General features: G+C 32.7%; 6 protein-coding genes across 6 annotated transcripts; 4 read left to right on the top strand and 2 right to left on the bottom strand.

The window, feature by feature from the left end:
• The first annotated feature begins 17,883 nt into the window (after window positions 1–17,883).
• On the top strand, window positions 17,884–19,770 carry LOC120113972 (cytochrome b561 domain-containing protein At2g30890-like). Its single transcript, XM_039135020.1, has 4 exons — window positions 17,884–18,036; window positions 18,146–18,307; window positions 19,096–19,244; window positions 19,357–19,770. The coding sequence occupies exons 1-4, from the start codon at window positions 17,890–17,892 to the stop codon at window positions 19,670–19,672; spliced, it is 774 nt and encodes a 257-aa protein (XP_038990951.1). The 5' UTR covers window positions 17,884–17,889; the 3' UTR covers window positions 19,673–19,770.
• A 607-nt stretch (window positions 19,771–20,377) lies between these two features.
• Window positions 20,378–21,631, bottom strand: LOC120113980. The gene is made up of 3 exons (XM_039135026.1): window positions 21,315–21,631; window positions 20,922–20,993; window positions 20,378–20,797 (listed from the first exon to the last, which is right to left on the bottom strand). Exons 1-3 carry the CDS (start codon window positions 21,505–21,507, stop codon window positions 20,502–20,504), a joined length of 561 nt encoding a protein of 186 aa, XP_038990957.1. The 5' UTR covers window positions 21,508–21,631; the 3' UTR covers window positions 20,378–20,501.
• A 968-nt stretch (window positions 21,632–22,599) lies between these two features.
• LOC120113981 (GDSL esterase/lipase At4g10955-like) lies at window positions 22,600–24,883 on the top strand. Its single transcript, XM_039135027.1, has 2 exons — window positions 22,600–22,992; window positions 23,647–24,883. Exons 1-2 carry the CDS (start codon window positions 22,787–22,789, stop codon window positions 24,665–24,667), a joined length of 1,227 nt encoding a protein of 408 aa, XP_038990958.1. The 5' UTR covers window positions 22,600–22,786; the 3' UTR covers window positions 24,668–24,883.
• Window positions 24,884–27,666: 2,783 nt separating this feature from the next.
• On the top strand, window positions 27,667–33,664 carry LOC120113982 (protein PAT1 homolog 1-like). Its single transcript, XM_039135028.1, has 5 exons — window positions 27,667–27,975; window positions 28,270–28,421; window positions 29,483–29,539; window positions 30,544–30,616; window positions 31,623–33,664. The coding sequence occupies exons 1-5, from the start codon at window positions 27,924–27,926 to the stop codon at window positions 33,647–33,649; spliced, it is 2,361 nt and encodes a 786-aa protein (XP_038990959.1). The 5' UTR covers window positions 27,667–27,923; the 3' UTR covers window positions 33,650–33,664.
• A 14,869-nt stretch (window positions 33,665–48,533) lies between these two features.
• On the top strand, window positions 48,534–49,057 carry LOC120113992 (60S ribosomal protein L27-3-like; the record flags this gene model as incomplete). The annotated part of the gene is made up of 1 exon (XM_039135033.1): window positions 48,534–49,057. A coding segment is annotated over one exon (456 nt), but the record flags the coding sequence as incomplete, so codon positions are not given.
• Window positions 49,058–53,516: 4,459 nt separating this feature from the next.
• On the bottom strand, window positions 53,517–55,741 carry LOC120113983 (cytochrome P450 93B16-like). The gene is made up of 2 exons (XM_039135029.1): window positions 54,756–55,741; window positions 53,517–54,306 (listed from the first exon to the last, which is right to left on the bottom strand). The coding sequence occupies exons 1-2, from the start codon at window positions 55,662–55,664 to the stop codon at window positions 53,665–53,667; spliced, it is 1,551 nt and encodes a 516-aa protein (XP_038990960.1). The 5' UTR covers window positions 55,665–55,741; the 3' UTR covers window positions 53,517–53,664.
• Window positions 55,742–72,089: the final 16,348 nt, after the last annotated feature.

Consider the following 72,089-nt stretch of genomic DNA (forward strand, 5'->3'; position numbering starts at 1 on the left):
CTATTTTATTTCACTAATTTGTTTTTTTATCATTTTTATTTAAATTTAATCTCAATCTTTCAAAAGAGAGTTGGATTATTTCTTAACATAAATATTAATTAAAATAATAACATGTTTTTTTATTAATCTAAAGTGATTATCTGTTTTAAAAAATTTCAACTATATGATAAGCTCAAATACCCTTGAAATATATGGTGCTTAAACTTGAGACTTTTAGAAATAATAATCATCGCTTTAGCCACTAAAATAATTTGGTTTGTACAAATATTAATATGTTAATAGTGTCGATGTAATAGTTCATGCATACTTTATGTTAACGTAATACTATTTATATTATATGACACATTAATATACAATTTAAAATTATAAAAATAAAAAATTCAAAATATATATGGACATGTATACCATCTATCGGTTTTCTTAAAAATTAAAATTTAAATTAATTTTTTATTAAAACAATTAATGACTCTGAACAAATTTAACCCTTTCAAAAAAAATTGAAGGTTAAGTTTAACTAAATAATAATAAAATTTAAATTAATAAAATATGTAAATGTTAAATATACAATTTATAATTATTATGTAAATAAAAAATGACAGTGTAACATAAATTTTGAATAAAATTATATTTTATTATATTTAAATTATGTTAATTTGTTTTTCTTTAAAAGATTTAGATCTAAATTCACACATTTATTGTTGATGCTATTTAAATTCAAATCATCGAAGAAAAATAAATTGTTTTTAGTTATTGAGACTATTCTAAGGGTTTGATTGAGCTAATATGTTGAATGATGTAAATGGAATAATTTACAATTAGATATATTACACGAACTTTTGGTATCTATCGGCATTTACATCTCCTTTTCCAACTCACCTACGAAGATAGATTACGTCTCAGCAAATTTGTTGGCATTGTACTAATTTTTCTTTATTAACGTACCGATTATGATGATGAATCAAATCAAGACATTCCTTGGAGAAAAAAGAAATTATAGTTGGAGAGTCCAATACAAAAATGAAAAACCCTAAACCATATATGCACTTGATTATGCTTCCAACGCAAATTTGTCAATGGAAAAAGATAAGAAATCGTTGTGAACATAAAAATATATTTTTTTCTTTTTATCATCAAATTTGTTGAAACAATAGAAATTGGTCGATCGATAGTTATGATGGTGATTATAAAGGTTCTAATGGAGTTGGTCTAGTTTTTTTTTTTTTTTGTGAGGGAGCTTGTTCATAGCTTGCTCTCCATTGCATGACTATTTATACTGTTCTAGACAGATGTCGATTATGAATTGTTATGACGTTGGTCCAGATGAGACATCCTAGAAAGTGATGGTATAAACTGATTAAATCATAATCAAATGAGACCACGTGTTTGTAGATTAGATATGCTTGACATTGGTGATGATGGGACGTCTTAGGAAGTGATGGTTTTGAATGTTGTCCGCCTTATTTTTTTGAAACTCTTTTAAAGTTTTAATAATATTTTAAATTATCAATATACACGTATTTGTGTAAGTTTCCAAGAATTTCACGGATGCCTTTACATATGCTCCTGAAAATTTACATATTTGTATCAACATACAAATAAGTAGACTAATCAAAAAGTTGATTTATAGTCAAAAATAAATAACGATAACGAAAGATCTAAAATGCATCAACCTATCAAAAAGTAATATCAAATATTAAAGTTATGAAATATTAGAACGAAACGATGACTAAATAATGGATTTGAATGCCCTGAAAAATGATAAAATAAAGTATAAGAGATATTTATTTAAGATTGTGATATAGTGACATGGTTGAGAATTTGATTTAAAGAAAATATACCTTTTTGGATTTCTTTTATATTTATTATTGTTGAAATCAACTTGACATCTTTATTTCTGAGAAAACCCGTACTAATAATGTGTTATGAAATATTTGACGTTTTCCCGAAAAATCACCGTTGAATAGTATATTTTCCGATTAAGCACCCGTCAGACTATATTTCCCGATTTAACACCTTTTGTAGTATAGCGCGTCTCAGGGGGCGCGCTTTATCATACATGGCGTAAAGCGTGCCCCTGGGATGCGCTATACCTGATTTGTAATAAACTCGGGTGTTGTTTTATAAATATTTTTAAACTGGTGCCTAATATGTAATTAATTTCTGTTATGGTGATATTTGTGTAAAAATACCAACTTCAAAACAAACCAATATACAGAGACAAACAATTAAGGAATCTTTGATGGCCCCCATACGTTTTTACTGTCTTTCTTTTAATAATATTTTTTTAATATTTAATAATATTTATTAACTTTTAAAATTAATTTTTTAAAAATATTAAAAAATTATTATTCACTTTTTTAAAAATAAATATTAAATTTTAATTTTATTAAAAATGAATAAACATTATTAATTGTTGTTAAAAAAATAATAATTAATGAATAATAGTTCATTTGATCTCTCAAGTGTAATTAAAAGTTTATTTTAGTATTTTTTTTTATATTTTTAAACAATTAATTTTAAAATATTGTATTTTCAAGACCTAAAGTCAAGTTTATGATTGGTAAACAGTCGTAGGTGTGGAAAGCTACAAGGATCGAATGAAAATTCGATCATACAAAGTTAATAACTCAAAATTGTCTAACTGATGTCTAAATATCAACTCAATTGTACCACGAATAAACATTCGATCAAAGAGTTGATCTTTTATGATCAATCTTCACAAAAACTGTTTTGTCTCATCATTTTCTCGCGCGTATGAACTCCTTTTTTTATAACATTCATGCAAAAGAATATATGTATTAATAATATTTATAATGTTTATTCAGTTTTAATAAAATTAAAATTTAATATTTATTTTATATTTTTTAAAATTAATATTATAAATAATATTTTAAATAAAGAGGTGATATTTTTTAGCTTTACATTATATTTTTATTGAATTTTATTCATTTTTAATTCATTTTTATTACATTTTTATTTATTTTATATTTTTTATAATTAATATTATAAAGAATATTTTAAATAAAGAAATGATAATTTTTAAGTCTGATTTGTTTGCAACAGTCAATCAAACAAAATGGCAAAACAAAAGTGATTAGCATTGAATTAAAAAGCACAGCTTGCAAGGCAACTCTGACTCCTTGCATTGGCAGTGGCAGTGCCAACCACAAATAAATAAAAGCAAGGACTCAGCTGAATTCTCCAAATAATGCAAAGGATCATAGCAACGTTTTAAGGCTGTCAAATTGTGTTATTAATTCATATATTATATATAAAATATAAATTTAATTATTTTTATTTAATTAAATTGTATAACTTTTCTATAATTATTATGTGGAAATAACAAGTTAACTTTTCTGTAATAATATTAATATATTTATAAATAAAAAAAATTAAAGCTAAACAAAAAAGGATAATTAAAATCGAATAATAAATTGTGGGGGTAATACATTGTAATTGAATCTGTCAGAGTAGGGTAAATGTAATTTAAATCTTGCAGCGGAAGAGACAAAAGAAAGACAATAAAAACGTGTAGGGGCCATTAAAGATTCCTTGCAGAATTGTTTGTCTAAAGCTGCAGATTGGTTTGTTTTGAAATTGGCATTTTTACACAAATATCATCCTAACAAAAATTAATTACATATTAGGCACCAGTTTAAAAATATTTACAAAACTAACACTCGGATTTATTACAAATCAGGTATAGCGCGCCCCCTGGGGCGCGCTATACTGTAATGTGTGTTAGATCGGGAAATATAGTCTGACGGGTGCCTGATCGGGAAATATACTGTTCAACGATGATTTTTCGGGAAAAACGTCGAAATAAAGTAAAAGAAGGACAATAATAATATATTTATTAGAAATAAATAAAAGATTTTGTTGAGTTAATCGATTGACGGAATCGGCCAAGAGGGGGGTGAATTGGCAATAAAAAATTTGGTGGAAGCTTTTGCAGAAAATTGAAAGAAATTATACAGCGATTTAGAGTGGTTCGACTTTATCAACCAAAGTCTACGTCCACTACCTTAGCTATCCACACTAAGGATTTTCCAACAAATTCACTAATTTGTTCTTTGATTCTCTCTTGATTCTAGTTGCTTGATGTTTCTTGTTATTGATCAATGACTTCTAAGCTTGCTTAAATACACCTTGAATCATTTCTGAACGTTGGGGATGATTAGAGAAGTTATTATAGATGTTTTAGTGTGAAAACAATTAATAAAACAGCTTGGAGCGTGGGGGGAATCGGTACCCCCTATGGGGAATCGATTCCCTAATTGTAAAATTCAAATATTTCGACCGTTATACAAGGGGGGAATCGGTACCCCCTAGGGGGAATCGGTTCCCTCCGAGCATACTAGAATTCTCGGAGCCAAACCATTCAGGGGGGAATCGGTACCCCCTTAGGGGGAATCGGTTCCCTCTGAGCAATCTGAAATTTTTGGCTTTGAAATGGTTCGAAATACTTTGTAAAATTATTTTGAGATTGTTTTAAGATTAAAACTTAATTTTACACTTGAGTAAAAATTAAAAATGATCTTTGAAAGATTTGGAGTAATGTTTTGATATTCGAATAGTTATATCGAATATACTTAGAAAATCATTTGGAAAAATCTTAAAATTCATTTAACTTAATTTGTTATATCGAAATATCAAAATGTTTTCAACAATATCCTCCTTTTTGATATAACAAAACATTTTAGTAATTTTAAGATTTTGAAATCAAGTTTTGAAATTACTCCCCCTTACTTTAACACCTTACTTTAACACTTCTCCCATTTATCATTTAAAACACATTTAACTTCTCCCCCTTTTTGTTAAATCAAAAAGACATTTTAAAGAATTTAAACAAGGTTTTGAAATCATTTAGCCAATTGATTATATATAATATAAGCTGTTAAGATCACAAGCAAGAGAAACGTTAGTCATTAGTTTCATAATCAATATTCATAATTAATGTGACATGGCAAAATTGGTCATATATCTAACATGAAGTAAATGATGCAATAATGAATAAATTTAATCACACTAAATAGATAAGTTCTCACCATTCATAAATCCAAACAAATTCAAAATCAATCAATCCACAAATTCAAACATTCCAAAATATTCAAAATGTTAAAACAATAAGTTTGGAGTTCAAAGCAAAACATAGAATCACATATCAGGATCAGGAGGAGGAAAACGAGCTCGCATAACGGCCATTTAGTGAGTGAGGTCATTAATACGCGCGTTGGTTGCCTCATTGTTTACACGCATCTCCCGAAGAATTTCTAATTGTTGAGCTCCCATTGTGGATAAGTGGGACTCTATACAAGTAAAGCGCGAATCCATGGTAGCGTATCGGAAATCGAATGTCTCCATAAAGGATTGAAAATATGGAGACATTTGATGCGTTTGTTGTGCTTGCTCCTCGGGCTGCTCAGGCTCATCTTCGGCTTCATAGATGTCTCGCATTAATTGCTCAAGCTCGAGATCTTCGTCAGCTTCGGGTGGAGCTTGTGAAGAACTAGCTCCCGGAGTATTTACAGAAGATCGAACCCATTCACCGGTTTCCTTATCCTTAATCCATCCCGCTCTCGTTAAGGAAAGAAGGTTAATTTGTTTCTTAAGGGGAAAAACGACATCTAGACCGACTCTAAGCCCAGCTTTGGAAAACAGATTACTCAAAATGCAACCGTAAACAAGAGATGAACATAGTTTCTTGTTAGGAACAAGATTTACGATTTCAACAATTTCAGCAAAAATAATCTGAGGTAGGTTAATTTTAATATTGTTTTCGAAACAATGTAACCACCAAATATCTAAGGCTCTAAGAGTAAAATAACGACCTCCGGGTGGTCGAAACCACCAAGAAATCATTAGATGAAGAAAACGTTCATGTAGGTCTAAGACACTCGCACTATCTCTTCTTTTATAACGAGATCCTAAAACCTGTTTTTCATTTGAAATACCATCATTATCTAATCCGAATGTATTGGCTATGTAAGCCGAGTCAATATATAAGAATTGTCCTAGGAAGTAGGAACGAATTCCTATGGTTTCAGTTTGGTTTTTAACATAAACGACATTAGAATAGAAAATACGAACAAGTTGATGGTAAACAATGGGTTCAAGGTCAAAGAGTTTATCAAATTTCTACTCTTGTAAAAGAGGAAGATATTTAAAATTAATAGCTAACATAACTTGACGAGAAGGAATACGTTCTTCCCGGATTTTGTAAGAGTCGAAATATTGATAATACCAAAAACGATGATTTCTAGGACCAGGATGATTGAAACACTAATTTTGGATAGTCAAGTTAGGATCAATGGGATTAGGATTAGAAATTGGAATAGGAGGAGGATTTGGGGGTGGATTTGGTTGACGGTGTGAGCGACTAGATGATGACCTAGCACGTTTAGGATTGGACATGGTTTAGGAAATCGAAATAGAATGGATAACCTGCAATTTAGAAAACACATGTATGCAATTCAATCAATCCCAAAACTCAATTGAGTCCTCAATATTTCAAGGTTCTCTAAATCAATCCTAATGGGCAAAGTTTTTGAAAACTTTTGAAAAATACGGTTTTGAGAAACAATATATGTATAGTTTTCATAACAACATAATTTAATCAAAACACAATAATTTGAAAATTAACAATTTTTTTTTAATTTCGAAAATTTTTAAAAAAAATTGGAAAATTCTTGTGTTTTTGATTAAATTAGTTGTAATATCTAGTTTCTAATCACTAAACAATCAATGCCCGATCTAAAGTTCATCCTAGAACTAATTAAAACTAGTCCTATGTTCAAAATCAATTAAATAGTGAGTTTAGAAAATTTTACCTTGAAGGATGAGATTGAGTGGATTTTGATGTTGTTTGCACGATTTTAATGATGATTGCAAGTTTAGGAGATGATATTTGAAGTGAATTCTGATTAAAATCGATGATTTGAGGCAAGAATAGAGATAGGGAGAGAGTTTGGTGGCAAGGAAGAAAATATAGGGTTTTTGAGGATTTTGAAGGGTTCTGCCCGTGTATAACCAGAACCCCAGGGGGTTATCGATTCCCCTGTCTAATTTGCACAACAACTACTAGCTGAAATGTATTCGGCTTCAGTGGTAGATAATGCAACACAATTTTGTTTCTTTGAAAACCAAGAAATTAGCATATTTCCAAGGAATTGGCAAGTACCGGAGGTGCTTTTCTTATCTAATTTGCATCCTCCATAATCCGCATCAGAAAAAGCATGCAAGCTAAAGCTAGAGTCTCTAGGATACCAAAGTCCTAAACTAGGAGTGTCCTTAAGGTATCTAAAGATTCTCTTAACAGCTAGTAAATGTGATTCCTTAGGACATGATTGAAATCTAGCACATAAGCAAACACTAAACATAATGTCCGGTCTACTTGCAGTTAGATAAAGTAGAGATCCAATCATTGACCTATATAATTTAACATCTACACATTTACCTTCTTCAACTAAGTCAAGCTTTGTTGAAGAGCTCATTGGAGTGTTATGCGGTTTGTCATTTTCCAGTCCAAACTTCTTGAGCATATATTTGACGTACTTAGCTTGATTGATGAAGATGACATCTTTTCTTTGCTTGATTTGGAGTCCCAAGAAAAATGAGAGCTCCCCCATCATGCTCATCTCAAACTCACTTTGCTTTAGCTTAGAAAATTCTTGGCAAAGAACATCATTAGTAGAACCAAATATTATATCATCAACATAAATTTGAACTACTAATAAATCTTTACCTTTATGCTTCAAAAATAATGTAGTGTCAACCTTCCCTTTTGAAAAACCTTTTTCAATTAAAAAATTTGACAATCTTTCATACCAAGCTCTAGGAGCTTGCTTTAAACCATAAAGAGCTTTTGTCAATTTTAAAACATGATCCGGAAAATTTGAATCTTCAAAACCTAGAGGTTGTTCCACATAAACTTCTTCTTTTATAAAACCATTTAAAAATGCACTTTTAACATCCATTTGATATAAAATTCATTGAAACATGCAAATGCTAATAACATTCTAATTGCTTCCATCCTAGCTACGGGAGCGTATGTTTCATCATAGTCTATGCCTTCTTCTTGAGTATAGCCTTGAGCAACAAGTCTAGCCTTATTTCTCACTATATTACCACTCTCATCAAGCTTATTCCTAAATACCCATCTAGTACCTACAGTAGATTTATTACTAGGCCTTTCAACTAATGTTCATACTTTACTTCTCTCAAATTGATTTAATTCTTCTTGCATAGCCATAATCCAATGTTCATCATTTAATGCTTCTTTAATATTCTTAGGCTCTATGCATGAGATAAATGCAACATAATTACAAATATTTCTAAGAGAAGATCGAGTTGTTACCCCTTTGGATGGATCACCTATAATTTCACCATCCTTGACATAGTTGTACTCTTTTGGATAAGATACTTCCCTTTCTTCAATGGTTGGATTCTCAAGAGGATCATGAGTTTCCTCATTTTTCGTTTCTTCCTTTGATGATGGTTCTCCAACGTCATGTCTAACGTCATTTGTATTTATAACACCTACATCATCATTCACACAAGAATCCTTCCTCGGAAGGGTATTATCATCGAAAACAACATGTATAGACTCTTCTACAACTAAAGTTCTTTTATTAAATACACGATAAACTTTAGAATTTAAGGAATAACCCAGAAAAATTCCTTCATCACTTTTAGCATCAAATTTGCCAAGGTTTTCTTTACCGTTGTTTAAAACAAAACATTTACATCCAAAAGAATGAAAATAACTAATGTTAGGCTTTTTATTTTTGAAAATTTCATATGGAGTTTTCTTTAAAATTGGCCTAATCATTACTCGATTTACAACATAACAAGCGGTATTTGTGGCTTTCGCCCAAAAATATTTTGGCAAATTATTTTCACAAAGCATGGTTCTAGCCATTTCTTCTAAAGTTCGATTTTTCCTCTCAACAACTCCATTTTGTTGAGGGGTTCTAGGTGCTGAAAAATTATGGCTAATACCGTTAGAGTTACAAAATTCAGTAAATCCAAGATTTTCAAATTCAGTTCCATGATCACTCATAACACTAGTTATAGAGTAACCTTTTTCATTTTGGATTACTTTTGAAAACGTGATGAATTGTTCTAATTCTTCATATTTAGTACTTAAAAATAGAACCCAAGTATATCTAGAATAGTCATCTACCAAGACAAATGCATATTGTTTTCCACCCAAGCTAGTAGTTCTAGTTGGCCCAAAAAGATCTAAATGGATCAATTGTAAAACTCTACTAGTTGATACATCATTAATGGATTTAAAAGAAACTCGCTTTTGTTTTCTTTTAGCACAAGCATCACAGATTTTATCATTATCAAATTTAAGCTTAGGCAACCCTCTTACTAGGTCTCCTTGAATTAACCGTTGCAAAACACTCATACTAGCATGTCTAGTCTCCTATGCCATAACCAACTATCATGCTCATCCTTAGCAACTAGGCATAAATTAGTCATATCAAAAGAATCTAAATGCACCATGTATATGTTTCCTATTCTATGACCAACAAGCATAATCCGATTAGATGCAATGTCAATGACTTTACAACCATTAATTTCAAATAAGACATTGAATCCTTTATCGCACAATTGACTAATACTCAATAGATTATGCTTTAATCCATTCACATATAAAACATTTTTAATTTGTATGGAAGAGGTATTACCTATTGTACCAATACCTTCAATGTGACCTTTTGAATTGTCTCCAAAAGTCACTTCTCCTCCATTTTTGGCGTTAAGCTCAATGAACCGGCTTTTGTCTCCGATCATGTGTCTTGAGCATCCACTATCAAGGTACCATGAATTTGAATTTGTTTCCCGTGCCTTGTAGCAATGCTCATTTCCCTACAAACATAGATTAAGTTTTGATTTTTGGTACCCAAATTCTTTTGGGTCCATATTCATTAGTTTCCAAAATCCTAGTCCCCTTAGGTATCCATTTGTGTAGGATATCTTTATCTTTAGTAGTAATGAGTTCTTTAAGAACCCACATACTTCTAACGATTTTTCCATTAGAGGTTTTTTGGGGACCTCTATGATTGTAGTTTCTAAAACTTTTTCTAACAAAGTTGGATTTTGAATGTCCACCATTTTCAAAATATTTTGTTCCAACTTTATCAAAAGAAGTTTTAAGATCATCAATTTTCTTTTGATGATCATCATTGATCTTTGAAAGTAAATTTTGCAAATCTAAATTTTTCTTTTCAAACTCTTCTAGTTTGATTTGCAAATCTTTGATTTTACTTTCAAGATCGTTGTTGGTTTGGAATATTAGTTTGTTTTCATTTTTCAATTTTGAAACATCATTTTTATATTTTAAAAATAATTTCTCATAATCCGAAGTCAACCCATTATATTCCTCTAATAACTCATCATAGGATAAATCATCAAAATCGGATGAGTTAGAGGTTACCCTAGAATCTTCCCCGAATGCCATCAAGCACAAGTTAGATACTTCTTGTTCCTCTTCATCGAAACTTTCTTCATCGCTCCATGTAGTCACATGAGCCTTGTGCTTATTCTTTGATTGACCCTTTTTCTTCAATTGTGGGCAATCATATTTGACATGCCCCGACTTTTTACATTCATAGCAAATGATTGGGTCCTTCTCTTTCGGTTCATTTTTGAGGCCTTCATTTCGTTTGAATTTTCTTCCTCGATAAAGTCTCATCATTTTTCTGAACCGTTTGGCAAACAATGCCATTTCCTCGTCATCGTCATTCGAATCACTCTCATCTTTTGTGGATTTGAGAGCAACTCCAATGTTTTTCTTCTTCTCCTTCTCCTTTGGTGTCTCGTCAATCTTGTCGAGGTCCACCTCATCTTCGAGCATTATTTCATGAGTGAGGAGTGACCCAATTAGCTCTTCAAGAGTTAAGGACGTTAAGTCCTTAGACTCGATGATTGTCGTCTTCTTTGATTGCCACGATTTTAGGAGTGAGTAGACTAACTTCCTCACAAGCTTTTCATTTGAAATGATCTCTCCATATGATTTGAGACCATTGACAATCGTTGAAAATCTATCCGTCATAGCTTTGATATCTTCATTTGGTTTCATCCTGAAATTTTCATAGATATGCGTTAGAATACTAATTTTAGATTTCTTTACCTCATCGGTACCTTCATGAGTGACTTGAAGTTTGTATCATATTTCTTTGGCGGTTGTACACGATGAAACTCTTCCGTATTCATCTGGTCCAAGAGCACAAAAAATGATATGGATGGCTTTGGAGTTAAGCTGGAACATTCTTGTCTCTCCTTCACTCCACAACCTTGGATGAGTGAGAGGTTTGATGTATCCTTCTTCTACGGCATTCCATGCTCTCATGTCACTTCCTTGAATGAAGTATATCATTATATTCTTCCAATAGGCATAGTTAGCTCCATTGAAGAAAGGAGGCTTGTTGACGGGCATCGAATCGAGACCGGAGTCGAAGTTTGAAGCGGAGGCCATTGATGACTTTGATTATCGATATAACTCTTCCCGAATCGACTCAAGAGGCGATTAAACCTTCAAATGAGTTAGGCTCTGATGCCAATTGTTGAGTTAATTGATTGACGGAATCGGCCAAGAGGGGGGTGAATTGGCAATAAAAACTTTAGTGGAAGCTTTTGCAGAAAATTGAAAGAAATTGCACAGCGATTTAGAGTGGTTCGACTTTATCAACCAAAGTCTACGTCCACTACCTTAGCTATCCACACTAAGGATTTTCCAACAAATTCACTAATTTGTTCTTTCTTTTGAGGCCAAAGAGATAACCTTACAACTCCCTCAAGAATATACCCCAATTCTTGAGAACACTCTTTTCTCAAAGAGAAATACAAATTTGCAAACTTACAAGAAAAACCTCACAAGGCAAATATGTTTGCACAATTCTAGAACAAAGAAAGAACACTCAAGAATAAATACAATTGAGCACAATAAGTGTTCTTGAAAGCAAAATGAATATTGAATGAAAAATAGGCTTGAAATGCTCAAACTTGAGGTTTGATGTTTTCTCTTTGATTCTCTCTTGATTCTAGTTGCTTGATGTTTCTTGTTATTGATCAATGGCTTCTAAGCTTGCTTAAATACACTTGAATCACTTCTGAACGTTGGGGATGATTAGAGAAGATATTATAGTCGTTTTAGTGTGAAAACAATTAATAAAACAGCTTGGAGCGTGGGGGGAATCGGTACCCCCTATGGGGAATCAATTCCCTAAGTGTAAAATTCAAATATTTCGACCGTTATACAAGGGGGGAATCGGTACCCGGTACCCCCTGGGGGGGAATCGGTTCCCTCCGAGCATACTGGAATTCTCGGAGCCAAACCATTAAGGGGGAATCGGTTCCCTCTGAGCAATCTGGAATTTTTGGCTTTGAAATGGTTCGAAATACTTTGTAAAATTATTTTGAGATTGTTTTAAGATTAAAACTTAATTTTACACTTGAGTAAGGATTAAAAATGATCTTTGAAAGATTTGGAGTAATGTTTTGATATTCGAATAGTTATATCGAATATACTTAGAAAATCATTTGGAAAAATCTTAAAATTCATTTAACTTAATTTGTTATATCGAAATATCAAAATGTTTTCAACAGATTTTATTTTGTTTTCTAAATATTTGATATTTTCTCAAACATGTATATTTATAGATATAAATAAATATCATATAAAATTTTAATCTTAATTGACATAAAAAACTTATTAATAAAATTAAATCAAAATAATATTTAATATATAAAATTTCAATCATAATAAACATCCACAAATAACAAGTATTTATAATACAATTATCTTTAATTTTACCATTCATCTAAATACATCCTTTAAAATATGCACATGATTTTCTTCTTTTTTTTAACAATTATTACTTAAGGAGAGAAGAAATGAGAATTTTGCTCTTAATGAATATCGAAATAATTTAAGAGGAAAAAGATGTATCAAACAGAAAATTTTTAACTACTTGTTGTACCGTATTTTTTTTTAAAGTTGATGATTATGGGTTGGAAAAAAGGAACCATGTCGTTGAGTCTCACATGGGAGAGCCAACAAATGTGAGGAAATAGTTAAGATGAGCCCAAAATTGAATGTGCTGTCAACTAGGTTGATATTAATTTCCCCAAATCAAGGCATGCAGGCATAAGCTGCTGATAATCAATTTCAATTAGGATATAGTTATAACATACAATCACCACTTAAAGTCCTTGTTACTATGATTAATCGAATGAAACAAGCTGCACATTAATTATACGCCCATGACAATTCTTTTCTTTCATCATGACCTTAATAATTCATTAAAACACATCATTTAATATGGAATAATCCTATAAATAATCATAATGTAATTTAAATAAAATCATACCAGTAAAATAACTTTAAAAGTTTGCGATGGAACTGTTCATATATATATCAGACTCAGAGCTTTCACCTAGTGGATATTGTGTCAACCAGAGGTGAAGAATAAAATTAGTTACGCGATTTTTACGCCAACAAACTCAACTAAGTAGAAAACTCATACATGATCTACATAAAATTAAATGAAAATATTGATAAATATAAATATGTAGTTATAAGATAGCATCCACAAGCAAAGTTTAATATTTATTAAGGTGTTGTTTGTTTTCACTGTGCAAACTCTTCAAACTACTTATGTCTGCGTCGCGCAGACTACGCGCAGACATTAGGCTTCGCAGACTGTTTGTTTTTTAGAAGACAGAAGCTCTTCAAACGTCTGCGCGAGCTCTTCTTGGTGCAGACTTGGTTTTATGTCTTCAAAGGCCTTCAAAACTCTTCAAGAACAATTATAAAATATAGTTATTTATTAAAATAATTTTAAATAATTTAATAAGGTTATTTATTTTAAAATAATTTATTTAAAAATAATTTATTATAAAATAATTTATTATAAAATAATTTACTTTAAAATAAATTATTATAAAATATCGATTGATTTATTTTAAAATAATTTATTTTAAATAATTTATTAGTATGAATTGATTTATTTTAAATAATTTATTAGTATGGATTGATTTGTTTTAAAATATGAATTGATTTATTATTGTAGTTGTGTGGATTGATTTATTTTAAATAATTTATTAGTATGGATTGATTTATTTTAAAATATGGATTGATTTATTTTAAATAATTTATTAGTATGGATTGATTTATTTTAAAATATGAATTGATTTATTTTAAAATATGGATTGATTTATTTTAAATAATTTATTAGTATGGATTGATTTATTTTAAAATATGGATTGATTTATTTTAAAATATGGATTGATTTATTTTAAATAATTTATTAGTATGGATTGATTTATTTTAAATAATTTATTTGTATAGATTAATTTATTTTAAAATATGGATTGATTTATTATTGTAGTTGTATGGATTGATTTATTTTAAAATATGGATTGATTTATTTTAAATAATTTATTAGTATGGATTGATTTATTTTAAAATATGAATTGATTTATTTTAAAATATGGATTGATTTATTTTAAATAAATTATTAGTATAGATTGATTTATTTTAAATAATTTATTTGTATAGATTGATTTATTTTAAAATATGGATTGATTTATTATTGTAGTTGTATGGATTGATTTATTTTAAATAATTTATTAGTATGGATTGATTTATTTTAAAATATGGATTGATTTATTATTGTAGTTGTATGGATTGATTTATTTTAAATAATTTATTAGTATAGATTGATTTATTTTAAAATATGGATTGATTTATTTTAAATAATTTATTATTGTAGTTGTATGGATTATTTAAATTTCAGTATTGTAAAACTAAAATTATTTAAATCTCAGTATTGCAAAATTCTTTTAAGTTTAAAAAATCAATTTATTTATATTTCAGTTTATTTATATTTTAGTTCATTTTAGCAGTCTGCAGACGTTAAAAAACAAACAATCTTCTTCTTGCAGACTGCAGACTTTTGGTCCACCTCTTCTGCTGCAGATGCCTGCAGATGTTGTCCGCAGACTGCAGACCTTTTACCTCTGCAAAAACAAACACCACCTAAGTAACGAAACTTTTTATAAAAAATTTCCAAAAAAATATTAAAGGGAAAAAGTGGTGATCATACGATAGAGAAAAGTTAAAAGCCTCATCATGTCTTGATCCTAAAACTGAAAAGGAAAAATAAAAGGAATGATAAAACATTTCAGTGATGAAAATGTAAGCTAACAAACATATATAATGACGTTACTTAATTATAGACTTGCAATACTAATAAAGATCATCACTCTTCTTTGTCATATATATTTATCTAATTTATCTTCGAATTAAGTGAAATTTGGTTATAAAATATAACTAGTCGAAAAATTGGTCCAATTCATCATATGTAATGTGAAGGCAATGAGGGAACCAAGGGAGGACAGGTGGGACCATGCCCCCCAAAAATTTGGAAAATTCAATTTTAGACTCTTCAAAAAAAATTAAAATAAATATCCACGGAATTTTTAGAAATTCATTTTAAGCTTTAAATTTTTGAATGTTCCAAATTAAACCCCTCTTATAGTTTTTAAAAATTCTCACTAAACCTCTCAAATTTTAACCATTTTAATTAGACCCCATTTTTTTTTTGAAAATATGTAAACTAAACTCTTTAAAATTTTTAAAAATTATAATTAAAACCTCTAAATTTTGTAAAGTTTTAAGTTGGTCCCCCAAACTCTATCACCAAGTTCCACCATTGTGTGAAATCATGTTTTAGTATTATTAATATTTTAGAAAATAAATAAACTTTATATCAATATTTTTATAGTTTAATAATTAAGTTTATGGTATGGAATAAAATACTTTTCAATTTTTTTTATGGATATGGCACCCAAATGGGTAAAATCGTGATTAATTAACCACAACTTTATCCATTTGCCCAACATTTTTTATTTTTATTTTTTTGAAAATGATTATTTCAAACTTTTAATGGCAAATTCGTTAAGCCATTGTTGAACATTAACGTTTTTCTTTAATTTTTTTATTAAATTAAATATTATTATAAAGTAATATTTATTCTATGTACTCTCAATCATTTGACTATCAATACTCATTCTTACCATCGTTAATATTCAAACCTGTAACCTACATAATCAATAATAATTAAATATAAAATTATAAAAAAATATGAAAAATTAAATATGTATAGATTACCAAGAAAATAGCATGACCCAAACAATAATAAAAGGAGTTGACAATTTTTTGACGGGATGAATAGGGCCACCACCCACATGCAGCTTTTTTTTTTTACTATTGGATTTCCCACACACAAAAAGCCTGTCATCAGCTAAGCTGTCTTCCTCAACTTGTCTCCCATTTTTTATTAATTATTTTTTATTGCTTTCCGAATTTGCAAGAAGCATTCATCGAAACAACACAAACCCCGTTTTCCTCGTTACCTTGTACAGATTGTTTGATCTTCTATGCAGGTTGCCTGAACTTTTTAAGATAAGTTTTGTACCCTCCGTTAATTCGAGAGGTTAAAAAGAAACATTCAAGAAAACGAAACGTTTTGATACAAGTTACGTCGTAAACGATAGCAAGCGGCGGTTAGAAGGAAATTTTAAAAAAAATGTCATGTCCTTGTAATATTAAAGAATTTAATACGAAGTGATTAACAATACCGAAATTGAAAATTTTATAATATAGTGACCAAAACATAAATACAGTACAAATTTGGCGACTAAACGTGTTATTTAGCCAATTTTTAAGTAAACAAAGCTGTTAAACATATTAACCCTATGTATATATACTATTTGGAGTTGGTGTAACAGTTAAAATTTTGGTCATGTATTTGATGCATTCCAAGTAGTAGGAAGCAGAGTTGTCTATCCAGCTCAGTTGGTAGAGCACAAAGTTCTTAATCTTGAGGTTGTGGGATCGAGTCTCACGGTGGGCAATTCATAATTTGGAAGTCTCCCACGAAAGTTGCTCTCAATCTTGACGTTGGGGGCAACCTACTATACTACATCCCCTTATCCATTACATATGAGAATAAGGGTCAGCTAATTTTTAAGTAGTGGGAAGCAGAGGACAGTGTAGTCTGCTATTTTTCCCTTAAATTCTACAATCTGCAGCAGCAGCTCCAAAAAGTTAGTCTACAAGAAAATAAAATGAACCCCACACGGTTGAAGTTGCCATCTATCCCCATTCCCCCACCACTTTCTCCATTGGATCACACCAATCACTAAATCTTTTTGGCCCCAAACCATCCACCTTCATGTAGCAATATATACAATTTGCATAAACCATTAGTGATTTCAGTAATAAAAAAATATATATTATTTTCTCCAATGAATCTGGATTTGAATAATTAAATTTAGGGTGTGTGCATTGTCAATAAATTAAGAAAAATTCTAAACATATATCACCTCATAATCAACTCAAATTATTACATATATATATATATATATATATATATATATATATAAAAGTTGCATTACATTTATATTATATTCAAACATCCCACTTATCTGCAATGTATGTATATGTTTTCAACTAAAAGGATTCTGTGATAGCTAAACATCAGCTTTTCTGAAATTTATTCCAAAAATAATATGTAAATCTTATTATTTTTTTAAAAAGACCTTTTTACTTTTTAGGGGGTGCTTATGTATATATAGGAAAAGATATTGATTTTTCTCTGAAAAAGAATCGAGTCTACACATTTGAGTACGCCGGTCGGTCCTTGGTTCAACTGCCGCTGCTGATGAGCCTGTCATGTCATAATATCATCATTGAAAACACTTGTTATTGCTTCTTTAACACCACCTTACAGTCCTCCCAGAAACTGCAAATTTTGAGCTTTCAAGAGCGTTTTAGCTCAGCTGTGTTTATCTTTCACTAGTTAAAGAAAAATGCAAGTTCTATCAGGGAAATCGATTTCTTTCACAATGTTTATATGTCTTATAATCGTACTTATTCCACCATTTGTAACCTCAACTGATGAAGAACAAAAGAAATCCATCGGCAGCGATACAATCAATAATCACAACATTCAAAAGGTAATGGAATTCACGTCCTCATCTGCTTATGTCTAAAGGAGTTTATTACATTGTTTTTCCATTACAGATCTGTGGTTTTCTTTTTCCTGGTTTTGGTTCTTATAAACAGGTGAGTCATAAACTGATGTTTGAGATTACACTGCATGGATTCCTCCTTTGGGCATCAATGGGGTTTCTAATGCCTATTGGGATACTTGCTATCCGAATGTCAAATAGAGAAGAATGTGGAAGAAGACTTCAAATTTTTTTCTATGTCCATGCAGTTTCACAGGCAAGTTCATCTTATTACTTCTAACTGTTTATTTAATGCATCTTTCCCAACAATTTGTAATCCCCAATTTAACTATAATTAGGAGCCTTTATGTATAGGTTATAATTTATGTTCCGTTCACTTTCCTAATGGTATCTCTACAGAGTTACAATAGCATTGGACAATTTTTTCTTAAAATGACATGTTCCAAAGAGTTTTACGGATTTAGGATCTTTGGATAAGTGTAAATCTATGGATGAAATTGTTCTCTTCTTTTTTTTTTTGTACAAATTTTCCTATTTTCAACTTTTAATTTCAATCATCAATTTACACCTCATCCGATGATTCTAAATCAGTGTAAAACTATAAACAAATTTACACTCCTTAATGGAATCCTACCCCTCTCTCTATATATATAACTTTAAAGAAAATATTTTACCTTCAACTTGATAAAGGAGATTATCATGGAATCTTGAGAGGAAAGAAAAGGCCAATGTTATGCTGTTGTAATGAGCCTTGTGTGGGGTTTTGCATTAATATAATCACAGAGCAGAAGCTGAAGAACAATCTATCTTAAGACTTAAGTGAGGGCCCATTAAAATTGTATTATTTTGAATATATCATATCTTTCGTTTTTCAATATGCGTTGGACATAATTATCGAACAAAAATTCTATAAGAAAAGAAAATGTATAGTGCAACATTAAACTTGACAGTTCTTTCTATCAAGATGATAATTAACTCTGATAGTTTTAGTGCATGATTGTTAACTGTGTTTCATTGTTGAACCGTTAATTTTGTTGATGGCAGATGCTTTCTGTACTTCTTGCAACAGCAGGGGCAGTAATGTCGATCAAAAACTTCAATAATGCCTTCAACAATCATCATCAAAGACTAGGGGTAGCTTTATATGGTATCATATGGCTACAAGCCTTGACTGGAGTTTTACGTCCATGGAGGTAAACTAAATTTAACGATATCGTTATTGGTTTTACTTGTTCACACCAATATCGAATTAACAATGATCGAATTACTTAGTTTTACGACACGAAAGGGTTTTGTTTTCTCCAGGGGATGCAAGGGAAGAAGTGCCTGGTTTTTTGCACACTGGCTCCTGGGAACTGCAGTGTGTATTTTGGGTGTAATCAGCATCTACACTGGATTGGGCGCATATTATGAAAAGACATCAAGAAGAACTGAACTTTGGGCCATAGCTTTTACAGCTGAGATCTCTGTGATTGTTTTCATTTACTTGTTTCAAGACAAATGGGTGCATATAGAAAAGCAAGGAGTGATTTTGGGCCATGAACCAGTAAGACATACTGAAGAACACATTTCATCTACCGATGAGATGAAACAAAACGAATCAGCAAGTGAGAATTGTTGAAAAGAAAATTGTTACAAAGTGACTTCGATTACTAACAATTGATATTATTCTTTTCATCCTTCTCTATTTTCCTTTTTCTCGGGTTTGATTTTGTTGTACAAGGGACTGCAGTTTCATTTGCATGTTCAAAATTTTCTTAGCCGATTGACAATGAACACTCACTCTAAATTTTCTTAGCCGATTGACAATGAACACTCACTCTAGAGATGCAGCTGTTCAAATTCGAGACCTCGATACTCCCTTTTACCGCTTAGTTTGCTCAAATTGGGTTCCAGGGACCCATTACTTGGAACTCCAAACATAAAAATACTTTTCAAAATTACCTTTTTCCCGGATATTCAGCAAAGTTAACAACAAAGTGCATTATATTTACCCAACCAAAGTTAACAACATGTTCAAATGTTGAACAAAACAAAAGATACCAACAATTTCAAAATCATTTTGTAATTCGTTCTGTATTGGAAATGGGATCATTCACAACCCATAGGTCAAGCTTGTCTAGGTGTTTGTTATCACCAAAGTCAAAAATGTTTCTTATGAGGCTTTTCGATGTCTTATCTGCAACAGATACATATCACTATCATCATTGAGGCCATGCTTTAAAGGAATTGCATACATATGGCTCTAACCTATATAAGCTCTTCACTATATTATTTGTTAACAATGCATGTACCCGATCCCCGAATCGGATGAGCTGAGCCTAGGTAGCAAACGACATTCTTCTATGATTAACAGATAGTTTGGACAAAAACCGAAAAGAAAAAACACTGACTAGCTGGACATAATTTCAGGGCGATGTAATTCAGATTTACTTTTGAGAATGCATGTATCAAGGGAAAAGCTGGACATAACCTGTTAATATAGCAATCCCTAATATTATAAAAGGTGGAACAAGTACGAATGCTCCGATCGTTGCAAAGAAAACCGAATCATTCCTCTGAGAAACTTCATTCAGGTAAGCCTGTCTCCTGATATTTCTCTTCTGTGAGATGGTTAAAAACCTTGAACTAACCTTCTTCAAGTTCTTGCCCAACGGAATACTAAAATCATCGTCTCTGTCCCCAACTAATCGAGCGAGCTGCTCACGAATTGTGAGTTTCCCAGACCCACCATCACTCTCATATCCTGACCAGGATACATGTAAGAAATAAATGTTAACAACCTTGCAAATTGTATTGTTCTTCAGGCCTTTGTCTGAGAAAGAAATGTAAATAATAATTTGCATTTGCTAGGGATAAGATTGGCATACCATCTGCAGCAGAGCTCGTAGAACTTAGTTGTTCCAAAAGATCAAGTTGTGTGCGTGTAGAAGACAATGAACCTTGACAAAAAAAAATATCAATATTCGAAATCAAGAGTCTAATGATTATTGAACATCAATTAGATGGATAAAAATTTCAGCAGCATCACAATGATTAAATACAATGATAAACAAAATCAGAGCAGAGCAGCTTATAATAATTTCAAAGGTAGCAAAATTCTGATGATTCAATGCTCTATCTTGAACAAGAAAACAACCCTTCATGTCTTTGAGCACTTACCAATCACATAGTAAGTAAATTCCATCAAACCCCAAAAAATTAAGAGGAAAAAAGAAGAAGGAACATTCAACTAATTCAAAGAATGAAAGGAAGTATGATACCAGAGACAGCAGGAGGGTCTTCCTCTTTGAGTCCACCTTCTTTTCCTTCTGATTGAGCAAACGTTTTACTAGAAGAAGAAAGGGTGAGCTTGAAGGGGTGTTTGTGCTTTGGGTAAAGCAATGGAGGAAAGATGGTATTAGAACAAGAGCATGGGGTGGAATTGAGAGAAGTAGCCATGAAATAGAAAGCCATGGCGAAAATTTATTATTTGATGGTTGTGGGAAGCAGAGGTTTCATTCTAGTTTCTGCTAATGCTGGGACCAAGATTGTATTTTGATTGCAGTTGCCAATTGCGGAGCTTTCAAGTTTCGGTTTGTCCAAAACTGATGTCCTCCACATGTTCGTATGAGAGGCCCTTTATGTACTGCGTGGTGGCTATCCCTCCCATGCCTGGTGGCCCAACTTGATATTTTTATCGGTTAAATATATTCACTATAGAGTTGCATGTCTCTATGCCGACTTAATACATTATTAAAATATGAGCAATTGTTTGATTTTTCATTTAATTAAAAGAAAGTAAAAAAAAATGGTATTATTGATGGAACTTATTGGTTAAAACGATTTTAGGTGATTTTTTTAGTTTGAAAGGAAAATTTTAATAATGATCAAACAACTACCAGTAAATATGTTTTTTTAAGAAGAATGATTGTGGGATTTTTCTTTTCTTTTTTTTCAATATTAATTGCGAGATTTTATAATTACTTTTTAATGTTACTGTCAGATTTAAATTTATAATAATCATATATATATTAAGAAAATAAATAAATAATATGATTGGTCGTCGATTGATATTGATGAGCTTATGAGATTTACTAAAGTTCATATTAGTTATGATTTTCAAGGAGTATAAAATTTCAGGAATTCATATTTAAAAGATATGTATTTCAAAAAATTTATTACGATAAGATTATTCAGAAATTTCTTAGAAATCTCGAGAAAATGAAAAAACTTAAAATGAATATAATAAATATTATTTATGTTTCTTTTATAACTCAAAACTTTTATTTATGTGTCTGTGAAAAGAAACTGAGTAAGCTGTTAGAGGATGATGGACCTTCCGGCCATTTATTTAATTATTATCCAACTGTAATTCAAAAAGTAATAAAAAGTCAAAAATAACCTCATCTATCTTGAGTCGAAGGTATAAGGTCGTTATGGTCAATTCGAGTGAAACCCGACATCACGAAAGAAATATGACCGTTATAGATTCTGCAAATCCAGGCGTTTCAAATGACTTATAACTCTTCTTTTAATTTTGAATATAATTGTAATTATTATTATAACCCTTCAGCAGAAGCCTTCACACAACCAAAAAAGGAAACAAAAGAAAACCCTGTAGCCAAAGCTTTCTCTTTCTTGTTCTCAGGCATGCATAACAATTCAACCTGATCTATAACAAGAAAGAAACAAACAAGAAGAAGTAATAGATTTGGTTTGTGTATTCCTTTGGAAGTCTTTTGTTTTGGGATCGATGGCAGCGAAGCGTGGAGCAGAGGAAAAGATAACGGAGGACGAGGAGGTGGTGCAGGAAATGGGAGGAGGAGCAATGGCGGTGGTGGAAGAACAAGAAGAAAAAGATAAAGAAAAAGAAGAAGAAGCGCACCCATATGCATTTCACGTGTCTGGACCTCGCAATGTGGCTAGACCTAATTGGAGAGACCTCATCAACTCTAGTTGGTCAGTAATTTCATCGCTCTTCTTAAGTTTAAATGCTTAATTTAAGATACTCGTTTCCTCTTTTTTCTCCAAAGCTTTGTGCTTTGAATTGCTAACATGCAAATTCGGTACATAAAATGAAGTTTAATGCTTAATTTAAGATACCCATTTCCTTTTTCTCTCCAAATCTTTGTGCTTTTCTCACTTATTTGATCAGTCAACTAAGTTCTTGTGTTTTAATGATAGTAGTAGATTCCTTTGGGAAAATTGAGCCTTTATGAGCAGAGAAGATCTCTCAGGTCGTTCTTGATTAAAGAATGTTCTCAAATACATTACAATACTAGATTTGGATGCAAAAGTTTTGAGTCAGGGCTTTGAATTTTTGAATAACAGTTCAAAGTTAGCAAAGGGATATTTGAAAATTGAGGTCTAGCTGATCAAGAGACTTCAAATCTGCAGGCTTTTGTCACTGTTTTGGCATTGATTTTAGTGGTTTATCTTAGGATTTTATGCTTGACCCATGGCAGACCTAGGTCTTACAATAATAATTATAGTTATTAGGGAATACAGTATAATTATGATACGAAATTATAATTATTTTTATCATTCTTTTCTTAAAAGACAGAATTTTGGATCTCTCGACCAATCAGTCTAATGAATGATTCGCAACTGCAGGAAAGATGCAAACTATAAAAGATCCGTAATCGCATGTTTCATACAAGCGGTATATTTGCTCGAATTGGACAGACAAGAGAACAGAACAGATGAAAATGTCCTTGCTCCAAAGTGGTGGATGACCTTCAAGTACAAGTTGACCCAAACTTTGATTGATGAAAGGGATGGATCCATATTTGGAGCAGTATTAGAATGGGATCAATCGGCAGCACTGGCTGACTTTGTCCTCATTAGACCTAGTGGAGCACCAAAGGCTGTTTTAGTGCTTCGAGGGACTTTACTCAAAGGTCCAACTATCAGAAGGGATATTGAGGATGATCTCCGTTTTCTAGCTTGGGAAAGCTTGAAAGGTTCTGTGAGGTTTAAAGGAGCATTTGAGGCCTTAAAAGCGGTCGCTGAAAGGTATGGAAGCAGCAATGTATGTATTGCAGGCCATTCCTTGGGGGCTGGTTTTGCTTTACAAGTGGGAAAAGCATTGGCTAAAGAAGGTATTTATGTGGATGCTCATTTGTTTAACCCGCCCTCTATTTCTCTAGCTATGAGTTTAAGAAATATCGGAGAAAAAGCGGGGTCTGCTTGGAAGAGACTCAAGTCGATGCTTCCTTCAAGCAGTGAACCTCAGGCCAGTGATGATGAAGGAATCAAGGATAACCCTTTAGGCCTAAAGAATTGGTTAGGCCATATTTATGGAGATAAGGCTTCTGTCAGATTGAAACAATGGGTGCCTCACTTATACGTGAATAACAGTGATTATATCTGCTGCCACTATACAGAACCAGATGGAACAGAGGGAAACGATGCAGACAAGGAGAATGTTGGACCTTCAAACGGACAAGTTGCGGCGAAGTTGTTTGTAATGTCGAAAGGGAAACAAAAGTTCCTTGAGGCTCACGGATTGGAGCAGTGGTGGTCAGATGACTTGGATCTCCAGCTTGCTCTAAACAAGAGCAAGTTGATAAGCAGTCAATTGAAGTCCTTGTACAGCCTCCCAGCTACACAAGTTCAGAAAAGGCCAAGATAACAAAAGGAAAATATATTCATTTCATTGGATGACTCGGTTTACAAAGATCCATGTCTGTCAAAATAATGTGTGCATGTTTTCGTTGTGTTGGCTTGTCTGTTTTCTCTTGTTTTATTTATATCAGCAATTGAATACCTAATTTCCCGAAATATTGATATAATCATTATTTACAAAGATCCATTGTGCTTGACATTTGATCTAAAATGTTTAATCATGCAGCAATCAATGATGGTGTACTGAAACAAATTACAAACACCTCCGTATTAACCATTAGTATAATAATTCATAGTCAGATATTGTTCAATCAGAGCGGAACCTATAGCATCAAAAAGCCAGGACTCAATATTCTGGTATGCTGACCAATCCGAACGCCCTGGCTCGTCGACAAAGGCACACGATTGTCGATTGAACATCAACATGTCCCGGTCAGCCGTCTGCATCGGGCCGCCGCTTTCTTGATTTATTTCTTCCAACTGAAATGCTATCTCAGATGACTTGAACGTACAGAACGATGAATCCAAAGATGTTGCAGCGATGGAAGGGGCAGCTATTCCGATATTTTCCATGACCGCGATCTTTTCAACTTCTTCGGGTATATCGATAATTCCGCTCCAAGACCATGTTAGCTCTTGAACAAGCTGCTTGAAACTTGAGCTATCTGTAATGTAAACCTTGGGCCTCAAAACATTCATCAAGTCGTGGAGCTGTTTCTCTTTCTTAAATGTTCTCGCCTGCGCCCGACTTGCCTTCTTCTTCCCCATTATTTCAGGAAAAACTTAGTTGTGGTTTGGTTATATGTAGGGGGTGAGCGTTCGGCGGAGTAGAATCGAGTAAAAGAAAATTGAGTTATTCCAGTTGATGAATCTTATTTTATAACTCAAACTTGAATTGATTTTTTTTCGAGTCAAATCGAATCAATAAAATTCGAGTCAAGTCGAGTTTTCGAGTTTCTATTTAAATTTAATTATTAATATTTACAATATTATGATATTATTTGATTCCAATTTAAATTGTTTAAATAATTTGAGTTATTCAAGTTGTATTTTATAACTTAATTTGAATTTGAAATTTTTTCGAGACGAGTTTATGAAATTGCAACTTGAAATTAATTCGAGTTAATTTTTTTTTAAATTGAATCGAGTAAAAAAATCAAGTTTTTCAGTAAAGTTGAATTTTATTCACCCTTAAACATACTCAATAAAAGGGTACGAAAACAGATGTACACGTAGGTATGAAATTTCCAATGAATTGGATATAGATCTTGGCAAGTGACCTTAAAAATCTTCTGCTTCTTTTATGTGCTCTTTTATATGTCTCACTAATAATTTAATGCAATGTGAATTAATGAAAATCTAACAGAAGCTGACCGTAAATTTACCTAGAATAAGTCTTGTTCTGAAATCGTTGTTTATTGTTTAGTTCATGGTGGGGCTATTGCATCTCCTTTTTTGGGGATTGCCACTGAATATCCTCTCTGGTTGGAGACATACATTCCGGCCACGTTTATGATGACTCCAAATTTCTTCTTCGTTAACGAATTTCATCTACAATGTTAATTACGACTTTTAGTTAACTCCACGTATTGAGAAGTGAGTTTAAGATAAGATTAAGGAAGTGAGAGTATGATTATGAAATAAAATGTTAATTATCAGCTTTTTCATCATTGGAATCCGAAGCAGATTATCGGTGCAGAAGCACATGTTCTTCTTATTTTGCACCATGTTTTAGGTATTTCATTCAGTCTCTGAAGACTGGGTTTATAGTACAGCTTTGATACTGATTTGAGCAAACTAAAACCGAATATAATTTACGTACTATAAAATGTTAATCTATAAGGTCTAGCAGGTACATCGGTCCCCTTGGCTTTTGGACTATGGTTCATGAGACAGCTGCCGGCTCCATCTACAAGTAATAGGCAAGTGCAGCCAAGAGCAACAACTTTTATTACTTATGGAACAGCAGGAAGGCCTCATCATCATCAGTACCGGCCTCATCATCATCAGTACCGGCCTCATCATCATCAGTACCGGCCTACTGCAACAAGTTCGGAAAATCAGGTATGATATCCATTTCCATTTTCTGTCAACTTCTTAGTATGCTAGTAAATTGGAGGCTACTTAATCAGTCAAAACTTTAGAAGGAGAAGAATGATATACCGATCACATAGGCTATCGTTGAAATCTATGTTAAATGGACTCGGGATGAGTATTGGAGTGTGTCTGACATAGGTATGATTAACTTTTCCCATATCACGGTGGATGACAACCCCTAAAGCCGGTTTTACTTTTATATTGCAGGTGTCAAGAGCAAGTCCAATTTAAGCATGTATTTGACCAAACGACTAAAAACAGAACACCATGTTTCTCTCCCGGCCTGTCTCCAAGTATGAAAAAGGGATGCAGCGGTCGCCATTGGAAGAAGTAATTGGTGCATTCCAGATACAAATGACCCTGTTTCTTAAACACCATAGTTTGACATGGTTTTGGTTTTGTTTGCTTTAGGATCTATGATTCTTAATCATTATGTTGTAAATTCATCCTGAGGTTTTCGTTAGAAGCGGTTGAGCACAGAAGCTTGAACAATTTATCGACTCTATGGTTGTGAATGCATAAAACAGATTTTAAGCAGGGAAAGGAAATTATATTTTCCTTTTGGTGCAGAGAAATTAGAAGCAAAGGGATATTCAGTTTGCATACTTATTGGCTCAAAATTTGCGTTTTAATTTTACCCTGAGTATATAATGTACACTCGCTAGAAAAACAATGAAAATCTGAAAATATATATAACTTTCAAGGACTAAAAATTTTATTATATAAATCTATTTTAATATTTTGACGATGAAATGATATATTTGTGATAATATTAAAATTGAGTGACTTATTTATAATTGTTTTTTTAAAGTGACCTATTTATTACTAAATGTTTAATTAAGTAACCTCAGATATAATTTACCCTTTAGTTTAATAAGGAATACAAAAAGCAGAAGCAAAAGCAAACATTTTCTATCCCCATCGTCTCTTTCATCTCCTCCGTCTCTCTATGGGACAGAGAGAGATTTCTTTGTTTACTCCTACCATTCCTCACCTAAATAAAATACCGTCTTAACCCTGCTTTATTTACACCGCTTGCCACTCATGTCTCCGACTTAATTCTAAAACGAAATCCCCAAATATTATTTTTAACTCAGATTTCCATCTTCTTCTTCCTCTGTTGCTGCTGTTTCTGGGGTTTTCTTTCTAGGTTGGTTATTGTAAATATGGAGAGATCCGTTGGCAAACTTCCTAACAACTTCTCTCAAGCTTCCTCAGGTCTTTTTTTATTTGGGTTTCAATTCTTTCATTTGTTTAGTTTTTCTTTTCAATTTAAGTTTTCGCTGAGATACGGAAGAAAACTAGCTTCCTTGCAAAGATTGGATCTTTACTTCATTTTCTCAGCTAGCAAACATTATATTTATTGTCTTTACTTCTTTATCCTTCTAGTTAACTCTAATTCTAGGATTTGCTCTTGGAGGGTTTGGTTCCTTTTCTTGTTTCTTGCAGTTTGATGGTTTGCTAAGATAAATTGTATTTGTTTAATTGCTAACTAGTTTATGTGTTTTTCAGATAATGCGCTTTTTGATGCATCCCAGTACGCATTTTTTGGTCACGATGCTACGAAAGAAGTGGACTTGGGAGGTCTAGAAGATGGTGAAGAGGATTCTCCTGTGTTTGCATCCGTTGAAGATGAAGAGTATCATTTGTTTGATAGAGGGGAGGTGAGATTTCATTCCTTTGGTTACGTGTTGTGCGACGAATTAAAGTTAGTTTCTTTTGTCCTGATCGTTCTGCATTGCTTTGTTGAAGCTGCTGCCTTTTCTTTCCATGATATGATAACCCTTTTTATGAGCTTAAAACGTTATTTTCGTTGGTTTTGTTTTATACTTAAACTTTGTCATCTAGTTCTTTGGCGGTTTGGCCTTCAGTTTTGTACTTGTCACTTGAGGTGTAGTCTGTCTTGTTTAACACGTGTCGAAGTTGAAATAAAATTGCATTCTTATTAGCATACTTCGTGACTTCAAATTAAAATGTAAATACCCCATCATTGAGCAATAAGAAGTCATATTCCCTGGTTGTTTTGGAAATTAAATTTTTACAAAGCTTAATAAGAAAATTATGCTTGCCAATTTGGATAAAAAAACTGATACGTATTGAATGTAGTCAGACTAGTTGAACTTTCAATGGTTCCACAGTCTGACATGGTTCAATTTTTTTGCCCCAGTGAAAGAGAGGTTTTGATTTGGAAATTAGTTTCTTTCTCCATCCATTTGAAGTTTCCCTTTTGTAAAGCTGATATCAATTTGAGGTCGTTAACATGCATGAAAATGTTTTATTATTGATATTTATATCCTACGAATATGTATTCCTATGCACACTACAATTTTTTATTTTTTTATTTTAAATTAAGAATACTGTATGATAGAAGAAATAGTTGCCTTAATTGTTAACAAGAGATATCCGAAGGAAGAAAGATGTGCTCGTAAAATAAAGCTCTATTCCTCTATTATTATTGTTTGTAAGGTGAAGGAGTTATTGTATTGGCTTTCTGTTCCATTTCTGTTCATGTTTTGAAGGAATTTGTGTCAATTATCTTCTGCTGTTGTAAACATTGATTCTAGTTTTCTACTTAACTTTTACTTTTTGATGTTGCTGCCCATCATTTGACCTATATATAATAATCAGTCATGTACTAAACACAAATTTTGGTTTCAACTTTACATATATCTGGATTTTGAAATACTAGTATTTCAGCTTTATTTTTCTGTTACTCAATTTTCAGGTTCCAGGTTCAGGATCTTTGTCTGACATGGATGATCTGTCTACTACTTTTGCTAAGGTCAGTTTTTCGTTTGTAAAGGTTACAGAGTGATTGGATATCAATCTTTGTAAGGTTTGATATCCTTGTTTCTTGAGTTTCTATCAGCCTTTTACTGGTTTGTAATATAAGATCGTGAGGGAGAGATTGATAAAAAGCAAAGAATGGAAGTTACGAAGGTAAACTAAGAGTTGAAATAGAAGTAAAGAACCCAAAATTCAAGCAAAGTAGAGTAAATTAATGCATAACATTTGTTACAATTGTCATCTTTGTGCTGATCATTTGGGTTCTAGATGTTTGTAATGCATAGGCCGGTCATTATATATATATATATATATATATATTCATTGATCACCATTTCCCTTGTTGGAGACTATGTTTTTGGCTTTCAATTAGGACTGTCTGAAATCTTAAAGGGTGCTTCAAACTAGATCTTCAATGTGCCAAGAATTTTCAGCTTGTTTTATTGTTTATGAAGGAAAATAACTGGATATTCATATTTTTTGTCTTTGTCTATCACATTATAAGAATGTTTCTTTAATAAGCTCAAAATATCAAATTACCATTATGAATATTTTATTTTTAAAATATGAATAATAAAGAGGTTCAGTAGGACTGAAATCCCAATTAGGCTCATAATTCGACGATCTTTTCCTTTTGAGGCAGAGCTTCTTCTATCTGCTGGATCTGTTCCCATGACTACTTAAAAAGTAATCCTTCCTCTCCCCAACAATTTGGATTTAAGATGTTAAAGCTCTTTTCTCCTTGAATGAAGGGAGAGGGGTGCATAATCTGTGTTTTAAATAAGGTGTCATTTTCTTTTTTTCCCTATTTCTAAAGATTGGATTGCAGACCATTTTATTTCCATGATGTTGGAAGATTGAATACCTTGCATGTAATTTGTAATTCTCCAGATGCATATATTTGTGTACTTTCTTGTCTTCTCTTGCCACTATTTTTGTTTCATTTAATTGTGTATTGCCTTTCATGTTTGTTGGATTTTAATACATTTTCCCCTTCCAAAGTTGAATAGGGTTGTTACAGGACCAAGACATCCGGGAGTTATTGGTGATAGGTCTGGATCTTTTTCAAGGGAAAGTGAGTATATTAAGCCATATTTTATGCTTTTATTTTGAAGCTATAATCTATAATAATGAATGAACAAGATAATATCCATTGATATTTTGAAAACATTATTTTTTTTTTGTTGAACTTATTTGCTTGAAAATCTCCAGAGCTAGCACCCTTCATACCTTGTCACATAATTTTGTGACATGAACATCATTGAAAATATCTTGTATGATAATAAACCAGAGTAAGAAACCTAGTTGTGGTGCAATTTCAGTTTAAAAGAAATATCTGGTTTCTTTCTACCAAAATCATCAGCATCGGTTCATCATAGAAATATAAGCCTTAAACAATTTGTTTCTTTTAATTGGTCAAAAGTAATCCTCACATTGGTTATTTTGAGTACCTTGCATTCTCAAGTATACGAGGGATCTCTCCATTATTCTTTATTTGTTTAAGATGGTATCAACCTCCAAGTTTATTTTACGGTATTAATTGATTTGTAGCCATACTTTTTGTCTGTAAATTAGGACTATGTTTGGGTTATTAGTATTAGGCTTGTCATTGATCATATCCTTTTTCTGCTTTTCTATCCGTTTAATTTTTCTTTTTTGGATCATCATGTACATTTAATTAAATTTTTCATCTCAATCTTTCTCGCTAAAGTGCTGCATTTAGTCTTGCCCTGTTTATGTTATGAACTTTTGAAGCATATGCTTTTAAGTAATAATGCCCCATCTTCCAGATGAATTTGGCCTCTATTTTTTGTCTGTAAATTAGGACTATGTGAAGACAGTTAACTAATAGACCAACTTGAAGATGCTATTCTCAATCAAGTTACCTTTTTTCTTTAACCTAGTTCTTTTCTTTGAAGATAATAGCATAGAGGTTGCCATTTGTGTAAAATATATTAACTGTTAACTAGAAACTCCTCAATACTTGAGTATTGTATCTGTCGGAGTTTATTCTTTTCAGTGGTGCTTGGTAACTTTTATACTTTCAATTGCTTATGTTACGGTTGTGAATCTTTCTTCAGGTTCATCTGCTGCTGACTGGTCTCAAGATGGAGACTACCTAAACTGGATGGATCAGAATATGTTTGATGCAGAAGATGCTCAAGACCTTAAGAGATGGTCCTCACAGCCACATCTTTCTTCAGCACCTGTTCCTGAATTGAAGCCTTTGTATAGAACTTCCACATATCCCCAGCAGCAACCACAGCCACAACACTTTTCAAGTGAACCAATTGTTGGATCCAAATCAACCTTCACGTCTTTCCCCCCTCCTGGTATCAGATGTGAGCAGTCTTTACCTGCCCACCTAAAAATTCCTTCTCTTGCTAGTGGATCTCAGCAACCCTTCTCGACATCAAGCCTCTCTCCATTGTCCAACCCTAGTCTCGGGCTGGCTGGTCCGTCTCATGGATTGCGTTATAATGGCAATATACCCCAGCCAACATCTCCGGGCCTATCTTTTAGTAGCAGGTCACAAAATCATTGGCTTAATCACTCTGGTCTTTTACATGGAGATCATGCCGGTCTTTTGCATCATATGTTGCAACACCAAAATGGCTTCATATCCCCACAGTTAATGTCACCACAACATCAGTTGCAACAGCACAGGCTGCACCATTCAATTCAACCATCTTTGGCACATCTTACTGCCTTGCGATCTCAGCTTTATAATGCTCATCCTCAATCACATAAAACGATGTTGCAACGGACAAAATCATCACAAAGAAACAGGCAGAGCATGCGTTTTTCTCAGCAAAGCTCTGATGCTGGTAGCCAGAAAGGTGAGAGTGGGTTAGTGCAATTCAGGTCCAAGCATATGACTGCTGAAGAGATAGAGAGTATTCTTAAGATGCAGCATTCTTCTACGCATAGCAATGATCCTTACGTAGATGATTATTACCACCAAGCTTGTCTTGCCAAAAGGTCCAAACATAATTTTTGCCCATCTCACCTGAAGGAATCACATTCTCGATCCCATAAAAGTGGAGAGCAGCATTTGCATTTCCATGCTGATGCACTTGGGAAGCTCCCACTCCCTACCATCCGTAAACCCCGTCCTCTGCTTGAAGTAGATCCTCCTTTAGGCTCAGCTGATGTAGGTTCTGAACAGAAAACTGAGAATACTCTAGAGCAGGAACCTATGCTTGCAGCTAGGATCACCATTGAAGATGCTCTAGGTCTTCTTTTTGATGTTGATGATATTGACAGGCTCATACAATTTAATCAGTACCAAGATGGTGGGGCTCAGCTTAAACGAAGGCGGCAGATCCTTCTTGAGGCTCTGGCACAATCACTTCAGCTTGTTGATCCTCTTAGCAAAGGTGGGCATGCAGTTAGCTGTTCTCCCAAGGATGATATTGTGTTCTTAAGATTAGTCTCTCTTCCAAAGGGCCGTAAGCTTGTCACCAGGTACCTAAAACTTCTCATCCCCGGAAGTGAGCTTATTCGAATAGTGTGTATGACCATTTTCCGTCATTTGAGATTCTTGTTTGGCGGTCTTTCTTCTGAGCCGGAAGCAGCGAAGACAACTAATGACCTTGCAAAGACTGTTTCTACATGTGTTAATGGCATGGATATCCATGCACTAAGTTCCTGCCTTGTTGCTGTTGTTTGTTCCTCGGAGCAGCCGCCACTTAGGCCACTTGGAAGCCCTGCTGGGGATGGTGCTTCAGTCATATTAAAATCAGTTCTTGAAAGAGCCAGTCAAGTTTTAAGTCATCCTTGCGGAAATTGCAGCATGCCTAGTTATGCTTTTTGGAGGGCGTCATGTGATGAATTTTTCACTCTTCTTACCAAGTATTGTGTGAGTAAGTACGAGTCAATAATGCAATCAATACAGAACCAGACTCCACCAACCGCTGAAGTAATTGGTTTGGAGGCTATAAGGCGTGAAATGCCATGTGAGCTTCTACGTGCTAGTCTTCCTCACACCAACGAAGGCCAGAGAAAGCTTTTGATGGATTTCTCCCAGCATTCTGTGCCCGACAATGGATCCGACTCATCAACTGGGAGTAACAGGCAAATAAGCTCTGAATCTGTGAAGGGTTAATAACAAAAGTAAAAAGAGAATTATTATGGTCGGAGGGAAAGCCTTTTGATTTGGTTGCTCTGACACTCCAAATACCAAGTGGGAAGCGTAGTTTACTGAGTGAGAAGATCAAAATATGTACAGAACCTTTGGAGTGGAATTGGAAACCTTTTTCTTATTATATATGAAACTGTTCCATTTCATTACGTTGTTAGTTTCTGAGGGAGATTGCATCTGATGAATGGTGCTTTTTGTTTTAAATATATTTGTAGGTAACCGACGTGTTATTGAAAGGCCTCTCCCTTATTAATTGAAACTGGTCCTTCACTTGTTTTTTTGTCGGATCTTTCTAGTACACTCTTGTGGCAAAGGATGGTTCGTATCAAAACCAGGAAACGTCTGTTTATGGCGTCTTAAATAAATGATGGGTTAAGATTTCAAGTTCAAGCTCATACCTTGTGGATAGTAGCATGTGTTTAAGAATTTGATCAATTTCAATTATAACTTCAGTTAAAATTTAATGGGAGAATGGAATACCAAACGAGCTTACTAGGGGGGGAAACATCTTGCTTTGAGCCATCGGTGAAACACCAGTGGCATGGCATCTAATCACGTTGTATACCTTTATCTTTATTTTAAATACATAATAAATAATAATATACATATTCTTTTTATTAATTTGGATGATTATAATATAATATTTATTCAGAAATAATTGACAATAAATATATATATATATCCTGTAAATACAATTATTTGTATTCTATACCTTTAATAAAAATAACACTCTCTAACGAATCCTAATAAAATACATATTATATGTTTCACATACGTGTCTTTTTACTCAACAAACTACAAACGGCAAAAAGCAAAGGTTACAGTTATATTTTAAATATATATATATATATATATATATTAGACATAAGTCCCAAAATAAGAAACGTCTTAATTAAGTAATATGCATGCATGATATACTAAAGACGTAAAAAATAGAGTAATAGTCATATATTTTAAAAATTGTATAGCCTGGACACGCTTCTTTGACGATTTGATTCCTTTTACTTGACAATAAATCAAAACAGAATCAATACTGTTGCATTTTCCTTCCCCTTTTCGTCACGTTATACGATTCTTTATATACTTGAACAAAACTTTTTAGGATCCCTCTTTAATTTTATCACATATATATACATATATAAGCAAATTATTGGTGTTTTGACAAACTATTCTAATTAGTAATTACTCTCTTTATCATACATAAAAAATAATCGATTTAAAAAAAAGTTAAGATATTAACTAGTATTTATTAGTTTATACATACAGGATCATATCAAATTTTTAGAGTTTACTTATAAAATTTAAAAATTCCATATGAAAATGTATAGATATATTATACTAAATATTATTTTATTATTATATAGACCTCCGAGTTTATAATTCTTAGAAGGACGAAATTAAAATTTCATTATTTTAAAAAGTTAAAATATACTAGTTAATATCTATACATTTTCACTTGAATAATAATGAAATTTTAATTTCGTCCTTCTAAGAATTATAAACTCGGAGGTCTATATAATAATAAAATAATATTTAGTTCTCAGAAAAAAAATATAATTTTAATTAGATCACATAAAAAATAATAATTTGTGTATATTTCAAATACATGATATTTAAATATAAGGAATTATTAAAAAGGAACGCGAAAGCAAAATTAGGTCGGGATAATACGTCAAAGACAGAATTAAATAACGAGAAGAAAAATATACTTTGAAGCTTTCAACAAGATAACATTCGTTTATTTCAAAGGTGGGGTTAGTAAAATAAAAACAAAATATATGTTTTAAAATTATTAAAATAAAACAATTGTTTAATATATATACATTATAACGCGGTTTTCTATTATTGTATATAGGGGCGGAGGTTAGTGAGGGTCTAAAGGGTTTGACTTTTGTTAAAAGTTATATATTTAGGATAATTTTGGTCTAATAATATTTTGATTCATGTAAAAATAAATATTTAAATTAAAAAAATATAAGAATTTAGTAAATATTTAATCAAGTAAGGAACGAACTAAAGAATGATAATCTTGTGTTCTTAAATTTTTTGATTTAATAATAATTTAGGTTAATATAAGTTTAAATATTAGACAAATTATGTGTTATGTTGTGAATTTTGAGTTTTATTTTTTAAAAATCTAAGGTAAATACAAGATAATATTTATACAAAGACTCTCAATTATTTGATAATGAACACTCATACCCCTACATATGCCGTGTTCAAACTCGAGACCTTAAGAATTATAATAATTTCTTAATCATTAAAGTCGCTTGATTCGTGTTGAATTTTAAGTTTAAATATTTAATAAATATTTATATTTTTTTAAAATATTCTAATATTTCGACTTCTGTCAATATTTAATTCTTATATCGTTCCGTATATGTGTATAATATTATAAGAGGTATATGTCCCAAGTCTAGACTCCGTCGACAACCTTAGACTCCAACTGCCACGCGGTGCCGGCCGCCGACATGCTTTCGCAAGACAAAAGGAAACCTTCATCTCTACTTCCTCTCTCTCTATATATATATATCCATCTTCATCCTATCATCTAAATCCAAATCTTCTTCTCCCTTTTAACTACCAAACATTAATATTTCTAAATTACTCCCCGTAGCCTCATTTTCAGGTTAAAAATTCAAGGATGAATCACAACCAGCCATCAGCAGGTTTGTTCTCTTCTTCAATCCAAAGTTATAGATTATGGTTTCTCAACTATGGAAATTCAAACAATATTAACATGGTTTAGTTCTTGTTAAACGATTCATCCGCTGCATATCCAGCACCGCTAACCTCCATGACGACGGAATCTTATATGACTGCACCACCAGCTGGTTATCCGATAAGTAAGGAAGAATTTCAGAAACCGATTGCAGTGGAAACCAAGTCCAGAGGTGATGGATTCTGGAAGGGATGGTAAGTATTAAACACCGTTTCTTATACTCTTCAAATAATCTTATTTTCTTTCATGTGTGATGGAGTATACGATCTTACAAGTAAATAGTGATGAAAATCTTATGTGTTTTTGCAGTTGTGCAGCCCTGTGTTGCTGTTGTGTTCTGGATGCATGCTTCTGAAGCGTTCTTGTATTTCACAGTTTATTTGATGCTTCCATTGTTCATGGATTATAGTTTGATGATGGCAACTATAGGAGTTTGGTTTCCTTTTCATTGTTTTGTATAAATGGGAACGCTATTCCACGTGTCTATTGTCTATTTCCAGAAGTCTCTTCAATAATTGAAAGCTTGAATCCAAACAAACATTATCTATATCTATTATATAGAACATATAAAAATAAATAATAATGTTTTTTTCCCTTCAAAATATTAGTTATTTATATTTAATTAAAATGATGATTGATTAACACTTCTTGAAGGCCATTTCTTCTTTATCAAGTGAGATACTATCCAAATCATTTTATCTTACTCATAACACAAAACACACTGATATACATTATTTTATTTTATTTTATTTTTATAATTGATGAATATAAAATCTTTTCTCTAAAAAATTTAATGAAAAAATTGATTTTAGAGTTGTCTTGTAATATTTTGTTTTTAAGAAACTTTTGAGTTAAATGATTAATAAATTAAATAGTAATAATCTTAAAAGTTTTATGCAATTTGGTTATCCTTTAATAGTGTAATAACGTTCAAGTAGGTAAGAAAGATTTTGAACAAATACTTTATAATCACTGTAGACTGTTTAAAAATATTAATAAATTCTGATTTTCTTAATTTTTTTCCCGACTCAATATCTTTAAAAATAACTGTAACTTCCATTTTTGTTTTTGGCTTTATTTTTCCAATTTAATCTCATAAACTTATGATCCAAACTAGTTGAACCCCCATGCAAGTAGGCAACTCTATGTTCTAGAGTGATTCTCAACGTTTCTTTGCAAATTTTGTCAACAAAAATCTTAAGTAGATCGCAAACGAATCCTCATTATCCTCTTTAGAGTAATTCATTAGGTTCACAGCAATGAATCTAATATGCTTCTTTGTGGAAACAAACACGATAGTTGGCTTCACACCTTTGGCATGTTGGACAATGGCAGTGTAAGTGCGTTTGGTCATTGCTTGTGTAGACACTAATTTTCATCGACATATTTTTTTTCCTTTATATGTACATACATACATATTTATATATATATATACATATTTTAAACTACATACATAATATTGTTTTAATAGTTTTAAAATTATATAATGTATAGTTTTTAAAAAAAAAAAAACGTTTTAAAAACATATATATAATATATAATTTTTAAAATCATTTTGAAAAATTATATATAATTTTTGAAAACATTTTGAAAACATATATTATAGTTTTGAAAACATTTTGAAAACATTTATATATTATATAGTTTTTAAAACGTTTTTGAAAACTTATATAATATTTTTGAAAACATGTTGAAAACATTCGTATATTATATAGTTTAAGAAAAAACATTTTGAAAATTTATATATTATATGTTTTGAAAATATTATGTATATATATATGTTATTATTTATTATTATATTATTATTATTTTTCATTTTTTAACTTATTTTGATTTTGTTTCAGGTCCAAATGAGGTCCAAATAAGTCAGAACGGGCCTGAACCAGCCCAGCAAAGGTATGGTCTGAGAACCCTAGGCACACATGTCAACAGGCGGCGCACAGGGGAAAACCCTAAGACCTCATTTGTGCAGCCAGATCTGGACCGTTGGATCTGACCCAATCCAACGGTCGAGATCAAATCAAGGAATATTCCAGAAGTCACACCAACAATCACAGACGGCGCGAGATTTCCGGCCGAGATCCCGGGACTGACCCATCCCGGGGTGACCGGTCACAACAGCCACGATCGCCCCTATTTCGGAGCTAACAGGCCACCGGTGGGGTATAAAGACCCCACCAAGCCATTACCAAAAGGGGGGAGAGGATCATCGGTACCACAACAGATCATCCACAGAAAACCAGAATCATCAAACCACATGACCAGCACGGTCAAAAACATCAACCATCACTGAACTCACGAGAGAACCAACAAGCATAGTAACAAAACAAGACTCCATCGAGTCAACAGCACATAAAAAACCTGAAACAACCCAAAATAACCAAACACAAAACCAACCAAACCCAAGTCATACACACAACAGCCATCACACAAACGACACCATCAAATCGACCAACAACAAAGGTCGAACACAAAATACACAAAGCCGAAGTACCAACCAAAGGCCTCGGAGAAGCTATCGGAAAACCAGAAGGCGTAGGTTTTAAGGTAAAAAAAAAAAAAAAAACCCGAACTTTAGGCGTAGATCTACGCCGTTTGGGGTCCCTTTAGGGGAAACAGGCTTCGGATCGGGGTTTAGAGTGACAGGGCGAGTGTTTCGGGCTAAATGGTTTTTTTCGGCCACCGCCGGCGGTGGCCGGCATGGTGGCCGGTGCGACGGGGAGACCACCGGAGCTGTGGCCTGATATCTCCCATTTGAGAGAGTTTGAGAGACGAGAGAGAGCGCAGAGAGAGAGCGCAGAGAGACCAAATGAGAGAAATGAAGAAATAGAACCCTATTTTCGGCTTTAAATACGAAATTCAAAACGGCGTCGTTTTACGAAGGATTGATCTGCAAATAGAAGATTTTTAAATCCTCTCCGCAGTCCCTGGTATTTTGGATCGGTTTTCATTTTGGTCACTATTTGTAATTTTGACCCCGAATTTGCAATTTAATCAATTTGGTCCCTATTTATATTTTTTTATATTCTGTGAATTGGTCCCCTAACTTTTTATTTGTTCTTTTGCAGTTCATTTTCTAATTCATTAAGCTCAATTTGTTCCAATTTGATCCTAAATTTTATCTTTATTTTTTATTTTACTTTTTAAATATTTTTTTTAAATTTAACCTTTTATTATTATTTTATTATTTCTTTCTTTCATTATTATTATTATTTTTATATATTTTTTTTTATTTATTAGCATTTTGTTTTCGCTTTTTATCTGACGTATTTTGTTTCAGTCATGATTTCAGCCGATCAAATGGTAAGTAATTCGGATCGAATGAATTTAATTTTAATTTAAATTCTAATTTTCGCAATTAAAGACAACCGACAAATTAATTGGTACCGAAGGGCGGTTCAAGGGTGCTAATCCTTCCTTGACCGTAACCGACTCCCGAACCCGACACGTTTCTGGTACGACGCAGATCAGGTAAGATGGTATCCGGCCCACCTAAATTCGTTTTAAAGTGGTCGGTGGCGACTCCAATTCATTTAATCCAAGTCGAAGCCCAATTCCGGGGCACAACCGAAAGACGGTTGCGACAGCTTGGCGACTCCACTGGGGACAGGTAAGTGAGTCAGGCCAGAATTAATTTTCGGTTGTCTTTTTATGCGAAAATTGTAAATTTAAATTTAAATTTATTTATTCGATTCCAGTTATTTACCTTTGATTATTTTTGAAATAAATAGTTGTACTAACATTTTTTTCAATGATTTCAGATTTTTTGAAAAGTTTCCATCTCTGGCTCTATACCCGAGCTCCGAACCCTTTTAAGTGGGGGTGAAAGCGACGCCTTCGTGTGAATTTATTCACCGTGCGGGCCTAGCAAGTAGCCTTCGGGATTCATATACCTTATGCCTTCGTGTGAATTTATTCTCCGTATGGGCATAAGGGAATGTGTCCTCTCGAGTTTAACTTAGTCCACACAAGCCTGTGATGGGTTTAGGACTAAGGGTCTGGCAAGCCCAAGGGGGCACCGGCAAGGAGAACTCGAGTACCGTTTTTTAGAACCTAAACCGGGAGAGTACAGGGAATTAGAGCCCGCCCCAAACCTCATTCCAAACCCTAGGATATTTATTTCCTACTTTATTTTCTGTTCAAAGCATGCGAACTAGACAAATATGCGGTTAGGATTTGTTTGAAATTAGCATACGGGATAGAGATCATGTCCGGATAGGAATTAAAGCATGTGGGGTAGATATCATGTGGGGTAGGATTTTTTCATTTTTGTTTTGATTTACCTCACTAACTCTTTTTATTTTTGTTTTCTTTTATTTTATTTTCATCATTCGCATCATTTAAAACGGGATGTTGATCCACCAAAATATGTTTGTTAAACATGAATAATCAATATTAATGGACAAAGGGGTTACAATACAAAGAGATAAAAAGCTCAGAAGTCCAGCCGTGGTCAGAGAATACTCAAAGGCAAAGTTGCAGGGGCATACGAGGAAAAGGTCACTGACCCGGTCGCTCCTTTTAAAAAAACTACAAGAACAAGATGGTGAAACCCTAACTGAGCGGGATGCCATTGCTGATGAATTCAAGAAGCAAGCTTTGGATAGTTTCTCTCGCTCCAATGGCATTTTAGAAACAAGCTCGACAGATAGTGAGAGCCGGAGAGGCAGTCCTTCGAGACCTTTTGGGGCAAGCATCTCATTATTTGCACATTTAGCCAAAGGAGCCGAGATGGTTCAGCAGGATATTCAACTAGTGGAAAAGACGAATCAACTTGTCAGAAGCTGTACAGGATTCGTACCATCAAAAGAGTTTTTTGTCTCTTCAGACGTAGCACTTTTGTCACAATAAGGGTTATTCAGAATAACAGGCACATTTTTTGGATCAATGCCTCAGACATTTCATGCATCACATATTTAGACATTTTGCATTTCTTATTTCTTGTGCATTTTGTTTGCATTCACATTAACTAATATATACATGTCTCATCAAAAGGAGTAAATACTGGATACACCGCCTCAAGTACTGGACACACCCCATCCACATAACACTCGTTTGAAGAAGAAGAGGATGGAAGCCAGAATTACACAAATCGAGGAGAATATGTTAAAACTACAAAAGGAACTAGAAGACAAAATAAACCAGAACAGTCGAAATACTCTGGAAACAATCACAAAGAACCAAGAGTCCTTGGTTGATCAGATCGTGCCAAGTTAGTTGGCTTACAACAGACCAGTGCGCCTGGGGCAGGTTCATCGGAAGGGGTAACTATACACCTACCCCACAGGTGGTTATCTCACCTGAAATCTTACCAGAACTTCGAGGGGACTCATCTGCTGCAAAAGCAAAGCCCTCGTCCTCTGTATTCAACCCTAAGAACAATCCGGTTATTACCATGTACCGGATTTGGACGAAGAGGAAAAAGCGAGGAAGATGGAGGAAAAAATCAAACAATTGGAGGACCAAATGAATATCAAAGGAGACCGTGACTACCATGAAATCGATGCAGCGGAACTTAGTCTAGTCCCGGACTTGGTTCTTCCCCCGAAATTTAAGTCCCCGGAGTTCGAGAAGTTTGACGGGAATAGTTGCCCATCCACTCACATCACCATGTTCTGCCGAAAGATGACAGGATATGGAGGAAACGACCAACTTCTGATCCACTGCTTTCAGGATAGTCTGTCGGGCTCAGCCATTCGTGGTACAACCAGCTAAGCCGATCAAATATCAAGACCTGGAAGGACCTGGCCAAGTCATTTCTGGAACAATACAAGCATAACAATGACATAAGGCCAGATCGAGTTATGCTACAAAACATGGAAAAGAAGCATAACGAGAGTTTCAGGCAGTACGCACAAAAATGGAGGACTTGGCTGTGCAAGTTCATCCACCGTTAGATGAAAAGGAAACTCGGAAACTTTTCGTGCAGACTCTGAAGGCTCCATACTTCGGGCATCTGGTGGCGATCACATCAGGAAGCTTTTCAGACTTGGTTATAGCCGGAGAAATGATTGAGTCGGCCATAAAGCAAGGCAAGATTAAGGATGGGGAAGCCAGTAAGAAGCCTCCTATGAGGGAGAGGGATGGAGGTTAATAACATCAAACACTCCAGCAAAGGTGTTACAATCTCCAGCCCAAAATCAACTGCAGCTGTACCGTTAGGTACTTCTAAACAAGATTCCAGGAGGGAAAGGGAACATTTCGACCCAATTCCCATGACCTACAAAGAGCTTTACCAGCAACTTCTTGACACCCATGTGTGTCACCATATCCAGTAGAACCCAGAAGCCCCCATACCCCAAGTGGTATGATGAGAATGCGTATTGTGAATATCACGGCGGAGTCCCAGGGCACACAATTGAGAACTGTTACGCATTCAGAGGGTTGTACAAAAGATGCGCAACCAGAACTGGATCGACTTCAACAACTTGGGGGCATCCAAGTGAGGGATATCATTTCATCATTTGAGGCATTCTGTTTGACTTTGTTTTCTTCCATTTTTTTTCTCAAGTTTTTGTAAAGACATTTTAATCAAATTTATGTTACTTTAAAGGTTGTAAGCAATGAATCACATTTGCAAACTCACAATTCTTTGAATATCATTGAATTAAGAACTCTGTAAACGGTTCAAGTTACGAATCTTTGACGAAGTAACATGATTTAAAACAAGGACTTTGACCTTATCCAGTTCTTAGAATTAACCAATTTCCCTTTCATAAGGTACGGACAACATGGGGCATCATTTGCATATGACAATTACTATGTTTTTAAGATGTTCAATGACGATGATGATCTTTACAAATGAAAGAGTCGAGTACGTGAATCTAGTTTAGGTCAGTGCTTGAAAATTAAACTCTAAAGATGAAATTGTTGACTTTCAACAAATACCTAGGCTATAACAGGTTCTTCTTAACAATCTTAAGAAATTAAATCCGTAAAAACTGAGCTATTCCGCTAAGGCAATGGTTATAGAGGAAACTTGAAAGCCCTGGCCTTATGAGTAGATTACGTTCAAACCATGACATTGCTCGACACTTGGCAATTCGGTGTTTGCTCCACTGCTCTTGTCAGGTTGAAAACTCTGTGATGAGATGAACCCTTCAGTTGACTTGAAAAGAGTGATTATAATGTTAAGTTGTCCCTCTAAGGCAATTGGTTAAATACCCCGGCTTTATGGATTCAGCTAGCCAGATAATGACAAATTAAATCAAATTTATCTAAGAAATTTTTGGTAAAATGGACTAAGGGAGTTAAGGAACACCTGTTATAGTCACTACACACGAGCACTCAAGAATTTCATTTTTAGACCGATATTTTTTGCACTGCCTTTCCTGGAAGAGCCTACAAAGCTTGAACAAATGAAAGATTTCAGAGGACTGAGATAAAAGGTCTAGTAATTGATCATGCTAGTTGCGTCATTTTGTCCGCACCCAATTAAGTGCCAAACATGTTGCGATATTTTAAATGACGTTTTTACCAAAAACCTTAGAAATGAGGTCAACCTAAAGCCGACTTGTCCCTTTGAACATTTGTCAAAGATTTGTAACTCTGAAAGCATTAAAAGAGCTCTGATTCCTTTGATATTTTTTGAACTCACATTTACAATTTGATTCAATGCGAACAATACTTTACATTCTCTCTCCTGAAACAAGAAAAAGGAAAAAAACGTGTTCAACAGAACGATCTCAGATATGAAATGTCTGTAAAGCCCAAGCCCGAGAAGCAAATGGGGCACGATCGATTCCATGGACCAGATTGGCAGGCAAAGCACGAGACTCCATCCAAGAAATAACACATAATTTATTCATGTTGCATGCATCTTAGACATACTTAGGGCATCACATTCATCATTTTAGCATACATAATTTTGCAGCTGTCAGAGTCAAGCTTCGACTTCAGGATGAAGGTTACTCGACTTGCAAGCACCTTTAAAGGACGAGGGTGTAACTCAGCAGCAACACCTCAAGCGACTTTACATAACTACAGATCTCAATGGGTTCGAGAACCAATTCAGATCAAATCTAGTTCGGTTCAAATTCACCAGGAGCAACATGTTTTCAGTTAACACTTTCAAGCCAGATTTCAATTCCACGACAGAAGATATCCGGCTGTCAGAATTTATCAGTAGGTTTTCCCAGACCAGCTTAGGGGAACCAATGGAAGAATCATGACCGTTTTTCGACCCGTAAAGGGAAGTCATTTTTAAACAAACTATTTGCAGCTTGGCTCAAGGCCAGAAGGGCTATCTGCCACCAAGACCTTCGAGTTCGACTACGCTCAGCTCTAAGGCACATCATTTGCAGAATAGCTTAAGTCAAGAAGGGCTATCTGCCAAGACCCCCGAGTTCGATTACACTCAGCTTCGAGGGCACATCATTTACAGCATAACTCAAGGCTATAAGGGTTATCTGTGACACCAAGACCTTCGAGTTCGACTACGCTCAGCTCTAAGGCACATCATTTGCAGAATAGCTTAAGTCGAGAAGGGCTATCTGCCAAAGACCCCCGAGTTCGATTACACTCAGCTTCGAGGGCACATCATTTACAGCATAACTCAAGGCTAGAAGGGTTATCTGTGACCACCAAGACCTTTGAGTTCGACTACGCTCAGCTCCAAGGCACATCATTTGCAGAATAGCTTAAGTCGAGAAGGGCTATCTGCCAAAGACCCCCGAGTTCGATTACACTCAGCTTCGAGGGCACACCATTTGCAGCATAACTTAAGTCAAGAAGGGTTATCTGCCCACCAAAGACCCCCGAGTTCGATTACACTCAGCTTCGAGGCACACCATTTGCAGCATAACTTAAGTCAAGAAGAGTTATCTGGCAACCAAAGACCTTCGAGTTCGACTACGCTCAGCTCCAAGGCATATCATTTGCAGTATAGCTTAAGTCAAGAAGGGCTATCTGCCAAAGACTCCCGAGTTCGATTACACTCAACTTCGAAGTCATATCATTTATCATGGCAAGAAGGGTTATTTGTCAATAAAATTGTCGAGTTCGACTCTATTCAGCTCAACGATACCTCAATCACTACTGTTCGGCTGCAATTAAGGTTTTCAAATCGAGAAGAAGACATGGGTCAGCCGTGACTTAGTGACAATCAACCGTTTCTCCGGCAGTATAGCTTAAGACGAGAAAAGCATTCGTCAACGAAGACCTTCGAGGTTCGATTTTATTCAGCTCGAGGGCTTATCAACCACAGGGTGGAGTCAAGAAACTACTTTCAAGTCGAATTTTCCAACCCAGATCTTTAAACCGAGAAAGATCGAGGCGGACTACAACAAGAAGCCACATCCCGATTCAAATCCCGAACGGCGGCTTCATTCTATATCATTTCGAGATGGACTCGACTTCGCGACGGAGAAGCCATCCGCAACCCAAGACGACAGGGAGTTATTTTTCAACTCCGCAGAACGAAAATTTGTGTCTTTTTATCTTTGTCCTATTTTTCGTTCCACGAAAAAGGACAAAGAGGGGCAGCTGTAGACACTAATTTTCATCGACATATTTTTTTTCCTTTATATGTACATACATACATATTTATATATATATACATATTTTAAACTACATACATAATATTGTTTTTAATAGTTTTTAAAATTATATAATGTATAGTTTTTAAAAAAAAAAACGTTTTAAAAACATATATATAATATATAATTTTTAAAATCATTTTGAAAAATATATATATTTTTGAAAACATTTTTGAAAACACATATATTATAGTTTTGAAAACATTTTGAAAACATTTATATATTATATAGTTTTTAAAACGTTTTTGAAAACTTATATAATATTTTTGAAAACATGTTGAAAACATTCGTATATTATATAGTTTAAGAAAAAACATTTTGAAAATTTATATATTATATGTTTTTGAAAATATTTATGTATATATATATGTTATTATTATTATTATTATTATTATTATTTTTCATTTTTAACTTATTTTGATTTTGTTTCAGGTCCAAAATGAGGTCCAAATAAGTCAGAACGGGCCTGAACCAGCCCAGCAAAGGTATGGTCTGAGAACCCTAGGCACACATGTCAACAGGCGGCGCACAGGGGAAAACCCTAAGACCTCATTTGTGCAGCCAGATCTGGACCGTTGGATCTGACCCAATCCAACGGTCGAGATCAAATCAAGGAATATTCCAGAAGTCACACCAACAATCACAGACGGCGCGAGATTTCCGGCCGAGATCCCCGGGACTGACCCATCCCGGGTGACGGTCACAACAGCCACGATCGCCCCTATTTCGGAGCTAACAGGCCACCGGTGGGGTATAAAGACCCCACCAAGCCATTACCAAAAGGGGGGGAGAGGATCATCGGTACCACAACAGATCATCCACAGAAAACCAGAATCATCAAACCACATGACCAGCACGGTCAAAAACATCAACCATCACTGAACTCACGAGAGAACCAACAAGCATAGTAACAAAACAAGACTCCATCGAGTCAACAGCACATAAAAAACCTGAAAACAACCCAAAATAACCAAACACAAAACCAACCAAACCCAAGTCATACACACAACAGCCATCACACAAACGACACCATCAAATCGACCAACAACAAAGGTCGAACACAACCAAATACACAAAGCCGAAGTACCAACCAAAGGCCTCGGAGAAGCTATCGGAAAACCAGAAGGCGTAGGTTTTAAGGTAAAAAAAAAAAAAAACCCGAACTTTAGGCGTAGATCTACGCCGTTTGGGGTCCCTTTAGGGGAAACAGGCTTCGGATCGGGGTTTAGAGTGACAGGGCGAGTGTTTCGGGCTAAATGGTTTTTTTTCGGCCACCGCCGGCGGTGGCCGGCATGGTGGCCGGTGCGACGGGGAGACCACCGGAGCTGTGGCCTGATATCTCCCATTTGAGAGAGTTTGAGAGACGAGAGAGAGCGCAGAGAGAGAGCGCAGAGAGACCAAATGAGAGAAATGAAGAAATAGAACCCTATTTTCGGCTTTAAATACGAAATTCAAAACGGCGTCGTTTTACGAAGGATTGATCTGCAAATAGAAGATTTTTAAATCCTCTCCGCAGTCCCTGGTATTTTGGATCGGTTTTCATTTTGGTCACTATTTGTAATTTTGACCCCGAATTTGCAATTTAATCAATTTGGTCCCTATTTATATTTTTTTTATATTCTGTGAATTGGTCCCCTAACTTTTTATTTGTTCTTTTGCAGTTCATTTTCTAATTCATTAAGCTCAATTTGTTCCAATTTGATCCTAAATTTTATCTTTATTTTTTATTTTACTTTTTAAATATTTTTTTTAAATTTAACCTTTTATTATTATTTTATTATTTCTTTCTTTCATTATTATTATTATTTTTTATATATTTTTTTTTTATTTATTAGCATTTTGTTTTCGCTTTTTTATCTGACGTATTTTGTTTCAGTCATGATTTCAGCCGATCAAATGGTAAGTAATTCGGATCGAATGAATTTAATTTTAATTTAAATTCTAATTTTCGCAATTAAAGACAACCGACAAATTAATTGGTACCGAAAGGGCGGTTCAAGGGTGCTAATCCTTCCTTGACCGTAACCGACTCCCGAACCCGACACGTTTCTGGTACGACGCAGATCAGGTAAGATGGTATCCGGCCCACCTAAAATTCGTTTTAAAGTGGTCGGTGGCGACTCCAATTCATTTAATCCAAGTCGAAGCCCAATTCCGGGGCACAACCGAAAGACGGTTGCGACAGCTTGCATCCATGATTTAAAATTGGCTATACCCACCTTTGAATGTGTATTTCTAGTGATATAGGACTGATTTGAAGGCTAAAATAAAATTTTAAGTATAGTTGAGAGATCAATTGAAATATTATTTATTAATTTTAATGTGTCATCATATCATATATCACAACTAATATATTCATTTTATAATAAAATTTAATGTCATATCAAATATATATATATATATATATATATATATATATATATATATCCTACAAACATAGTTATTCTAACTTAAATTTTTTTAAATTTTTTTAATATTTATCCAAATTTCAAATAATGGAGGTATACTCAGTTAAGGCCCAAATTTATTCATAAAAAGAGCACGCTGATATCCACCAATTTTCTTAAAGCGCTAGGGCTTCAGCCACTAATATTCCCTAATTTTCCAATGCATCAATTCCGCCAATCAGATTCGCACCCGCCGCCGCCATCGCCAACCCAACAAGGCCGTGATCGTCCTCCAAGGCAGATACGCCGGACGCAAAGCCGTGATAGTGAAATCCTTAGACGAAGGCACACGTGACCGCCCCTACGGCCACTGTTTGGTTGCAGGGATAAAGAAGTACCCGAGCAAGGTTATCCGCAAGGACCCCGCCAAGAAAACAGCCAAGAAGTCGCGCGTCAAGTGCTTCATCAAGCTCGTGAATTACCAGCATTTGATGCCCACGCGCTACACCCTCGACGTGGACTTGAAAGACGCGGTTACCGCCGATGCCATTCAAACCAAGCACAAGAAAGTAGCCGCTAGTAAGGCCACCAAGGAGAGGTTTCAAGAGAGGTTCAAGACAGGAAAGAACAGGTGGTTCTTTACAAAGCTTAGGTTTTGAAGGGTTTCCTCTCCTTCGATAAAAGAATTGTTTGGGCTTAATGTAGTTTATTAGCATTTTGGATTTGAATCATAAAAATGTACTCGAAAATTGTTTCTTTGAATTTATTTACCATGAACTTGTTGCTTGGATTGAAATTAACCTTTGGAGTCTGGATCAGCTGGTGGTTTACTGATGTTGTGATTTATCATAGGATTCCTATGCTTTGTGTCATGACTCATGATAAAACAAAAGAATTTTTTTTTATTAATATAGGATATTTATAAGGCATATTATATGTTCTAAGATTTTTTCCTATTTAATAATAAAAATTCAAATATTTTTATAGTTTCCTCTCTTATATTTAAACCTAAAACCTTTGAAATAACAACTATTCTTTAAATATAGGTGTTTTGGTTGGTAATGTAACAAAGAATTCTAAGATTTTTCCCTATTTAACAATAAAAATTCAAATAATTTTATGGTTTCCTCTCATAATTTGAACATAAAACCTCTCAAATAACAACTATTCTTTAAATCGAGGTGTTTTGGTTGGTACTGTAACAAATTTTTTTAAGGATTTAACTGATTTTTTAAATATATTTTTATAATTTATTAAGATAATATATAAAATTAAATAATTATATCAATAAAATTAGCAACTTATATAAAAAATAATGATGTCAGTAGTAGTTAATCATCATGTCAACATATTTATCAGTCAATATCGATAAGAAATAGAAATCCTATTCTCATATGTAATGGAATAAATGAGAGGTATGATAATATACTGTCCCAACGCTAAGTTGAGAGCAACTTCCATAGAAAACCTCCGGCAAATATGAATTGCCCACCGTGGGACTCGATCCCACGATCACAAAGTTAAAAGCCTTACGTTCTACCAACTGAGCTGGACGGACAATTACTCAATATCGATAAGAAAGATGTATTTAATTGAATAATTTGAGGGTTGTTTAGATTTTCTTTCCTTTCTTATATGTTTGATGGGACTTCCTTCTTGACTCATGTTCTTTAAGCAGATTTGATGCAATTTTATGGGGCGCTGATCATTCCACCTCTTTTGGTTAGATAAACTCTCTGCCTGCAAGATTGGTGTTTGTATTCTTCACCCAAAATTACTTTTGATCTTATAAGCGTTTTTAAAATTAATAATATTATTTTATTTCAATTTTAAAAATAAGTAATTATATTTATATTTATAACTAGTTTTTGAGTTAACCAAGGGATTACTTGGAGATTTTTCATGTTGTATATTGGCTTTGCTAATCTCAGGCAACCTTGGTTATCCTGTGTTCTTTTTGACATGGATGTTAATACTGGATAGCTACTAATCATCCCAAATGACTAACCGAGTTGAGTGCTTAAGCCGTGCAGGCACGGACTTTGTTTGAGTTGTACGGTGCGGAGGTTAGGGTTCAAATAAGCTAGTATAGTTGGAGTCCCATAACGTCAGAGTTTATTACCAATTATTTATTTCTTTGGTTCTCCATGACAACCCGTGAGTTTCCTAAACGCCACTCACCGCTAGTGGCGGTGGTGCTCACACGCGACGTGCATGACGCGGAACCAAGCAGTGTCAGAACAATAGTCGTGTGACTTGACTCACATTGTCCGCACATCCTACCAGAACCTCTTCTGGCTGCTGCTTTAACATTTATTGGCAACCCCATCGGTTGATACTGACAGCACTCACTCTCATGCATTGATTTCGAAGCCATTGTCGGAGGCCATGAACGGTGCACGACTACGATACAAGGAAGAACGTACAATTTTACGGTAGGATATGATTTTTTTTTTAAAATTCTAGAAAACAAAGAGTTTATAATTTTGGAGAAGATAAAAATATATTATTAATAAAATATATTATTAATAAAAATATAAATATATATATATATATAAATATGTAATAATCTAAAATTTAAGAAAAATGATTGTTTTTAATCATTCGCTCGATCTATCTTTACTCCAATCAGTCTTTACTAGGCCAGCACGTGTGGCCCAGTCATTTATTCTAAATTTATTTTTGTTTAATATTAAAATTTAAATAATAAAAATTTAAAAACAAATGAGACTAGTGTAAAGATTTCATAAAATTTTTGGAGTTTAAAATGACAAGAAATAAAAGTTAATAGAACAAAGTATTATTTATCTTTTCATCAAGTGCAAGCTCTGCTTAAGGTTCACTCATCCCACCAGAACCTTTATGGCTGCTGCATTTGCATTTATTAGCAATCTCATCGGTTGAGACCGACAGGGGGTAGTTGGGCACTCATATGCATTGATAAAATAAGCCCTTATAGGAGGCAATGAACGATGCATAGCTCCAATCAGTCTTCACTAGGCCACCACGTGTGGCCCTATCATATTCTAAATTTCAGTAATTAATTTTTCATTAATACTAAAATTTAAATAAAACATTATTATCAATAATAATAAATATCAAATTAAATTATAAATTTTAAAACAAAAAATTAATGCAAACTTTAATAAAAATTAAAATAAAATAAAATAAAATAAAAATTAAAAGACTTGAAATATTATTTTTTATTAAAAGATCAGATACTATTCATTTGGTTAAAGTGATGTTGACACATATAATTATATTAGTTGATAGTTTTTTAATAATTAAATGATCATTTAAGAAGCATTTATAAAAAAAATAGGTGTCAAGTTGAGAAAGATAAGTAAGAGTTAACGTGAATATGATGTATTTGACTTTTTTCTAAAATAATTGTTATTTTAAAATAAAATATATAATTCTTATAAATATGAAGATATTCTTAATAAAAAAAATATTAGATGCTAAATTGAAAAAAGGAATATGTAAATGTTGGTTGTTAAAGACTAAAGAGTATACTAAAGCTTTTTATGTACCGTGTACTTCAATTATTTTTGTTTATCAGGTGATCTTCCATGTCAATGGATATGGTTATCTGCTTATATTTGTAATCAAATTCAAATATATACTATTTAGGTATGATTATTTGGGGGAGTTTAATTAAAATATTTTTAGTTATTTGAGTTGATGAATGTTTTTTATTATTTAAATTTTATTTGAATTTTTTGTCTTAAGTTAAGTTTATGAAATTCAAATTGAGTCGAATTGTTCGATTTTCTGTTTAAATTTAATTATAAATATTTACCATATCTGCTATTTGATTTGAATTTAAATGATTTTTTATAACTATACGTGATACATATATATACTTTTTCATTTTTCTCATATATGATATATGCATAGTTGAGAGATTCGAACTTATAAAAGTAATCTACTCGTTACTAAAAATTTTGAGTTATTTGAGTTTTATTATATAACTTAATTCAAGTTTAAATTTTTTTTTATCGATTGAATTTATAAAATTATAAGTTGAACCAGATTTAATTTTTTAACATCAAATCAACTCAAAAATGTTTTTAAAATTGAAAAATATGGATTTCATTAAATTATTTAAAGATTTGAAACAAAATATATAGTAATGGAGATATTTATTATATGCTGTGTGTAAAAAATATATTTTAAGTATCTACCAATGATATTGTTAAAGTCGGCGAAATCATCAGGACTTTGATTTGTGTTATAAAATATCACAACTAAAAAATAACTATACAAAAATTATCTATAAAATAATTAAATTTAAATAACAAAATGAATATGTAAAAATATGAATAAAATAACGCAACTTACCAAATTATCACTACACGATCCAATAAATAAAGTAAAAACTCTTATATCCAAGATCGTAAAAGGTTTTTTTCTAATTCAATGTGGAATGTGTTTGTGGTGGGATGTGATAGTTATAGAATTTTTAAAATTCGAACTCCTTGAATGTATATGTTACAATAAATATTTTCAAAATTTTAAATTTTAATTAAAATATGCACGACGAAACGCGTTAAAATTCTATATTTAAAATAATTTTGTTAATCAGTTACGACATCTTTTTGTTTTAAGCATTTTTAATCTTTATAATTCATCAAATGATTTTAGTATTTAAAAAAAATGTTATTCTTTAAAAATTTTAGATTTGAATAATTATATTTATAAGGTATATATGTAGTATCAGTTGGTTAAAAAATTTCTAAGAAAACATTATCTTATAATAACATTCAGACTTTTAAAAAAAATATTTAATGTTATATTACAACCATACTATATTTAACATAATTTCGTTGTATTTATGTTTATACAAAATTTAATCATATATTTGTTGTAGTTTCTAGTGTTAAGTTAGCATAGACAATTTTTCTTTTTTTTCTGGTTGAAGGAAAGATTGAGTTCCATAACAGTCTTTCAATTATCACTTATGAAGGAATTTACGGTGACCACGAAGCCAAATTTGAATCCAAAGAAGATATGCTTCGGTCAAAAAACAGAATAAAAGAATCCAACAAACTGAGACAAATAAAGACAAGCAGTACTTATACCAGTATTTTGCGAAACTTGGATTCTTTTGTTATTTGAGAAAATATATAAATAAATATATATATATTATTCTTATTATATATAATCTTACATTATTTAAACAAAACACAAAATTAATTACGTGACAAGCCTAAAACTCATGAAAACACCAGCAGCACTGAGCGCTAGTTGAACATCATGTTTCAACCAGACGCTTGCTTATTTTGGCTAAAGCTACCCGATGCATCAAAATGTCATCTGGCAGTCGCCTGCTTAAGTTGAAAAGAGAGTGGGAGTGAAGCGTGCAACAGGAACACACTTGAGACTTTTAGCCCTGGGTACCGCCAGTCCGGGCCGCTCAGTCATGTCAACACAACCACCGCCACCGCCAGTATTCGGCGTCTCCGCCACCACCTTCCAGTCAAAACATTGAATCATGGCTGCCAGAGTGGCAGACAACTCCTCCCTAGCTAAAGAACTACCGGGGCAGCCCCTTCTCCCTGTACCGAAAGGCAACAGCTGAAAATGGAGGCCTTTAACATCTATATCGGATTTCAAGAACCTCTCGGGCTGAAACTTTAGCGGATCCTCCCAGAGCTTAGGATCTCTGGCTATGCTCCACACGTTTACGAACAACAAGGACTCGGCTGGGATTGTGTATCCATTGAGATTGAATTCCTTAATGGCTTTTCTGTTGACCATTGGGACTGGAGGGTGAAGCCGAAATGTTTCTTTAATAACGGCTTGGAGGTAGGGGAGACGAGGAGTGTCGGATTCTTGAACCAACCTGGTTTTCCCTACAACTTCATCGATCTCTTTCTGAGTTTTTCTTAGAACCTCTGGGTTGTTGATTATCTCTGCAAATGCCCAGTCTATGGCGCTTGCAGTTGTATCTGTACCGGCTGTTAGAAAATCCTACATAAATAACTCCCGCATTTGTCATAGTAGCCAGGATTTCAAGACTTACATAAACTTCTCAATTTTTTAAAAATAATTTAAATATTAAAATGAAAAATCAGTTATAGGATTAGATAATTCATCAATAACGATAACAATTTGTTAAGGAACATAATAAATTGATCTTAAAATAGTTACGAATAAATCAAATAATTTCATAATAAAATAAAAATAAATCAAATAAAATGGATTTTTAACTTGCTTTGAAAATTTAAAAAAAAATTACCAATATAACAAATATAAATTAATAGAAAAATAATAGTGTGTTTTAAATGATTTGTGGAATCAAATAACTTGACCACAATGCACAAAAAGGAGTTATTTATATTATAAACGTATTTTGTATGAAGGGAATATTTAGTAAAAAAACTTAAGGAAAAGTCAAAATCCCTTGTAAGGATACTAACCAAGAGTAAGGCCTTGATATGATTTCTGGTTATCTGAACCTCTGCATGAGCATCTTCAAAGGCATCAAGCAACAAATCCAGAAAATCCTTAACTTCATCATCACCTCGCTTCTTGTTTTTTCTTGCATGCTCTCTGTCACTTATAATTTTTTCCAGCAATGCATCAAATCTTCTATGAATATCCTCAAATCTCTTTCTGAATCCCTGCAGATCCAAATGTTTACAGAGCCATATAACATCCGAGACATTGAATTCCCCGAAGATCTTAGTCACTTCTCGCGCCAAGTTTCGCACCCCATCAGCTTCGTCTCCTGTTCCTGAGCACCTAATGCCGAGCATCATTTGAGATATAACGTTGTTGGTCAGTTTCAACAGCTCTTCAGTTACGTTCACTGTTTCACCTGTTTTAGACTTTTCGAGGAGAAAGTTTATGAAATGATGCAGTTCCTTGGTTCGAACAGGGAGGAACTGGGTTAGGTTTCGGCTCCCTAACAGCTCGAAACTGCTCAACTTTTTGATGAATTTCCAGTAAGGTCCCATGGGTGAGAAAGAAAAGGAAGAGTTGTAAGTAACGTGTTCGATAGCAGCTGTGAGTGGACGGGCGGAGAAGGTGAGCTCGTGAGTTTTGAGGAGCTCTTTGGCCACCTCTGGGGTAGAAGCCACAATGCACTCGTTGGACCCAATGCGGAAATACATCAAAGGGCCGTAGATGGAGGCGAGCTTGTGGAAAGTTTGATGAATGGAGGGGCTGAGGAGATGGAGGTGGCCGACGACCGGTAACGCAATTGGACCTGGAGGAAGCTTGGAACGTTTTCTGATGTAAACCATTGTTTTAATTATAAGAAATGAAACTAAGAACAAGGTGGCATACCAGAAGAATTGGAAATTCATGGCCGATTGAACAACCATTTTGAAACCGCGAAAGGAAATGATTTTCTATGAACAGAACTGCGGAAAACGCGAGGCTCTACTTCCAAACAAAGAGCACTGTCCAGCTTGTATTTATTTCAAAAGCATATACCTACCCACGCTCAGTATAGAACTGTATAAAGCCATACGCCAGTTTTTTTTTTTTTTTTTATCATTATCCGTATCTGATTTTATTAATCTTGGATCAGGAACTATAAAAGTGAAATTCGTCCTCAATTTCGTATTTTATATTTATAAATATCAATATTCGAATTTATAATCTTATTTAAAAAATTTAGTATATGATTCTATTACACCAATTAATTAATACAAAGAGAGTATGTATATTTATGATAGAAAGTTATCGATAATGTAGGTACATACCTATTCTAAAATTTGAATATTTTTTATTTTATTATTCATATTACTAATGATAATTATTCTAAAATTTTATTTGTATATATCTACTTCTTTTAAATGTTATATATTATTAATAATTAATATATATGTATTTACCTTCAAAATTATTTCTAGATACAACTAAAAATTATTGCATGCTAAAAGTTACTAAACCAACTACTAAAAGTTAATTATTTCCAAAAAAAAATATTCAACAATTACTAATACTAATCCAAACTAATTTTTTTATCATAATGGAGTAAGTACAAATATTATTAGTGAACAAAGTGAAGAGAAGTCAGAGTGATACAATATATATAACCGATATTTATGAATATTTTCATTGTCGTCTTTGTTCACCTTAAAAAGCTAAGGTGACCGTGAGACCACGTAGTCTGGTGCTAAAATAATAAAAATATAAACTTTGTAGAAGCTTACACGTCTTGAAATCTAAAAATATAGTAAACTTGTAAAAAAATATTTTTTTTCTAATTATACTTTTCTAACTATATAATTATAAGCAATTACTTTTAAAATAATTAAAAATCCATAATACAATAAAAGAATCTTTAAACTCTTTAGAAAGTAGAAAATATGAAAATAATCTAAGATATTTTCAGAAGTTAGTTTCAATTAATTTTATTTTGAATATTTTTTTAATATTTAGTATTTTTATTTTTGATATTAAATTTTTATTCTCTTTAATTTTGTTTAAATATTACATAAAAATAATTTTTTTTAGATTACCATTATATAAAAATAATTAAATCATTGAACTTCTTAAAAAATCATTGTTATTATCAATTTTTTAAAAGGATTAAATATTGCTTATTTTGAGACGTAATCATTCATATGTGGACAATCACATATCATCATCATAGACTAATACATTAATATCATCAAGTTAACAACTACAACATTAACCTAATAGACTTCCACATCAACACAATAAAATTGGTGCTAGTTAAAAAATTAATTTAATATAATTTATTAATTTTGATAGTCAAATAAGGTTTTTTTTTTGTTGAAAAAAAGGAAAAAGGTTGTTTAGTTATCTGTCTTGTCTACTATCAGCAGCTCCTCAGCTTCCTTGGGGTAATCTTTCAGGAAGTAGGTGTCTTCATGGTGCTTCCACATTTGTTTGGTGATAAAATCCGCCACGCGGTTTGCTTCTCTAAGTATGTGTTTCAGATCAACTTCCCAGTTTCTCTCAAGTAATTTTTCAATATGCTGCAAAATCGTAAGTTTCATGTGCTCGATCGATTTGGTTTTGATTAGGTTAATGGCTTCTTTGATGTCTGATTCAAGGATCACTTTTCTTTCTCCCCTTATCCAAGCAATTCTCAAGCCTTCGTGGATACCCCAAAGTTCTGCTTCCAAACTAGAGCATATCCTTATTTTTTTTCCCGAAACCCCAAAGCCAATTACCATTACAGTCTCTAGCAACAACCCCACAACTAGTATCTCCAGTGTTATGTCTTCTGGTTCTATCTGTGTTAACTTTACAGTAGTTAATCGCTGGTTTTTGCCATCTGATTATGGTTTTATCTCTGTTTTGCAAACTCGTAGGATTGGTAGGAATCAGCTTCTGTAACTCATGGGTCAGCCTTTTAGCTTGTTGGATAATCAATTCCCTCTCAATCATCTCTGGGTCAAAAATGGTATGGTTTCTTCTCTTCCATATGGACCATAGAACCGAGCTGAAAAAATTAGACCATTCCTCAATTCTTGGCGATGGGGACTGGGTTGTTTGAAGATTTTCCACGAACTAAGTCTTTATGTTGTAGTTTAGGAAATTGTTTATCTTATGGGGTTCTATCAAATCCACCCATATTGATAACGTTTTGGGACAGTATCTTAGAATATGGTTGATATCTTCTGATTCATAGTTGCACATAGGTCAGCTTGCTTCCAACGACATATGTCTTCTCACTCTTTCTGAATTAGTTAACAGACTATTTCTTGCAATCAACCATAGATATGTCTTGACTCTGGGAATGTTTTTGTGGCTTGCACTAATTTCCCAAATCTTATCATCCATATTGTTGTTGAATTTAGCTATCCACTTGTAAGCAGATCTAACAGTGAAAATCTTTTTCTCAGATAGGATCCAGCCCGGTGAATCTTCAATATTTTCTTCTACTGGGGGAGGTGTGGCTCTTAGCATGTTAATAGCTTGATTTGGCAAAAGCTTTGTAAGTTTTCCCCAATCCCAGTTTCTGTGTTGGTTGATCATGTCCTTGACTTTAGTCTTATCATTTTCCACATCCAATGGTCTATTGCAGAGTATAGATAAAGGGCCTTTGTTGTCAACCCATATATCATGCCAAAATTTAACACGGTTGCCATTTCCAATATTCTAGCATATATTTTGCTTGAATTTAGTCCTTACTGAACATATGTGCTTCCATAGTGGTGATCCTCCTCTTTTTTCCAGCTCTTCAGGGAGAATATATTTCATTTTGTACTTGCTTCTCATAACCTGCACCCATAAAAGATTAGTACGATTAGTTAGTTTGTAGGCTAGTTTAAAAATAAATGCCTCATTTTGATATCTTAGATTTTTTAAGCCTTGACCCCCTCCTTTGATCGGTTTACAGAGGTTCTCCCAGTTCACAAGATGAGTTCCCTTCTTATCATTTGTATTTCCCCAAATAAAGTTTCTTGTATGTCTTTCAAGCTCCTTGCATACTCTTTCGGGCAGTAAAATCGATTGCATGGTGTATGAAGGGATCGAATTTAGGACAGATTTGGCGAGGATAATTCTTCCAGTTAAAGATAATGATATGGCTTTCCATCCTGAGAGCTTATCCTTGACTTTTTGAGTGATGCTGTTGTAAGTGCATCTATTGATCCTGTTAAGAATAAGAGGAACACCCATGTACTTTCCAAGATTCTCTATTTCTTTGATGCCAATTAAATTTGTTAAAATATTCCTGGTTTGCGTATTGACATTCTTCGAGTAATAGATATTGGATTTTTGAAGTCCAATTAACTGCCCAGAGCTAATACAGAAATTGTTGAGAGTGTTTTGGATTACACCAATTTGGTTGATGTCAGCTTCTGCAAAAAAGAAGATATCATCTGCAAAAAAAAGGTGAGATAAGTTAGGTCCATTTCTAGAAAGTTTAATAGGTTTCCACTTTCCTTGATTAACCAATAAGGCTATTTCTTGCGCCAATCTTTCCATAAAGATGACAAACAGATATGGCGAGATAAGATCCCCCTGTCTAATGCCCTAAGAAGGCTGAAACAGTTCAGTAAGTTCACCATTCCAATTAATTTGAAAAGACATTGAAGTAATACAATTCATAATGGCCACGATGATTTTATTAGGCAGACCCATCTTCTCCATGCTTTCTTTTATAAATGACCAATCTAATCTGTCGTATGCTTTTTCCAGATCTAACTTAATGGCCAACCAACCTTTTTTTCCTTTTTTTTCATAGAATGTATCACTTCTTGAGCTAAAACAATATTGTCAGTAATAACTCTTCTCGGGATGAAGCTCGTTTGGCTATTGGAAATCATAGTAGGGAGAATAGACTTGAGTCTGTTGACAATGACTTTCATAATAATTTTGTAAGTCACTTGGGAAAGACTAATAGGTCTAAACTGGTTAATTCTCTCGGGTTTGTCAACCTTAGGTAGAAGAACTAGACTAGTTCTATCAAGGTCTTCAACAATCTGACCACCATTAAGATAATGTTTGACTAACGAGCAAACTTTTCCCCCAACAATATCCTAATTTTTCTGATAGAAAATAGCATGGAAACCATCAACACCTGGCGCTTTGAGAGGACCCATACTGAACAGGGCTTCTTTTATTTCAATATTTTCAAACGGTCTATTCAGCCAGTTCCATTGATCCTGGTTCAAACTAGGAAAAGGCCTATTATTTTCAAGAGATTGTCTGACTAACGGGTCCCTAGTGTACAGATTCTCATAGAAATCCTTAACATGATTTTTGAGCAAATCTTGATCTTCACACCATGCATCAGAGTCAGTTTTGAGGGCAGTTATAAGTTTTCTTCTGCCTTTTGTGATCGTATAGGAATTGAAGTTTTTGGTGTTTTTGTCTCCATAATTGATCCATTTGCATTTCGCCATTTGAGCCTATAGTAGTTCTTCTTGTCTTAAAATGGTGTCGAGTTCAGCTTTGAGATCTGATTCGAGAGCTGTCAAAAATTCAGAATTATATCTACGTAAAGCTTTATCAATACCCTTTAATCTAGCAAGGATTATTTTCTTTTTTTGATTGATGATACCAAAATTTCTTTGTTCCAAGTTTTAATGCTCTGCATGATTTGGTTGATACTATCCATAAGACTATCCTTTTTTCCCATTCATCTTTAAGAAACTGACCAAATTCAGGGTGATCTAACCAGGCTGCCACAAATCTAAACGGTTTATTCTTATGACCATTTGAGCTGTTAAAAGTACAGAGCAAAATAGGACAGTGATCAGAACCAATTCTGTCAAGGTGATGAACTCTGTGTCTGTGAATAGGTCAAGCCACTTCATATTCATAATGCACCTATCAAGCCGTTGCCAAAGGTTACCTCGCCTCCAAGTAAAGTCATCCCCTTGGTAATTAAATTCTATCAATTCATTATTAAAAATGAAATCCTGGAAGTTTTTACTCACTCATTTGTAGTGATAACTTGATAGGGAAGCGATGGTGGGTTAGTGAACATTGCTCTTGTTGAAGAATCAAACCTAGGAAACTCTAGACTCAATGAAGAACAATGGGGAATGAATAGGGGAAGGTGGCAGCAACAAGTAGGATTCTTAGAGTTTCTTTTAGGTGCTGGAAACAAAGTAAGAAACAAAATTAAAACAAGATAAATAAAAGATAAAAGAATTTCAAATAAAATAAGATAACCAAGAAATCAAAAGATCTCCCTTATGAAGGTGAACGGTAAAGATGATTGATGGCGTGGATGGATAAGTGGAAAATCGATGGATAATGTCCTATCGAGCCCTCCTAGTTGCAATGAAAAGGCAAACACGATAATATGGCTCTAACCAACCCTCCTAATCGCGATGAAAAGGCAAATTGGAGTGTGAAGATTAATCTCCCTCACAAGAACTTGAAAGAACTCAAGGAGAAGAAGTTTCGAAGGCACAAGGCAATCAACACTTGCAAAAACGAACTCTCATTATATTATTAATCAAAGAAATCTTATTTAAAAAGTTGAATGAAGCCTCCTTTATATAGGGGCTGAGTTCTAAAGGTCCTAAATAACTAATGAATAAAATAATAATAAACTAAACATGTCTTAACTCTAATTCCTAATAAAATAATAATAACTAAAGATAATATTTTAACCCAACCTTAATTCCTAATAAAATAATAAATATAATACTAAAAGATAATGCATCACCCTATATTAAATTATATGACAAATAATCAATAAAAATATTGAAAATTCGTAATATTTACAAAATCTCGTATTAATCCCGTATAGGATTTTCTGCATGCACCGTCTTCAGTAAAATGGTCATATCTTGAGTTCCCGATATCTTATTTATGCGATTCAAGAACCGTTGGAAAGATAAGAGACAAAAGGTTGTATCTTAAGAAGACATGTTGACCAAATAAGATTAGGATCCTATTCAAAAAGTCATCGCAAGTCTGATGTTGTTTTGGTCTTCTTTTCCAAGGCTTGGACGAGTGGATCATTTAGAAGAGTTATTACTTCTTCATTTGATGTGAGCCTTGTGATGCATGTATCATCCTCCATTTCTTCAAAAAGATTCAACCTTGATTCAGGATCAATGTGATGTGTCTTTATGCGTTTTAGTTGAGGTTTCTTCTTTGTAGGAACTGATTTCTTGTAGTCTTGAAATCCTCTTTTGCATACAAGTCTTGTAATCTGATGTTTAGGTTGAAATTCAACATGGTGCCGACCACTGTTGGCTTTCTGTATGATTGCTTTAGATAATTTCTCCATGGTTTTATTCATGTATGGCGAGAATCAGTGTTTAAAAACCATGTCAACTGGTTTGTTAAAGTATTCTCTCTTCAGTTCTCAAGATGCAATTGAAGTCCCCTCCTAGGATCCAGGGTTCATCATTGCTAGGCTTCAGATTATCCAGAAAATCCCATAATTTACCTCGAATAATAGGATTGGGGCTTGCATAAACTATTGTAAGGTAGTTTCAACTGATGTTGTTCAAGCCTTTGAAGCGAGCATGAACATACTGATTAGAAATGCTTAAAATTTTGACCTCAACCGAGTTATCCCAAAGCATCCAGATACCTCCACTGTGGCCCAAAGCTTTAACTCTAAAAGAATTATTAAAACCCATGTTGTTGATGATTCTATCAGCTTTAGTGCCACTAGTATGCGTTTCCATAAGAGCAATAATCTTAGGCTTGTGTTTATTCACACAATCTTTGAAGTTTCTTCTAAAAGTGGGTTTAACCACACCTTGAGTGTTTCAGAAAAGGATATTCATAAACAAAGAGTCTAGTGACAGATATTTTGTGTATGCTCTTTACCCTTTTGTTCTATTTCTTGCACCTACCACTGATCAACGTGTTCTAACATTTGGTTCTGGCTGGCAGTAGGAGTGGTATTATCAGGAGGGGTTAAATTTGCAGGGATCGAAGAATTATCTTGGATCTATTCTGAAAGTAAAGGGATACTAGGGTTGATAGAACTTTTGGATTTCCTAACTTTAAGCCCTTTGTTAGTAATGCGAGAGATCGGATTAGGCTTTTTTTTGAAGTGTCATATAGACGTGAGTTTATGGTTGTTATTGTCTTCTTGAATGGTTATTGCATTATGTGAGTTATTTCCTACAGAAAATTTGTGTTCTTTGATTTAGGCTTCTTCCTTAGCCATGACTTGAATTTCAGCTAAACTCCGTTCCTTGGTATGATTATTATCAGCTGTCATTCATCCTTCAGTAATTGGCACATCAACTAAAGTTGTAATTTCAATATCATGGATTATAGTAGCATTCATCTTTTGGGTTTGGTCAGTAACTTCTTCTACTAGGTTCATCATGTCATTATTTCTCATATTTCCTCTATTTCTTGTTCTGATATTCGACTGATTTACTGTAGTAGTCACTTTAGTAGCATGTTTTTGTATATCAACTTCCCTATTTATCAGATCTTTTCCTTTATTTTTATCACTAGTGCCTTCCTCCAATGGTTCCTCACATAGTGGGGTAAATTTGGAACCTTTGTTAGATCTTTCTTCTGCTTCTTTGTTTTTAATCTGATATCTTTGGTTTCTATTGTTTCTTCCTCTTGGTTGAACAACCATCCAAGGGCCAAATGGGTTATCCTTTCTAATTTCAGTATTTGACTGCTCTTCGACTCCATTATCGGTGTTACTGGTTTCCATATGCTCCTCTTCTTGGTTGATCTGACAGGGTTCTTTCGCATGCCCATATGTACCACATTTGAAGCAGATTTGTTGTAATCCTTCATATTCGATCTTTTGGATAAAATCATCTATTCCCACACATGGAATAAGAGGTTTATTTAAATCAATAACAACATCAATTCTAGCAAACTTGCCTCTTTCTCCAACTTTGGTATTGTAGTCAATTTTGATGACTTTTCCAATTGTATTGGCAATTGTCCTGATTAGCACATTATTGTAATACCTGAAGCGTAAAACATGAAGTCTCAACTAGGCTATTACCTGAGAATGATGCTTTTCAGAGGTGGTAAAGTTTCTAGACCAAGGTTGTACTGTCAGGTAACTTCTATAGATCATCCAGGGACCATCTGTGAGTACTCTTGTATAATCTTCAAGATTTTCAAATTTCACTAGAAAGTAGTCTTTATAAAGATCAATCAAATTGAAATTTCCTAATGGTCTCCATAAAGCATGGATCATGTTGACCAGCGCCTTATAACCTATCTTTTTTCCAGTAATCTAGTGATGATAACTTGCTTCATATTTCTATCAATCAAATCATGGATATAGTTAGAGAAACCTATTTTAGGATAGTCTCCCGATAGATCCATGGCAACATCTCCTTCTTGAAAAATTATTTCTTCTTCTGGCATCGTGACAGGTGGATTCTTGTTCAACGGCGATCCTCTAGTAGCCATCGCAACATAAGTGGTCATCACAGGGCTATTGGGACGTTCTTTGGTTGCATTAACATCATCTTGGGATTTTTCTTCTGTTTACATGATGTCCGTTGTTTGGGATTTTTCAGGATCTTCCACTATTCTTTCACGATTATTTACTTTCTTTGTGGCTCTATGTTCTTCTTGTTCTCTGTCTTCTGTTTGCATGATGTTCTAAGAGATAAGCTTTTTCATCTCTATAATGAGAGCTTCAAATTGAGCTTAATATCTCCTACAGCGGTGCTCTTGGAGTATGGCATAGGTTTTTAATACTATTTTGAAAAGCAAATAAGGTTTGTTTAATCGATATTGTAATAGTTTAAACCTTTTTAATTATTTTTTGTATAATGCTAAAAAAATTTGATATTAAATGTTTTATTATTTTTTTAGTATCTTACCCCTAATGTTTTATTTTGACAAAAATTGACCTAGGGTAAGTATATATATATATATATATATATATATATATATATGGGTTAGATCCACTTGCACCTATGGTAAAATTTTTAGTTTTACACTTTTTTAGGATCGTTGGATGAGAAGAAATCAAAGACTGAGATTAACCCTTTATTTTTTTCCCATTGAATATCTCCACATTTCTTACTGTTAATCTCAGCTTTTGATTTTCCCTCTTTCAATGATCTTAAAAAGATGTAAAACTAAAAAGTTTTATACTATGTAATTGGATCTTGCCCCTATATATATATATGAGATATATATAGGGATAGGATCATGTTATACAATGTAAAATTCTTTTAGTTTTACATAGATTTAAGACCGTTGGATGAGTGAAAATAGATTGTTTAGATTAATGGTAAGAAATGATAAGATATTCACTAGAAAAAAAATAATGAGATAATCTCAGTCATCTATTTTCACTTATCAAACGGTCCTAAATCGGTGTAAAACTAAACAATTTTACATCGTGTAAGTGAATTCTAACACATATATGATAGATAGATAGATAGATAGGATCATGTTACACAATGTAAAAATCTTTTAGTTTTATATATATTTAGGACCGTTTGATGAGTGAAAATAGATGACTTAGATTAACAGTATGAAATGAGAATATATTCACTAGGAAAAAAAAACAAATAGTCAATCTCAACCATCTATTTCTAATCATCCAACAACCCAAAATTTGTGCAAAACTAAAGATTTTTACATTGTGTAGGTGGATCATAAACTATAAGGATAACGGACGGGGACATTTTCTCTCTAAATTTTTTAAATTAGTATATATTTTAAATTTTTTATAATTTTTATTGATAATATGTTTTCATTATCTAATCTTTTATAAGTTCGTCTCACTTTTAATATTAATTTTAAAAATTCGCGTCCATAATATAAAATCTTATCACCATTCTAATATATATATATATATATATATGAAGTTAAATAACTTTGAATTCTGAAATTTTTGTGTTGTTTTTCTTAGGAATTATACACTGGGATTTAGTTTGAGTGATTATTTAAATAGATATGCTAAGTCGTTAAAAAGGTGATTTATGTGGGCATATTTGCTTTCCATTTTAGTTGATTGTAACTGGTTTTAAGGATGCGTATTTGCTCTTTGCTTGTGACAGAACCCTAGAGGAAAAGTAATTTGTGTCGAGGAAAGGTGTGGCAGGTAATGGAGAAAGCAATGACAACAAGGTATTGGCGTTACTGTTGCTCTCGAGTGGTTAATCTGTTCGTGAAAGTTCAGATGAAATTTATATACATTTTAGATAATTTTTTATTTTTACACCTTTAAAAATTTATAAATATATTCTTTAACATAAAATTTTACGTTCATCCTCAATTAAACTCCCGTCTAATAAAAGTGGGTTTGTCGGAAGAAAATAACAATAACTCTCACTATGAACTCAAGACATTTCGAGTTTTATGAAGAAGACAGTAATAAGTTTTTTTACATTACATTTTCTATTTTAAATAATATTTTTGACTAATTATAAAAATTATAATTTATAAATATATATTTATGTTTAAGTTTTTCTTGTATTCTACAAATTTGTTTAAAAATAAGCATTATTAAATAATTATATTAAAATTATAACTGTAATATATTGATAGATATTGTCTCCAACGCCTTACGTTAATTATCTCCCCCGACTTACATTGTCTGAACAATAAATCAAAACCTTGAGAGCTGAAATCATTTCGCTGAAAAGCAAAATATGGGCGAAAAGGATGGAAACTAGGGATTTTATGAAATTTAGTGCTATTTTAGAAATATTATTTATTTTTTTAGTGATTAAATTAATAAAAAATAGTATAAATATAATGGACTAACAACTACAAATTTTAACAAATTTAATTAAAATATATTTTTAATTTTTTGTGTATTTCAATTATTAAAAGATCAATTAATAAATAGAGTTAATTGCATCACATATCCTAAATATATGACCATCATTTTAAATTGGTCCCTAAGCTTTTAAATAGTCCAATTTCATTCCTAAAAATGATTATCATTCAAAATTAGTCCTTAAACTTTTGAACATTTCAATTTAATCTCCAAACTATGACCTTCATTCTAAATTAGTCCCCAAACTTTTTGAACAATCCAATTTCATCCTAAACTATACGTATATGTTAATCACATCCCTTTTTAATAAAATCATTAGGCCAAGTTATATTATTATATGTTTGGAAAAAACAAAATTTAGGTTAAATTATGGTTGAAACTAATTACATATTTGGATGAATTTGGGGATGAAATTGGAATATTTAAAAGCTTGTGACCAATTTAGAAAGGGGTTATAGTTTAGGTATGAAATTAGAATGTTCAAAAGTTTAAGGACCAATTTAAAATTAACATTATAGTTTGGGTACATATGATGGAATTAAATCTAATAAATATTATAATTGTAGAGGAACAAAATACTTAAGGGTAGTAACCACTAAACTATTGTCCATTTTCATTTTGACCATCGACGTTTCGATTGGATTAATCAGACCACCCAACTATTTAAATGCTTCAATCAAGCTACTAGATGTGAATTTTTAACGGGGCGGTGACATGTCAGTTTCTAAAATTGGCATAATTATACTTTTGGTATTCAGTATTTATATATTCTATCAATTTAGTCTTAATTTTAATTTAATTTAAAATTAACCATCCAATCTGGAGGTGTCATGTGTCAACAGATTATTGGGACACATTTCAAAGTGACATGTGTTATCACATGATTGGATAGTACCTTTTAATTAATTTTAATATTTTAATTGAATAAATTTTCTCACCAATCAAGTGGTGAACCAAGGACAATGGGTTTCTTATACATGCTTCACCCTATGAGATAAATGTTTTATTTGTTATTAAATTGCAAACTCGTTTATATATTGTATTTCATATTATTTCACACACATACATATAGGAAAATTCTAGAATGCACGTCAAAAACCGAAACATACAATTAATGTGACACTGATGCACACCATTAACTAAACTATCCTTATTACATAAATATGAAAAAATGTAATGATCTATCCATAATTAATCATTTATTATTATTTAGTTTAAATTTTAATATGAATATAATTAAATTATTATTATTTATTAAAAACTATAATTATTTTAAGAATTTTTTTTGTTTATGATTGAAACACTTAATATATAAAAATTTGCATATTCATCCCAACAACAATCATCATAATCAACCGTCTACGATCCTATTCATTGTCGGAAGATCATGTTCTTCAACCTCAATCCCCATCGATTTCTAGCTGTTTTAGAACCACCCATCTTTCATCTTGTAAACAACATTTATAAATAATCTCAAATTCATCTTTACCCAAAAGATTATGGTTTAAAAAATATTTGTAGCCTTGGTTAATTATTCATATGTAAACAATGACTTCAAATTGCCTAAACCGCCGGGTTGTGCCATCCTTGGTGGTGAATGCACAAAATCACTTTTGAAACTAGTTCCGATGAGAGGAGTTGAAGATTGTACCTTTGTATAGATGAATCTATAAGAATGTAACATTGATCAAAACAGGAGCTCCAATTATATATAAATAAAAATTATCAATAACTCATTGAGCAACTGAAAGTAACACAATTTTACCATGAATAAGATCGCCAATTGTTAGTTTGATTGTTGTTATTTGGATGAATATGCAAACTTATATAAATTAAGTGTTCAAATCCTAAACAAATAAAAATTCTAAAATAATTATAATTTTTAATAAAAATATAAATTAATTATATTATTATTGAATTTTAAATTAAATAATAATAAAAGATTAACTATGGATAAGTTATTATATTTTTTAATATTTATTTAATAAGGATAATTTAATTAGTAGTGAACATTGAGGTGTCACATTAGTTGTGTATTTCGGTGTGCGATGTGCACTCTAGACTCATCTCATACATATACATTAAATTATTGAAACAAATATAATAAATAAATTACATTTCACACACACTTATTAAATTATAGTTAATACAAGATCTAAAAATAAGTTTAATAACTTTATATTTTTAAATTAAATTATTTTTTACAATTATTTTAAATAGTTATATTAAAAAAGTAAAATTATATTAAAAATTCATTTAGTAAATCCAAAGTCACAAAAACAACTTAAATTATAAAATAAATTTATAATCTGAATCTTAACTTTTTTTTCTTTTAGAATTATTTTTCATTTACTATATATTTACAATCGTTTAAAAATAATTGTGAAAAAGAAAAAAAATAATTTAATCTAAAATTATAAAAATATAAATTTCATTATATATATATATATATATGTGTGTGTGTGTGAAAAATATAATTTATTCATTAGATTTGTTTCAATAATTTAATATATATGTGTGTGAAATAATCTAAATGAAAATATATAGTAAAGTTTTCTCAACCTAATAACATAGTTGACATTTAATCTAGTGGTTGAGATTTGCCTGTGGAGTCCTAAGGTCCCCAGTGCAAGTTTTCTTAGAAGCAATTTCCATTGGACAGGTGGTGAAATATGTCACCACCTGATTGGTGGTAAAGTTTATTTAATTAAATTATTAAAATTAGTTAAAATACACTCCAGTAATTTGTTAACGCATAACACCTCTAGATTAGAGGATTAATTTTTTAAATTAAATTAAAATTAAAAGTAAATTGATAGAATATATAAATACGGAGGACCAAATATATAATTATACTAATTTTATTAATTGACACGTTATCACATCTATTAAAAATTAACGGTCAATAACTTAATTAAAATATTTAAATAGGTGGATATTCTGATTGATCAAATCAAATCATTAATAATGTATGTGAAAGTTTAAATGGCGGGACCAAAGCTTATTAAATGAGACAAAAGCTTTTAAGCCTCAATGGTCAGACCGAAACTGGGAATTTATTAAAGGGGGCCACAGCATCTCGATGGTTTATTTATTTATTTACTTTGAATTAGAAAGAGAGTAAACCATTGAAGTTTAAAAACTACACCAAGGACAAATTAATTTTGCCTTTCTCTAAAAACTTAGCAATGGCAGTAGGTGGTGCTTCAATAATGGAAATTCTGGTTCAGAGGGGATCAACGATCTTGGCTAAAGCATCAGCACAGGCATTATTCCGACGGAGAGTCCAAAGGATAGAAATTGCCCAGGCCTTTTTCCGAAGTCTATCAATAGCACGAACTAGAGAATTTGGGTTTGACCCAGCACCCGATTACTCAAGAAGTTTGGTTGCTTCAAGGGAATCACTTTGAACAACGAGAAGTTCAAATCCTTGCTCCCAAGCTAACTGAAGACCAGTGAAGATGGCCCATAATTCTGCTTGGAGCACTGGCACTATACCGATCATTTCGATGGTTTAATTTGTTCCCTTTTAGGGTCGGGTATAATATAACTTATTTTATTATAAAAAATTATATGCAATCTAATATTAACATTTTTTTTAATAATTTAGAGCGATTATAATATAATATATATTCAGAATTATCTTAATTTATTAACAATACACACATATTCCTGTAAATATAACTGTTTGAATCTCTCTTAGATCAAGTAATGTGCTGTTAGTATTAATAAAATTAGTTGATGGGATGAGAATTTTTGTCTTTATGCGATGGTCCAATTACTGGGATCATTTTACTCCATTTTAAAATTTATAATAACTAATTTGTAGTTTTAATAAAAATATTAAAATAGAATATAATTATTTACATATTTGTTGTTTTCTTTCTTTTTTGCTATTTTCTTTATATCTTATGTCAGATGACTATCCAGCTCAGTTGGTAGAGCACAAGGTTCTTAACCTTGAGGTAGTGGGATCGAGTCTCACGGAAGGCATTTCATAATTCGGAGGTCTTCTACGGAAGCTGCTCTCAACCTGGTGTTGGGGGCAGCCTACTATCTTACCTCCCCCTTACCCCATTATATATGGGAACAAGGGACAGCCAATCAATTAAAGAGCTAATAATATAGCTGCTTAATAAACTAATAACTAACTAACTGCTCTACCCTACTCCTCAACAATTATGCTAAAATAAAAGCATATTGATCACATAACATATTTAAAAAATAAAGTGAGTCCCACTTTGAACATTAAAATTATCAGCAGTTGAAATTGATTTGACAAAGTTTTGAACAACTAATAAAGATTTTGATCTATTTCCTTTTTACAACCAAATTAAAAGGAAATTAAAAGTACACAGACTAAGATGACATATTTTTTAAAAATTGACTATTAGTCAAATGAAAGTGAGCTTAAGGAATGTGTTTAAGTTATACTGATATTTAAACTATAAGTATAGAAAATTAAAATTACAAGGATCAAAATGAAAAAAATAAGAAAATTTAAAACTTCGTCTATAATTTTACTTTTTTGTATTTATCAAATATATTAAATATTTGATTTTATTATTATTTTTAATTTTAATATTATCGGAGTCAATAGCATCTATCGATGATTTTGGGTTGATTATATTTTTTGTTTATACCTTAGGACCAAATTGAAAAAGAAAGTAAATTATAAGATCAAAATAAAATTTCAGATTTTTTATAAAAACATTACACATATAAAATCCATATAAATAATAATATATTTGGTAAAGGAATCATTTTTAAGTACAACATATTAAAAAAGAAATGAAATCAAATATTTTAAATTACAAATAAAAAATAAAAGTTCAAAATTAAATACTTAAAGTCTTAAACAGTGTTTGCGATATTAAAATGATGACAAAGCGTCTTTGACGTTTTGTCAGCGTGTTGAGCTCAAAATGTTATATAGATAAAAAATATCACCTTAATTGAATACTTAAATACAAATTTTATGTTGACTATGAGTGAAAAAATGAAAAATATATAGGATATTATGAATTTTAACAAAATTTTATTAATATTATTTTTTAATGATAAAAGAAGCTTAAAAATTTGTAAGTGAAAATAATTAAAACAAGATTCATGTATAGAAGATCACACACAAGATGTGGGATTTAACATGATTCAATATTGTTTATTTTCTCGAATGAAAAAAAATAATAATCTATTATAAATGTATAGATCGAGAAAAACTATAAATATATGATATCATTCGTATCCAAGAAATCAATGTATAAACTAAAATTCAGTGTATCCCATAACACTCTATCAATATTTATATAAAACTCATCTAATTTAAAATATATAATTATACAATTATGATGCTCATTATTATCTTTTAACTAAGATTAAATCAATAAAAAATATATAACAACTAACAGCTGCATTTTTAATAAGTGAAATAAAAATATATTTTAATTATTAAAATTTATTAATAAATACTATAACTGTAGAGGACGAAAAAACTAACTAACAAAGTAGGTGAAATTTTAAATGGCTGAACCGAAGCGTAATAAAGGGGACCAAAGCTTTCAGGCCACAATATTTATTGGTCGGGCCTAAACTAGAAATTTATTATAGT

This window comes from Hibiscus syriacus, unplaced genomic scaffold (assembly GCF_006381635.1).
Source record: "Hibiscus syriacus cultivar Baekdansim isolate YM2019G1 unplaced genomic scaffold, ASM638163v2 tig00110214_pilon, whole genome shotgun sequence".
NCBI lineage: Eukaryota > Viridiplantae > Streptophyta > Magnoliopsida > Malvales > Malvaceae > Hibiscus > Hibiscus syriacus.

Coding starts and splice junctions, on each gene's coding strand:
- LOC120113972 (XM_039135020.1), top strand. CDS start 17,890: ATGCAAGTTCTATCAGGGAAATCGATTTCTTTCACAATGTTTATATGT. Junction 18,037..18,145: donor ATAATCACAACATTCAAAAG/GTAATGGAATTC, acceptor TCTTATAAACAG/GTGAGTCATAAACTGATGTT. Junction 18,308..19,095: donor ATGTCCATGCAGTTTCACAG/GCAAGTTCATCT, acceptor TGTTGATGGCAG/ATGCTTTCTGTACTTCTTGC.
- LOC120113980 (XM_039135026.1), bottom strand. CDS start 21,507: ATGGCTTTCTATTTCATGGCTACTTCTCTCAATTCCACCCCATGCTCT. Junction 20,994..21,314: donor AGACCCTCCTGCTGTCTCTG/GTATCATACTTC, acceptor TTTTTTGTCAAG/GTTCATTGTCTTCTACACGC. Junction 20,798..20,921: donor TACGAGCTCTGCTGCAGATG/GTATGCCAATCT, acceptor TATCCTGGTCAG/GATATGAGAGTGATGGTGGG.
- LOC120113981 (XM_039135027.1), top strand. CDS start 22,787: ATGGCAGCGAAGCGTGGAGCAGAGGAAAAGATAACGGAGGACGAGGAG. Junction 22,993..23,646: donor GACCTCATCAACTCTAGTTG/GTCAGTAATTTC, acceptor TCGCAACTGCAG/GAAAGATGCAAACTATAAAA.
- LOC120113982 (XM_039135028.1), top strand. CDS start 27,924: ATGGAGAGATCCGTTGGCAAACTTCCTAACAACTTCTCTCAAGCTTCC. Junction 28,422..29,482: donor ATTTGTTTGATAGAGGGGAG/GTGAGATTTCAT, acceptor CTCAATTTTCAG/GTTCCAGGTTCAGGATCTTT. Junction 29,540..30,543: donor TGTCTACTACTTTTGCTAAG/GTCAGTTTTTCG, acceptor CCCCTTCCAAAG/TTGAATAGGGTTGTTACAGG.
- LOC120113983 (XM_039135029.1), bottom strand. CDS start 55,664: ATGGTTGTTCAATCGGCCATGAATTTCCAATTCTTCTGGTATGCCACC. Junction 54,307..54,755: donor ATATCAAGGCCTTACTCTTG/GTTAGTATCCTT, acceptor TTATTTATGTAG/GATTTTCTAACAGCCGGTAC.